Source organism: Emydura macquarii, unplaced genomic scaffold (genome assembly GCF_026122565.2).
Source record: "Emydura macquarii macquarii isolate MOO-44397 ecotype Brisbane River unplaced genomic scaffold, CSIRO-AGI_Emac_v2 contig_1146, whole genome shotgun sequence".
Lineage (NCBI taxonomy): Eukaryota > Metazoa > Chordata > Testudines > Chelidae > Emydura > Emydura macquarii.
In genome coordinates, this window is record NW_027131283.1 from 10,330,584 (window position 1) to 10,402,672 (window position 72,089).

The 72,089-nt window shown below is 40.8% G+C and overlaps 1 long non-coding RNA gene across 1 annotated transcript; it reads right to left on the reverse strand.

Annotated features, from left to right (window-relative positions):
• Window positions 1–24,161: 24,161 nt before the first annotated feature.
• LOC137152201 (uncharacterized) lies at window positions 24,162–51,844 on the reverse strand. Its single transcript, XR_010919477.1, has 3 exons — window positions 51,759–51,844; window positions 24,991–25,179; window positions 24,162–24,225 (listed from the first exon to the last, which is right to left on the reverse strand). It is a non-coding gene; the product is annotated as an uncharacterized lncRNA (long non-coding RNA).
• Window positions 51,845–72,089: the final 20,245 nt, after the last annotated feature.

Sequence of the window (72,089 nt, forward strand, 5' to 3'; positions counted from 1 at the left end):
TAGCACTATGTTTTGTTTGTTTTAATTAACTTATCTAATGAATTACTTTAATTTAACAATTGCTCTGTGAAGGTTTAGACAACAAAGTGGTAAAAATCCTAATTTAATAGGAGATATCTCTAAAATAGTCAGTGTACTCTCAACCCAGACGTGGCTTTATTTAACATCTATATTATATAGCATGGACCTGTTTTCTTCTTTTAAATATGAAGTCTTTGTTAAAAATGCTTTTTTTCCCTCATGGGCATGCAATAGTTCATGAAAGCTTTGTCCAGTGAGAAGTATCCTCAAGTCCTGAGATATTTATTTTTATTGGATTGAATGGAAACAAAAAGCCTATTGTAGGATTGACAGAGAATTCTTACAAATAACTTCAAATGATCTAATATCTGAAACATGAAAGCGTTTGTGAGGGGCCCCACTACAGAACATCAGAACTACAAATACCATGGAGATTTTCAGGCCTAAATATTCAGAAGTTCTGTATGGTATGCCAGAGATGAAAAATGATTAAGAAAAGAAGTGCTTTATGGCATTATATAAAGATGCCAAAAAAGTACTTTAGCCCCTTCTTGGTTTCTTTCCCATCCCTCCAAACAAAATAAAAGGTAAAAGGAAAAAATCATGAATCCCTGACTGTATTATACACCATTCACTACAAGTCTGTAACTGCTAAAGAAAATACTATAAATAAAATACTAAATGCAAAAACCCCCCATACATTCAGTGTAACAGTTGCATAAAAGGCCCCAAAAGTTGTTCCTTTATGGCATCTTCCCTCTTTCCAGTGAACTGCTTCCTAACTTCAGAAAGGCTGGTGTCCATCCAGAAGGAAAGGGGTTTCAGCATATCCAGTCAATCAAAGAATACTGTGGGGAGATCCCTCCTGCCAACTAGAGAATTCTTAGGAGTGAGGGACCTCTTGCCTACCTAGCAAAGTATCCTGTAGGTGGGTGTCCCTTCTGCCAGATCCCAACGACAATGGTGAGAACTATGAGCCTTCCTGTTACCTAGCAAAGTGTTCTGTGCTGGAGGGCTTCCTGCCAGAGTGATGGTGGTGGCAAAATACCCCCCTGAAAAAGTCATTTCCTCAGTGGCAAGAGGGCCACCCCTTAAGAGAGCTCTGTAGTGATACCTGAAACTTCAGAGCCAGGGACCCTATGCCTGACTCTGTTCTACTGGATAACTAATCTGGTCCTGCTGTCATCAGTAATGCTGGCTCCACATCAGAACCAAAGTCCAGAGCCAGCAGAGCCAAAGAAAGAGTAGAAAGGAAACAAAGGCAGCAATCTGTAGACGGGAGGGGTTAGAACATGTTTCCATTTACTGTACGCATTTTGAGCCAACGTTACTCAACAGAGAGGGAAACAAAACCAGGAAGAGGGTGGCCAGAAAAATGTGGGCTCAAAGACAAAAAGTCCTGTAATTTCCAGTACTCAAATTTACCAGCCCTTTGTTGACTTTAAATGTATCTTCCAAGAGCTGCTAGGCCACTACCTTACCACAGGACTGAAGTAGAACCATGGAAAATCCCACTGACTCATGAACTGGAAGAAGCTTCTCAGAAAGCTTGTTCAGCACTGTGGATTCCTGACTCAGCAGCAGTTGGAAGACACATACAAGGAACTTGAATCATACATGAAACCAAAGTCTTGGCCACTGGTGATAATTAAAGATCCCATTGCACTTTTCATGAGAAGAGGGCTATAAACCACAATGTTCTGGCCAAATTCCAGTGCAGGTAGTTACAAAGTGCCTACCTAAATACTCTCTGCAGTTGCAACCATAATATATACTGCTTGCCCTAAATTATTATGTAGTGTTGCTGTCTTCCACCCAAGAAGTGGCTGAAGTGATTGCTTTCCCTACTTCACAGGCAAGTTGTGAGGCTTAGTTAACTAATGTTTGCAAAGCACTTTGCCGCCATCAGATACAGAGCATTAGCAATAAAAGTAAATAAAGACCAAAAAATGAACAGGAAGATGAGATGTGGGGGAAAGAGAAAAGTGAAGAGTGCAGCACCTGTCTGCAGATCTCTGACCATATTTGGAGAAGGTACCTGAAATTTGCCAAAGTAGTTTGCCTTGACACTAATTCCAAAATAAGGAGTTCAATGCTGGCCTCATGTAGGCTAGTTTTACATCTAGTTATCTCCATATATTTCAGTGGAGTTATTCCTGATTTTCACTGATATAAAAGAGATCACAACCAGGCTCAAAAAGGCTCAGTGTAGGGATGAGTCCAAACAAGAACATAGATTCTGAACCCCCTGGCACTTTGGACCCAGATTAGGGTCTGAAATTTCCCAATCTTCTCATCTCTATGAGATGGATTTGAACCAGAATGCCATATTCCAAACTCCTCGAACCCTGGGGATGATCAGATCCAAATCCAGACTTTGTGGGCTTTATTCCATCTCAGGTTAGGAAGTATCTGGGACAAATATAGCTGCTTAACATCGCAGTTTATAGTTTACATCCCAAACCCGTAACTTTGCGAGAGCAACATAATCTGGGCTTGATTCATCAAAACGTATTCCTGCTAGGAACACACCCTCCCAAATGCCAGAGGGGCTTTATATGAGAATTGGCGAGCACTGTATCCCAACTTAGAGCAAAATTCTCTTCTCAGCTTTGCACAGCAAAGCTCAACTCCCACATTCTGCTCTCCCTACTGGCACAGAACACCCATACTGCTGTCTGGTCTACACTAAAAAGATAGGTCGACCCACAAACATCTCTCAGGAGTATGAAAAATCCACACCCCTGAGCGATATAGTAAAGCTGACCTAATCTCTGGGGTAGACAACGCTAGGTTGACAGACGATTTATTCCATTGACCTATCTACCATCTCTTGGGGAATGGATTTCCCACGCCAACAGAAGAACCCCTTCTGTCGGCATATGTAGTGTTTACACTGAAGCTCTACAGTGGTATAGCTGCAGCTGTTCCATTCTAGCATTTGAAGTGTAAACAAGACGTAGGAGAAAAGAATAATGGAGTCAAGCTTTGGCATGTGTCTCCAACAGGTGATTCCATAGCAGCAAGGTGGGGTTTAAACAAGCATATAGATGAATGAGATTTCTGGTTTTACCTAGAAGGGCCTATCATTTCACACCAGACAGTTTTTAATGAGTAATAGTGACCACTATTTTTCCTGCATCTGCACAACAGTAAATAAAAAGCTGCACTAGAAGTAACCTATTTTTTAAATATCTAACTCTTCAGCTATTGCTCTCACCTCTGCTTTCTTTCCCTAGCCCTCATTTTTCATGCACCTTTCAAATTATTTTATTATTCCAAATAGTTGAAGTTTTATGACATATTAAGGGACAAGTAGGAAAGGATATGATCCAGGTAGGGCAGTTAACATTTGAGAAATGGCCCTTATGTGATGGAGAACAGATCACAGCATGTACATGAAGATGGGTAGTTAAAGTGAGACCTTAGCATTAATGTCCTCTTCGCCTCTGAGGCAACATACTTTATGTGCCACCATGTTTGCTATAGTAGGTCCTTGTTCGTTCTATTGAAGACTACTGCAAATAATCACAAACAATTCTGCATAATCGGTTCACAAGTTACTGCAGACTTGCTTTTAGAGAAGACATGAGCCAGTTCACCCCAATAGGAGACAGAACCTCTGCATTAATGAGCACATCAGCTTGAATTTTCATAATTGCATATGCATGATTTGTGGTACCTGCACATAAATTATGAACTCCTGGGCCATAATACATCAAAAGGGGCACAATATATCACCTGGGTACATGCTTTCTCACTTCTGCTCCTTCGCAGGATGGGACATAATAAATGATACATGTTATTTCCCACTTTCACCATTACACATGGGTGCATGCTACCATGGAGGGGAGGGCTGTGTCCGAGTTTCAGGGGATTTCTATACATCAGTGATTCTCAACCTGCAGCCTACAGGCCGCTGGCAGCCCAATCAACACACAGCTGCAGCCCATGTGACATCCTCAGGGCCACACAGATAGCATGTATATTATGTGGATGCGGCCCACATAAAGCATAGTTAGCTGCATATGTGGTCCACCATGATAAAGAGGTTGAGAACCACTGCTGTACATGATTAGTTTTCTACTGTTCTTTTTCTTTCTGAAATGCAAGGTAAGTTTGCACCAGGAATGGATTTTTATGACAAGGTCATCAATTTATTTTAGCTTTCAAACCATTTGACAGGTCTACAGTCTCTTCTGGCATTGGATGTATGTCATGAACAAGCACATGTTAGGATAAAGCATAACTGCTGCACTGCTAGACTCTAATGATCCTCAGCTCGTGTAATGGCCCCAGGGAACCATTACTAACTAGTTTTAGTTACAGGTGTGCCATACACGCACGTTACTTCTCCACGCCATATATCCTGCATTGAGCATAGTTTGTCCAGAGCTGAGAATTGAGCTTAGAACTTCATAGGTTTTCTGTGCCTATTTTTTTCCCATTTCTTACAGTATCTCTAAAGTTTTCCCCAAGCTTTGTAAAGAACCCAATCTTTTTACCCCTAAAGTCTGATCCAACTACCACTGAAGTCAATGGGAGTGAGCACTTCTGTATTAATGCACACTTCAGCTTGAATTTTCATAACTACACATGTATAATTTGTGGTGCCTGCACATAAATTATGAACACCTGGGCTATTAGATATCAGGCTTTCTCACTTCTGCTCCTTCCTTGCAGGATGGGGGCATAATAAATTATACATGTTATTTCCCACTTTCACCATTAAGCATGGATGCATACTGCCATGGAGGGGAGGGCTGTGTCTGAGAGTTTCAGCTATGGCCTAGGGAATTCCTGTACATGATATCATAAAGAACAGTGCAAACATGAGTGCAATGTAGCAATGGGCCCCAGCTGCAAAATTTGAATCCAAATCTGGATTTCAAGTACCCCAAAGTTTGGGACCAATCAGAGTTTGGATCAGCCAGTTTGTCAGGCGCTGTCTCCTATAATCAGGCCTAGTGGTTGAAGTGTAGATGGCATCTAGGTGTAGGATTGGGCCTGGGCCAAGGATGGTGCTAGAATCGAGATTTGGGAACAGGCCGGGGTGAAAACTGAGAGTAGAGGCCACAGACAAACCGGAATCAGAACAGTAACCAGAGTCCAGGTACAGGCCAGAGGTCGAAGCTGGGTAGTCAGAGTCTGAGGGTTTGGGGAGGATCAGCAGGCGGAGGCAAGGCTGGAGTGGGTTGTAGATGGGGCTGGAGTGAGGCTGGAGTGGAACAAGGACGATACTGGGACACGGCAAGGCTGGGAGTCTCAAGAGTCTGTTGCGTGGTGAGGCAGCAAAAGAGTTCCTGGTTGGGAAATGCTGTTGCTCAGACTGATCTGCAGCTCTGATGGGATTGTGGAAGTACCTGACCCTGGGAGGGGCGGGCGGTCACCTGACCAAGGCTCTGCTTAGCAATAGGTTGCTGCTGCATGCCTGAGGGCTGAGCCACTGCAGGCTCTGTTGGAGTGGTAAGTCAGTGCAGCCTAAGGGAGGAGCTCCGGAATTCAGAACTCAAATGAGTTTGGGGGACAACTATTGAAAAACAGGAACAGGAGTGAGGGTCACAAGGTTAAAAGCAGGGGAACCGAGGGGGACATCGAGCAGACAAACCCCCAGACAGCACCCGCTGCACCTTGAAGGTGGACTTACCGTAGTAGCTGAGCCAGCAGCCCTGGTTGGCTGAGAGTTTGCCTCACATAATTAGAAAGACCAGGACAAATGGCAAAATTCCAGCATGGAACTGGATCTGGATTCTGAGCCATCAGCAATGTTTGAGGATCTATGAAGCAAAGGTTTTGCTTCAATTCTCTCTCTAGCACAATGCATATTTTCCACATACAACCTTTCACCAGCAGTACCCACCCAACCTCAGCATATTAATGGAGTGGATTTGTGGATGCTTGGATTACAGGGAAATATGGGTCTGGAGACCAGGCGAAGAAGCATCTCCATCCATTTCGCTTAGGTTGATGGTGCTCGTGCAGCTAGTTTCCAGTGGTTCCAAGCTCTCCACTGCTGGACAAAACTCACTTTTCTGTAACTTTGCACTAACAAAGAAATGGAACTATTGCTGGATATATCAATATATGGTGTCTGCCAGTTACCCTTTGACATGAGAGCTTGTGAGGAGACTCTGAAAATAGACATGAATGCAGAATATGTTCCTGTCCTCTAGGGCAGGAACCATCTTTCACTTTGTGTCTTGTACAATGTCAAGCACCCTGTCAGTGCTTAAGAAGTAGTGAATAATAACAATAAGAAGAAATATCCCATCATATTTCTGCCATAACATCAGACACTGAGGGATGCAAACAGTAATAAGCTCTGATTCAGGGGAGCATTTAAGTACATGCTTAAATCCCTAATTATTCAGAACAGCACGTAGGTGTTTGGGACTTAAGTGCACTCTTGAAGGTAAGCATGTGTTTATGTGCTGTGCTGATGAGGAATACCTTCCTGAATTGGTGCCAATACAGAAAGTGGTTGTCCTTGGCAAATCCCAAGGACCACTAGTATATAATGCCGTGGAAGTAGTGGGTACACATGCCCAAAGTTGAAGGAAAGCTTGTTCATAAAGCTTGCTCATGACTAGAGCTAGTCAGGAATGTTACATCAGAACGATTTTCTAATGGGAAATCAAAATTTTCCATGGGATTTGGCTAAACATTTTCAGTTTTCCACTGGGAAAATTAAAAATGATGTATTTTAATTTTGGTCAGTTCCATCCAAACTGGAATATTACAGTTTGTTAAAATGATCCCAAACACTTGATTCTGAGTCATTTCAACATTGAGGGGATGTCTACACAGGGACAAAACACCTGCGAGGATGAAGGGTCCCAGAGTTCAGGCTCCAGCCTGAACGTCTACACAGCAATTTTTAGCCCTGCCGTCTGGGCCCCATGAGCCTGAGTCAGGTGACCCGAGCCAGCCACAGGCACACCACCAGGCTTTTGTCTCTGTGAAGATGTACCCTAAAATGCATTTACCTGTCATGAGTGCATTGGCTTATGGGTTCCAGCCTCTATTCTGCCCTGTTCCCTGGCAGAATATATCTCCCATAATGCAATGTGGAGACCAAATTGCATAGTGCCTCATGAGAGTCACATGACTCAGGGCATTATGGAAGATGCAGTCCAGCCTGGAAGCCTGGCCTATTGGGGAAAATTGACAGCTGGAAGGACAGCTCTCATAAGGCAATGCATGCATATAAGGAAATGCAATTTAATATTGAAATAACACAAAACTAAGCATTTGGGGTAATTTCAACAAACTGAAATGAAACACTTCAATTTTGGGGAATGTCTGATCAAAAATGTCAAGACAAATTGTTTCAACATTTCTGAATCAATATTTTTTAGAATTTCCATTCCACTGAAAATTTTGAAATGTTCACAACTTGTTTCAGTCAACCTGTGTCAGAGTTTTTGGGCAAAAGAAGGTTTTACACAAAACGTTTCAATCAGCTTTATATACAAATTGTAGAGCAGTGGAGAATCAGGCCCAAAATAACTGAAAAGCTATTTCTCCACACTTTCAAAATCCAGCTACACAAAATCTTTAGATGCATGGGGATACCAAAGGAATATGAGGACACATTTTGGCAAAGTACTTAACCATACACAACTTCAGCACATGTAGTCCCTTTGAAGACAGACTATTCACATGTTTAAAATTATATATGCGCTCAAGTGCTTTGCAGAACTGGGGCCTAAATTAATCTCAGCTAGAGAGTTTTGTTCTTTCCTTTGTGCTTGAATACTTGTTAATTTGGGTTGGCAGTTAATATCTGAATGCTGTTAGTTTGCAAACATGCTATTAATTACAAACATAATTTGTATAGAGCAACTACTCATACCACACTTGAGAGAAGGCTGAAAGATACACACTTCTAAAGTGTGAGGTTTGTATTTTTAAAGATCAGACTTTTATTTGTGTTTCCTTATTTATCCTAAGCACTGGTTGTAGAATTAACTTACTCAGACAAGAGGCTGTCAAAGAGGTGGAAAATACTTTTGTTACCCATTATTGGAGCAATCGCTTGATTAAACTGATTCCAAGATAGAGACTTGAAAAAGTGCTTATTACTTACATGTTCACTGAAAGCATTTGGGTTCAAATCATCCTTCATAGGTAGATCAATTTAGTTCCAGTCAGTTTAGAATCTTTTGGATGAGACTCTTAAAAAGTAAGGCCCCCTAGGTTCTGTGTGAATTTTAAAGATCCCATAACTTGTTTTGTAAAATGAGGGGTTTGCCCCAGTATCTTGCATTCAGTTGCATTTTGAATTCACTATGCAATGCAATTTTGTGTTGTGTGTATGTGTGATATTTTAAAATTCATTCTGTTCATTCTGATGCTCACGTCTCAGCACTATTCTCCTGGCAATAGCGCCTCACGTGTACTCCAAGCAGCAGGTGCAAAATCCGCAAGCTTTAAAATAAAGTCAGAAACAGGAATTATTAGAGAAATGGTCTTAGTGTGTGACACAGGAGTATTGAAGTTCACAGATTACAACTAATGAGCTGACAGTAACTAGTTTAATTTGCACTGGGAGTCAGACTTGCCTGGTGCAGTGTCCAGGGCCAGCAATGCACACCCTGAGGTGTTCGGTGCAGGAGTTAAAACTCATACAAATTAGCCAGACAGTTGCATGAATATGAATAGAAAACCCATTCAAACTTGACCCTGTCACACCCAGAGGGACTTTAGTTAAATCAGTGTCATGAGCTTGAATATTTTTTACTTTAATTTTAAAGGACTATTTTTCTTACTACAGTTCCCTGTGGGGGCTATCCAAAAATAAATCTGCCAAATTTTGGCTGATTAACAATAGCTAAAACCTCAGTCCTTGCATTCAGAGGAAAAATGCTTATGAAAAGGAATTAAAGAACGATAGGAAAGAAAGAAAACAGAAAACAGAAAGAAAATAGAACCAATGCGCACCTTTAGTCTGTCTCAGTCCTTCTGGTCCTATTCTACACTGCTGTAATTCAGTCTACGGTTTACTTAGTTTAGCTTGCTTCTACTGGTGTTTGACTCCTACTTCCTTACTGATTGTATTGTAACACACTCAGGCAGGGCCCAAGCATAATTTTTTCGGTCCCAGTACAAACTTGTAACACGGGCCCCCTGCCACACACATACCACAATCCTCATCCCATACATACAATCTCATGAGTCGTGACAAATTTTTTCCTCAAGGTAATGGGGGTTTCAGCCTGGGCCGGGCCCCCCCAGGGCCTCTGAGCTCTGGTAAAGTGTATCCTTTTTCCCCCTCATGTGGAGGCCCTGCACTTAGGGATGGATCCAGAGGTGAATCAAAGGCTTTGTCTACACTAAGAGGGTTTGCCAGTGTATCCATGTCAGCGACTCACACACAAACCCTATAATGTAGATACAATTCTATTGGTATAAAAGCGCTTCATGTAGTTCAGACTGACTTTCCAGTGCATTTTAATGATACAGAGATGTGCCTGTCATTCAGTGTCTAATAGGAATAAAGTTATTTACAGGTTTATTGAGAGGTAAATATTTTTGGACCTCAAATTTCCAGTGTGTAGGAAGTTGGCCCAAAGTGTGGAAGAAGGAGAGTAGCAGTCACAGAGAGCACTTCAGAACTAGAACTTTTCTATGGCCCTAGATCGGGTAATATAGTCTGAGGTCTCAGTTGTTGACTACACTTTGTCCATGAAGTATGAAGGGTTTAGGGAAGGGGGTTGCTAGTAAGTAACAGGGAACCATCTGATTAGACCTATTTAATATAGCTTTAGGTTAAAGCATTTGTTAGAGGCGGTGTTAATCTAATTGTTGATACATTTTGTTTCCAGCAATCTGAGTTCAGGGTACTAGAAATTCAAGGTAATGGACGGATGTGTCCAAACACAGATACATCTGTTTCATTGTTTATCAGAAAGAGAAGTTTGTTTTGAAGGGTAGCTGTTTAGTGCACCTGGAGGGAATATTCAAAGAACTGGTCTAATTTTATCTCTTTACAGAGATATAAATAGTTGGACAATAGCCCTTAAATTTCAAAGCGTTGCCCACGGCTCATGTACACTATGTCCAGAAATAATCAATGGGAGTTATGCAGTTGAAGCATCATGCAGCACTGAGAATTCTCCCAGCTAAGTGATCCATTTTAATAGAAGATGTAATTTTGTTGGGAGTATCGCAGTGGGAGAAAAGTTGCAGAAGCTAACAACAACAGATGCACACATTGGGTGTCTAGAGTTCCACTAACAGATGTGGGGGGAGTAACGTAGCTGAGTTTGTCATGAACTCAGTGTGGTTCAGTTCATAATTTTCAATGTATTTAGGATCTGCAATGAATAAAGGCAAGTCTGAAAATATTCAGGGTGCCATCATTCCTGTTAATGGAAAAATACAGTTCTCCATAAGGGGTAAGAGACTTAGCTCAAGGCACTTTTTCCAATCTGGCATGGAAACGGCTAATTCCCAGAGAATATACACAAAAAGTGACTTTGGATAGTTTTGTTTTCTGTTGGGTTTTTTTTGGGGGGTAGGTGGGGGAATAATCAGTTAAATACACTATTAATATAGGTTTATTGAAAGTCATACAATGGAGCTGAAATTTAAACTTGTGTATTATTTAGCAAGTTGTACTTTAGTATTTGTCACAACCACCTCTTGTTAGGATTTGGTACAGCCACAGACAGATTTCCTTGCAGTCTCAGACAGCTTAGCAGGTGACGGTTCAGGAATCAGGTCACAAAGTTAAGCTGTGACAGGATGTCACATCACTGACATCTGCACTCCCAGATAGCAGATACCAGAAAAGGTATGAATTTGTGAACACTTATATATTAGGCAGATAAAGGCTACTCTACAAGCAGTGCTGTCAGTTCGTGTCTGGGAATTTAGGAGGAAGATGTCTCACCTGATGTTAATAGGAAGAAGGCATGTAATGTAGAATAAACTTTTACTGAAGATGTGCTTTACCATCTGCCCTGTAGAGGGTGAAAGCCCATAAAGTGTTGAGATGAAGAAAAACAGGAAAGTCAAGTCTTAGACTAGTAACATCAGAAAGGTTTATGGGTGATGGCAGATCAAAGGTGGTTATTATTAGGAATGATATCATGATAAGAGCTCCTGAGATTATTCCAATCACAGCTGGTATGGGGCTGACATGGCACTCTAGTTCTGGAGCTAATATTCTGAACTGCAATTAACAGAATACGCCGTAGATTTTTAATTTAACAGAAGCAATGCTGCAAGCACCGAATGATCAATTAATACTTGTGTCTTTTGGCACTGGGAGCATGGCATTTTTTGAGGGTCATACCTTATGTGATGGGCACTTGGGGCACTCATTACACAGAGCACTGATTGTGGTTGAAGAACAGGGACTCATCGCTTTGCATAGGAGGGAGGAATTCAAATCTACGGTATCAAACATTTGTAGTTGAAAAAGTATGTCTGCTTTGCTTCATTGGCCTGCCAGCTGGCATGGTCTGTTTATTTTGTAGCACTGAGTGATACAATACATGCAGTATCGTGAGTACTTCCTGTTTCCCTCCTCCCTATCCTCATTTAACGTTATGTAAATCGAGTTACTACCTTACAGTAAGTGCACAGTGATGCTGAGTTCTTTTTGGGGGGAAAGGCAGGAGGACATGTGGACATGCCTGCATTAAGGTACTCATTAGGTCTGTAGTTGGCAGACAGGAAAACGGTTGTCATGTGAGCTGATAACACACTTAAACCTGACAGGCTTGTTTTCAAAAGTCATCCAGTCACTCTGTTTACTTAGGCTACCGCATGCAGCTCCAAGTCCTGTTGTCACTGTTTATATTGACCTAGCTGCATCACCAGTTTTTTGCTTTGACAATAGCCTTATATGTTTTACATTTCAATGGATCAGGTGTCTGTAACAGCAGTATATTTACCAACACATGGCTTCACATAGAAAGCAAAGGCAAAGGGTCTGAGAAGATGAGATACATTATGCATTGATTTTAACTTCACAAGTGACTTAAAGAAAAAGCATGTTAGTGCTCAGTTCAAAGGCTGCTGATAGCTAAATTAATATATATTAAATAAATAAATGTATATCATATATTTTTAGAAGGCATTTTCAAGGCAGGTGGGGGTGAGGGGTTGTGTGTGATGTCATGGTTTCAGTTTCCCCATAGCAATGAATATCACTAGCACAGCATCTCTCATAACAAGAGTTGCAGTATTACTGATGCTTCACTACAGCACTGACCAATATGCTTTTCTGAGGTGCTCAAATTTTCTGCTGAATTAAGGGAATGCTGAAAACATTATAAGTCAGTTTAGGGTTTCTGGCTTTTGGAAACCAGTTCTAATCACATAAACCTAGTCACTTCTTACAGCCCAAAAACTGAAACAAATAAGAAAACCAAAATATCGGCTGCCTTTTGAAGCCAGTTCAGTACTGGTGAGGCGCTTTCCTAGTCTCAGACAATAGCCGATGCCACAGTGCAAAGCTACATGTGTTCTCCTTAAACTGTGATGATTTTTCTGAGACAGATTCTTGCGTTTCACTGGATTCCACTTTATTTCAGGCAAAAGGAGTTAAATCAACAAAAAGCGGGAGGTTATTTTACCACAAATGAATCCTCACACTTTTTGCCCCATTCCCAAGTCCAACCATCAACTCGCTTTTCTCATTTCCTTTCCCCACACAGTGGGATCAGGTTAGATGGAACATCTTATTCTTGGACATGAAAATAAACAGTTCCAGCAATTAAGGAGGAGGGTTTCATTAAAGACCATCTAAAAGGGAACCTTTGTGAGGAACACATGTTTGTAATGATCCCTGCAATGGGTCACCAGAAGTTAAACACTGGACCTTCAGCACAGGTCTCTCACTTGAACTAGGAGTAACTCTGTTATCTGGTAGCAGTACTAGGTTCTTATCCTCCATGAGCATCAGTCACTAGAGGGGGTACAACACATTTAGCCAGTGTATTACATATTCCTCTGTCAGGGGAAGCCTGCATATGTGAGCCACTGTAGATCTACTCCCGCTGTGGCCACCACTTGCTATATTAGATCGATCTCATCGTCTCCCCATTACCATAGCATCTGAGTGCCTTTTATTCTTTATTGTATTTCTCCTCACAACACCCCTGTGAGTTAGGAAAATATTATCCCCATTTTACAGATGGAGGATACTGACCCACAAATGAAGTGATTTGTCTAAGAGTCACTCAGGAGGTCTATAGTGGAACTGGGATTTGAACCCAGGTCTTAGGCTAGAACCATAATCATTGGACCATTCTTCCTCCCTAGTTTTGTAATGATTCCTCCCCCCAGCAAGGGTTAAACCTAGGACCTTCAGCACCAAAATCACAGGCCTCTACCACTTGAGTTAAAGGAGTAGCTTTGTTAGCTAGCAATTCTTGTCCTGTAAGGATCAGTCACAAGACACATGTCACACTTAGCCTTTACATACAGACTGTAGGAGAGCTCAAGTCCATCAACCCTCCAACACCAGCACAAAGAAATATGAAGTGTGCTTTTGTGTGCTAGTCACGTGGTATTTGATATTCCTGGCAGGAATTCTAAAAACCTCGTATCACCTTCACAGCACCTATTTTATCAATAGCCTTCTATTTTCTCCCATCCTCAGCCCTACTCCAGCCATGATTAAAATGTCTTCCACCAGAAGGAAGAAACCAAATTAAAATCATGTCTCTATTAGTGTGGTAATAAAGCTGGGTCACTTGCAGGTTTAAACGAGAGTAACTGCTGGATTTTCTGTAATTTGAAGTCTTTAAATCAAGATCTGAGGACTTCAGAACTCAGCCAGAGGTTATGAGCCTACTGCATGAGTCGGAGGTTGAGGCTCTGTGGCCTGCAATGTACAGGAGGTCAGACTGGATGATCACCATGGTCCTTTCTGGACTTAAAGTCTGTGAGTCTCCTCCACATCTTGTGCAATCAGTATCAGAAGCTATGTTCAGTTATAGCAGTAGATACTGCAACAGCAACTTTTAGATAACAATGACAGGAAATAAATGGAAGTCACTAAGCTTTTCATAACAGTCGAGTTTTGTTAACTCCAATGTCCTGGCCAAACTCCAGATTGCTAATTACATTCTGGCTGACCTAAATTCATTCCCCCTGTAGTTTCAATTAGATAAGTTATTCTTAGGAGAGCAAGTCAAGAAAACTGTTATGTGCAGTAGCCGGAGATGTTGGCACGAAATGGCTTTCATCCAGAAGGTTCCCTATGTATTTTGCATACTGCAGGCTCAGTTTAGCCCGGGTAATGCCAGCTTTCCCAGTAATAACTGGAGATGCAGGATTAATAGAAAGGGTTAGTGGTGGAACAAGTGCCCCTGGAATCCCCACTGCATGAGGAAGCTGAAAAGGGTCAGAACACCCCAAAAGTGGATGGTGCTGGTAGAGGAGGGAAACATGGCCAGGCAAAGTTGGGGATATGCTGTTGTAGTACAGCCCTGATGAGAAATTAAAGCTGCCTTCCTTTGGTGAAAACACCCTAGTAGCGGCTGAATGATTCTGATATATACAGAGCTTTATCTGCCATTGCTAGCACTGGAGTGGTGAGGTAAGGCAGACAAACTACATCAGCAGGAGAAACTGTGCCCAGAAGGATTTTAAAAGGATTCATGGTAGTTGAAGCTACATGGTATTTGCAGTCCCCCTGGGGATCCACCATTAGTAGTCAGTTTTAACTTGCAGCTGAAGAAGAGTAACTGGGAGATGCACTGAAATTGGGATACTGCCCCTCCCACCCTCCTCTCCAAGAGTGGCCATTTTTAGGGCTATATTGGCCCACCCAGCCACTTGGCAGAGCAGGACCCATGGGGTCTTGGAATGTTACACCCCCCACTAGGTAGTTTTCTACCAGTTGGGGGTGGTATCTTTGGGTTATACAAGTGGCAGTTGGCATAAACAAAGGCTGAACGGATCCCACAGCCTGGATATTGAGATCCAGCTGTATGGATCCTTGCCATGGTTTTTACAAAATGGCTGCCAAATATTAGACTCCTAAAACATTTAGACAGCTAAATAAGTGACCTGATTTTTAAAATAAAAGTTATTATTACTAGTAGTGATAGTAATGTAATATTACACTAGCATGTACAAGCACCAGCCAAGATCGGGGATCCATCATTCTGGTTGCTGAATATACACAGTTGCTGGTGCATAGTAAGAAATGGTCTCTGCTGCACAGATTACAATCTAAATAGACAAAACAGGCAAAGTGTGGGAGGCAAAACAAAGCCACAGGGAAGTGAAGTGATTTGTCCAAGATCACAAAGCAGGTCCATGTCATTAGGAAGGGATTCCACAAGATGGGTGGTGACAAGCCATTTGAAGATGTTTTAAATTAACTTTGGCCCAGAACAGTTTTAAGAGTTCCAGGTGTCACAAGCCACACGTTTCTTTCTTTGTTAGTTCTTATTAGCTCTGTAACAGCTAACAGCAAAACTCCCATTGGCTTCAGTGGGGCCAGAACATCACCTTTGGTCTCTTTGTGGTGCCTTAAGTGGATAAAAATACGGAAGAAAGGTCTGTGAACATTTTATTTTTCTTGTTTTCATTATTACTTAAAGAGGCAAAGTCTCCTTGATATTGCACCTGGCACTTCTGTTCTTCATAGAGGACCTAATTCACAGCTCACTAAAGTCAGTGGAAAGACTCCCATTGACTTCAATGTGCTCTGAATGTGCTCTTCTTCTAAACAATTGCACAGGGTTACTAGAAACAGCAGCACCAGAGGTAGCAGCTTGCCTCTAACTCAGGCTTGCGTAATGTTACAGAGCTCATAGAGCCAATGCCAACTGGGACTCAGAGTAGTGAGCCTTTTCTCCTCCATTGTGTTTGAGAGCTACTCAATTACGGTCAAGGGTCATAGCATTTCCACAGCAATGCACATGGATTTGGCTGTTCCACTGATGTAAGTTGTGGTCATGTGGCTAAATTCCCACAGATCACTTTGATGAGTTAGCCAGGAATGAAAAGGGTTTTTCTTCTGTTATCTAACTGGTCTCCAATGATTCATGTAAAAATAAATCTCAAAAAGACTCTTCGAGGCATTTTCTGAAATTCATTTAAAACTTAATAGCATTGTTCTTACTGGTCAATCTCCACAAACGGAGTCACTGACTGCCACAGGGAAGAGGGCAGTTGCCTAATGTCTAATCCAGTATTTCACTGCTGGTAGCAGGGGGATAGCTCTTCTCCGAATAGTCTTCACAACCACAGCCATTGGGTTGGGCCACAGAGCTTCAATGGGCCAGCACAGAAGACTCTCTCTACAGGATCAAGCTCTTTATTATTCAAAGGTTCTGTTACCTCTGCAGCAAATCAACACTTCAAGTCTCAGTGCATGTGTAGTCCATTATTCCATAATTTCCATTTATATAGCACCATTCAGCTATATTTACAAAGCACTTTATACACACACACACAAACACATTCATTAAGAAGACACCAAAAGGTTATGTGACTCACCCAGGTTCACTCAATGACTCAGTGGCAGACCCAAGAAGAGAATCCAGAATCCCTGTCACCAAACTGATACTGCAACCACTATACCATACTCCTTCTTCTTAATGGGGAGCAATCTGAATAGAAGTTATTCCTAGCTACAACACTGAAAATAATCTAGTCTAAGGAAACATTTAAATTACAAATGGAACGATATACACAACACAGGATACAGCAGAGTGAAATGTCCTCAGTCAGATTTAGACTATTTTCCCAACATAATTATTTATATCATAAGTGCAGTGAGTTTGTCAGGCTCAGCAAAATCCTTAGAAACTGTTTGGTCAACTGGAGTCCAAATTTGGTGATCCTCAGGGCATATACTGCAAGATCCACCTGTTTTCCCAGGTTTTCCTGGAAAAAGGAAGGGTAATTGATGGGCCAAGTAATTGAGGGCATTGAGCGATGGAGCCTGGCATTGGAAAGAGGTAGCAGAAGATCTTTCTCCCATCATTAAGACTGATCGGCGTCTTGGTACAGTCTTGTTTGTTTAACAAAATATATTTTAGACAACTATTTTGTAAGGCACACGTGGTTAGGATAGGCAGTGTGAATGTGTACGTTTAAATAAATCATTATCCCTGCACAGCACAATGGTAGAACCATTATATATTCTGTAAAATTTGACATCTGTTCAGAGCTGAATATTCTTCTGTTTATTGTCCTTTATAATTCAGTATCCACAGCGCCTGAGTCTGAGCAGCAATCCCCATTACCAGTTATAAGATTCAGAAAAACTTAAAGAAACAAAACCAAAACCAGGAAATGTGTAAACACATATTTGCCATCGGAAAACATATAATGACGGACATGATTGCTTATTATCTCATTATTGTGTAGTGAATTTAATGCTGGTGAAAGACGTTGGCTAAACAGATCTGGAGAATTAAATCTTCTGTTTCTCCACAAAGACAGACATTAACAGTGCAACATTTTCTACAGAATCCAACCTTGGTATGGTGGACGCCTTTCCTCTAGGGGACACAGGGGAGTCTATTCTCTGTGACTATCACTATTATTTCTCTTGCAGTTTTTGTCCTGCACACATACTCTTTTCCTTTCAGGACAGTGTTGCAAATTCTTGAGTTTTTATCATAGGTCTAGAAATATTTATTGGAGGTTTTAAAGCCCCCAAGTGCTAAACTCATGTGAATATGGGACAATCTCAGCTTTCAGTTTCTAGCCCTCATGACTGTGGAGAAAATCATTAAGATGTGACCTCAGTGCAGCACAAAATCCAAAATTTAAATAAAAAGAGCACTTTTTTTTTAATCTCATGATTTTTAAGTAAACCTCGTGGCTCATGATTCTTGGACATTTGGATTGGCAACACTGTAATATCCTCCTCTTTTTACACTCGCCTCTCCCATAAATGAATATTTTTGGGGCTTAGACCTGCACTGCACAGGTTGTAGAGTGATACAAAATAAGAAGTAATAAGCTGAACAGCCAATGCAAGGGAAAAATAAAAAGTAATAAGCTGAACAGCCAGTGCAAGGGAACCTTACCCAATCTTGCATTAAAGAGAGAGCTGCTGCGAGGCCAAGAAGTTACTCATGCCTTGTTAAGCACCTCATTTGCATGTTGAGAGTAGCTGGAGTCAGTGGTTACTGATTACTGTGATAAAGTTATCTTTTGTAACCTTGACCTACACCACGTGACTGAGGCCAGGATATAAAAAGCTGTTTCTTATCCAGACTCCTGTGTGTCACACCTTTATTACACAAAGGAATGCACCTCTCTCTTTACAGAGCCATTCCTCCACTACAATCCGTCCCATTTTAACTTTTGCTTTTGAGTAGAGTTGGTTGGGAACATTTTGACAAAACATTTTTTTTAAGGAAAATGCTGATTCACCTAAACCAAAAAAGTTTGTTGAAAGGTATCAGGTTCAACAGAACTCTTGATGGGAAGGTTTCTTAGATCCAGGTTGTAATTTCTGATCTACATATATATATGAGAAAGAAAGAGAGCCTGCATAATAGCCAATAGTAAGGTGGGCAGGGGACTCATCAGTATATGGAAGACCCAGAGTTCAAGTACCTGCTCTGAAATAGAGTAGGGACTTGAACCAAGTCTTCCACATGAGTTCACTAACCATCAGGCTATTGGATATTCTGAGGCTGCACGCTCGCTTTCTCAGGGGTTTCCTTTAATTTTTTTTTTAAAGGTCTTGGTTTCATTCGGCAGCAGAACAGAAATGAATGTCAAAACTTCAAAAAGTTTTGTGAAATGGAATTCTTGTTTTCCAGCCATCCCTACTCTGAGAATGAGGGAACAGGCATGTACAGATCCTTAACACTTATTTCTGTTCAAGGTATGCCTAGCGCTTAACTTACTTGTGCACAGGCAGAGCCTACACTCAGACTTATGAGTCTGCTGGGAAACTTTCAGGACCAAAGACAATGTGTATGGATGACAACAGCAAAGACCATTTAAGCATGTCTGATTTTGAATTTTTTTCCCCTTAGCTGTTTTCTGATTCCTGCTATGGAAAAACTGGTGTTTACTAGTATTTTATTGAACAAGCTCCTGTATAAATTTCACATGTAGTCATATAACTCTTCTTGTTCCTACATGATGAAGAAAAATATCTGTGCATATATCTATCTCAGTCAGCTGAATTGGCATAAAAATATATCTAGTAGGAATTTCATCAGCATTGTAAAATATTTTGTTGTTTTTTCCACTTTTGCAAGTTTGTGAAGTGCAGTTTCCTCTGACCCCAGACATCCTTGTGAAATTTCCGAATGTGCTCTGTGTAGGTGACAGTGTAATATATCGCAGGAAAATCTTGCTAATTCTCTCTTCAATAAACCACAAAGCCTGATGGTTCTCAGAAAGCTAAAGCAAAATCTGGAAAGCAGAGCTATATAGTGAGGTCTAATTTCTCAGTCTTCATCACGATTTGCAAAAGATATAAAAGTAAATTTGGAGGCCAAATTTTCAGAGGGGCTTCAAAAGCTTTTGCCTTAGCACATATCGATTTGATATTACAAATAGAATTTGGGCATGGAAATTGGTATTTTTGTGCATGTTTTATATAAATAAAGGCTTTTTGCATGCACAAATGTTATTTTTGCACACAAATGATACTATATAAACATGCATATAATTATCTTCAACAAGAAAGTGGCCATATTTAGGGAGTGTGGCCATAGCTACTATACTATATTATATAATACAATGTAAATAATTAAAATTACATTACAGTTGTCTAAATAAAGTATATTGTGTGATCCAGTGTACTTCCCTTTTTAAATTATTATTGTATTTTAACAACAAGGGAAAAAAGGCTAAAATAACCATTCAGAACTTGATAAATCTATGTTCTGATGCTGGCTCCAATCATTGACTTTCAATGGCTTGGAGAAGTCACTTAGGCATACATTTTCAAGGTACCCACTATTTTGGGTTTTCCCCTTTTTCAGATGTCCAACTTGTGCCCAGTTTCTCAATCCATTAGGTAGTCTGAACCACAGAAAATCAAGACCAAATTGGGTTAGTCTGGGCACCCAAAAGTTGAAGCCCTCAAAGTCAGAGGAAAATATAGGCCTTATCCTCTCTATCTCAGTTTTCACCATTCAAGGTTGAATTCATGGGCCGATGATATGGAATGCCAGACTATCTTATTTATTTAAGATATATTGTAAAGATGAATTAGTATTTATAAAGTGCAATGAAGATGTGGACATCGAAATACAATATTTTAGTAATAAGCTAACATGTTTGCACTATTCTTCCTCTCCTCTGAGGATATTATTTCTAGAGCTAGATAGTACTTTCCTATTGAAATTTTATTTTCCCATGGGAAAATTTAAATTTTGCTGATTTTTCTTTTTCTTTTTCATCAAAAAAATCAAAACAAAATATTTCATTTTTGGTCAGATTGACCTGAATTGAAACATTTATTTTTAGGTCAGTTCCATGTTAATTTGTGTCCACTTGAATTGGCGTCATGGAAGCTGTAAATTTGAGGTTTCCTGCCCCCATTATGCTTTAACAGCTGAACTCCCTGACTGCACTGCATCTTCCATGATGTACCTCCAATCTCCCCTCTGGTTGAACTGCTAATGTACATTGTGGGAGTCATGACCGTGACGCATCCTGGAAGATACAATCCTGCTTGGGAGCCTGACCCATAGATGAGATTGGGGGCACGAGGTACTTGAACTACAACTAACACAAGGTACCGTGGCAGGTAAAGAGGACACTAGTTAATGTCAAACCAAATTTGAATGAGGTGTTTAGAAATGACTGAATTGAAGTTATTCAGAACATTCTGTTCTGAGAAAAAATAAAATATTTTAATGTTTTGTCCCAGTTTGGGTTGCAAACAAGTTTTGAGCTATCAGAACATCCTGTGGGATGGAAATTTTTATTTTTGACCAGCTCTAATTATTTCTTTTTTCCTGTTCTAAGAATTATGGAGTCCCCTACTAGGTTGATGTTTCTTTGAATAACACATCAACCTCTATTGTCATGAACTTTCCCTCCAGTTTATTCAGGGTGAGGAAGACACCCAGTAATAAACCAGCAGATTAACTGCATGATTATTATTTATTAGTGTTCCCATAGATAGAAAAGTATCTTTTTAGCTGTGATATCACTTTATACTAGCACATTCAGAATACCAGATGTCAGTCATGACTGGAACTTTAGGGCCCTATTAAAAATACAGGAGAAAGAATTATGATAAACATGAAATGCTCATTCCTATTTATACAGAACTTCTGCTGCTTATAAAAATATTTATATTAAAGACCCGATAGATCACCTTGAAATTGTCCAGTGCACAGTGCTGAAATTGCTTACGAAACTATTGATGAAGCTAATTCAGAATGGTGCACTCCATTTAAAGTTACAGATTTAGTTTTGTCACCAGCTTTCCAGGCTTTCTCTAATCTTTTCTTTTCCACAAAAGGAGGGATTATGAGTGAAAATGGTAGAAAATATTTGATATAAAAAGGTAAAAATTTCAGGGGGACCAAAGAGATTGGAAAGTGTATATATGCAATCTCAGATAAATGATTTTGCAACTGGATTTTATGAGTGCCAAGTCATTTTAGGAAAACATTTACAAAACTACTCCTGGAGATAGTTTAAAAGATAAGGCTGAAAATGGCTAGTGCTTACTGAACAGATGTAGAGGATACCACTGGATAGATAATAGATATTCAGAGTGACCAAATCAAAAGCAAACAACTAAACCACCAACTGCGAGGGCCACAGAAGCAACCAAAAAAAAAAAAAAGAAAAAAAAAAAAAAAAAAAACACCAAAGAAAAAAAGTAAAACAATGTCAAAATTAAAATCAAATACTTGAAAAAAGAAGAAATCCTGAACCTCTGTCTACAAAAGCCCCTCAATACTTTCTCTGTCCCCAATTTATTTTAAACATGTCAATGTTGTCTACATTAATATTATCCAAGCATAAATAATAGCCAATTCACTGAGTCTGCCAAAAAAAGGTGCAGCTCTTTGATCCGTTTGAGATCTGCGGGGTCTAGAACTTGAAGGACCTGAATTTATACCATCTCACTGAAAAAAACATCAAGACCTGGTATGTTTAATCTGAGATGGGACACCCCACCTCACCTCAAAAAAATGTGTGTGTGAAAGTTGGAAAAGCTGCAAACCAAGATTGTTGTATTTGTTGAAGTGGTGGGACACAATAAGATTTTTTTTTTTTCAGTGTAACTCTGGTAAGAAATATTCATGGCCTTCCTCCAGGTCATTCCATACAAGCATTTCTACAGGAGGTAATGCTCTGGACCAGGGTGGTCCACTTTGTAGAGCAAAATGGCATCCGTGATATATTTGAAGTCATGCTGCATGGGAGAACACCATTTTATAGTGCACATATTTCTGTATGTGTCAGCATCCGAGTAGTGGGTGCTCTGGCCTAGTGGTTGGAACCAGAGTCCTGCCTACCAGTCAGAGCTGAATCCTGAGCAGGGGGTTGCAGGAGTGAAGCCACATATCATGGATGGGAATCAGAGACCAAAGCCTAAGCTGAAAGGCTAAACAGTCACAGTCAAAAGGTGGAACCAAGGGTCTAAGCTAGAAGTAGGGTGACCAGATGTCCTGATTCTATAGGGACAGTCCCAATATTTGGGGCTTTGCCTTATACAGGCTCCTATTACCTCCCCCCGCCCCCATCCCCAGCCCAATTTTTTACACTTCCTATCTGATCACCCTAGCTGGGAGTCAGAGGTCAGGAAGGAGCAGGGAGCAGGCTAGGGATGGGTGGAGCAGCCATTGGACTGCTACTGAGCTCAAGTATCAGCCTCCTGACTTCAGCCAATCAGTCAGCTTCTGTCAGGGCCAACTGCACTCATTGGGTTGCCAGGAGATTGGCTGTGCTGACGCCTAGGCCTCTGACAACGCGTGGCCTGCAGAGATGCCCCCATACAATTAGCATCCAATCCATTGCACTGAAAAGGTTTGACCGCTTGACATGCTCCTACAGTGTATCCAGCTGCGTTACTCTGCTTTACCTGTGCTCTGCAAATTGCTCTACTGCTGCGTCAGTCCTCAGATTGGGCCAAATCCTGAAGCAATTACTTAGGTACAGCTTCTTATGCAATGTAGGGAAAAGGTGTGAGGAGAATTACCCCTCCAACACCTGCACAGGCCATGCGACAGGCCAAGCAAAACTGGATCAGAAAGATGCACCACGCAAAGGGATGCTGTAGTAGCAGTCACACACCCTCTGTGTGCCTGGCTGCTCAGGAAGGGAGCATGTTTGATATTTGTTCCTTCTAACACATAATAGCACAAACAATACATAACGGCGAGTGCTAAAACAGCTAATATTATTCAGCCAACAACAGCAGGATTGCTACCCTTAATATGTTACAGCATAAAACTTGCTCAGGCTGGTACTAGCTTTTTAACAGCACAAACAGCAGAGGTCTGTGGAAAACATTGCTCTCACACCTCTCTGAATAGTTAAGAGTGGATTCAGCTTGCACCCAAGAAGCCACTTCAGTTGAGTTGGTTGAAAGTTTTTCATATGAAACTTTTTTTTTTTTGAAGGATGGAGAGACAGAAATGGCCTTTTAATGTAATTGAAATTTTCTCAGAAACATGTTTTTTTGTCTAAGTTGTCTGGGTTTTCATTGATAAATTCAATTGCTGCCCTCAAATTTTTGAGCTTTGACACCAGTGAGTTTTTTGGGGGTGAGAGGCAAAGTTTCCCTCTAAACGTCCTCAAACCAAAAACCTAAAATTTTCAAAAACTGAAATTGTTTCTCCCCTGCCCCCATTGAAACCTGAATAGTCTCCAAATGGGGAGGGGCAGGGGATTGTTTTCTTCAGATATTTTCATGCAAAATAAAATACATTTTTGGCAAGCTCTACACTTTTGTTGGCTAGCCAGCAGAGAATACCTACATCCTATCCCTGACTTTACATAATCCTTTTCATTTCCTTTTTAATTTTTCTGTCTTACCTCCTTTGATTCTTGGCAGCTTTGTAAGCAAAATTCCTCCAGCTGGATAAATTTAATGCCATGTAGTTTCAGAATGAGACAGTGCTTTTTAGAATTCAATGAAAGAGAGACAAAAAGAAAGAACTGCAAATATAACGGAGTCATCTTTGTACTGTATTTTAACCAAATAGTCAAGAGCACTTTTCTGTAACGGATCCTTTCTTAAGTCCATATTGACATACTTCTCTCTTTGTTTTTACTCTGGAAATAGAACAATAAGGAAGTTGCTTAAACAATGGATTGGGGGGTTTTGTTAAAGAAACTGTTACAAGAATGCACCTTTTGAATACCACGTAAACTTGTAAAGAATTTTAGTAGAGATCAATTAAATCATCACATTCACAATGGAACAGAGACAAGTCCAATCTGTGAAGAATCAGAATCAAATTCAAACTTCTCCAAAGATTCAAAGGAACTCAAATCAGGAGTTCAGGTTTGGGACCAAATCTAGATTATCATTTCACTGGGCAAAACTCCCTTTGTGCAAAGCAGCATATGGACCTGGTGTAGTTTTAATACAGTCAGCATGTATTAATAGTAGTAGTTTTCATATGTCCCAGAAGTACTTTTCCATCTGGTCGTATCTCTTTCCTCCATACTGGATGCCAATGGTAAAATGAGGTTTGAGCTCAGTAACATTGTTGAAAATATTGAATCATATTCTGATCTCAGTTACTCTCGATTTCTATGTCTGTAACCGAGATCAATATCGGGCCTGTTATCTTCACACATTCCCCTACTACCTCTGAAAACCAGTGTCAGGCTATTTGAGAACTGATTTAGATGTATGTATTTGAGGACTTCAAGTATTTCTGACTACTTCATCATCCAGAATTAGTCATTCACTAAACATACTCCGCACCACAGAGAAAAGTGTGGACTCTCCTTATGTAATAATAATAAATAAACACTTAGCTATTACACAATACTTTCCCTTCATAGATATCAAAGCTCTTTAGAAAGTACCTTTATCCCCACTTTGCAGATGGGGAAACTGAAGCACAGAGAGTTGACGTGATTTGACCAAGATCATACAGGGTTGTGGCAGAGCTGGGAATAGAATTCAAGTGTCCTGTTCTAGTGACTCTCTGGGTCATGCTGCTCTCCCACTGCTGTAATGTTGTTATATTAATCATCTCTTCTGGACAGTAGTTTCTAAGGGAAAACCACAGTGTTATACTGTACCTCTTATATGGGTGGCTGGATGAGGGAACGGAGTTAAGAGCCAATGAAGTATGCTCTATACCAGAACCAGACTTAAGTAACAAGAAGAATAAAAAGCAATGCAATCATGACAATTTTATACATTTTTAAAAGACTTTTAAAGTGTGTTGATGTTAAATGTGCAAGTACTTTAAAAAAAATAAAAATTATTGCTTCTGAAAGGAGCCAGGTTGACAGCCCATGGAGACCAGAGTCCTTAGTTAATCAACACGAAAAGGACAGCAAAGGCAGCAGGAGCTTCTTCACACTCTCACAGTCCATCTGCAGTCCTGGTCTGTGGCATCTCTATGGGAATGTAAGGGCAATTCTGCTCCTTGCTCTTTCAGTCCCGAGCCTTTCTGCTAGCAGTGACAAAACTGATACCTATTGCACTGGTGGCTTTATTTATTTGGACACTTATCCATTAGGAGCTGGATTTGGACCACCAATTCATTATGCAAAGGCCACCAATGGAAATAGCTTCTAGTGTTATACTTAGAAAAGACTAGCAGGATCTTATTAAGGGGGACAAGGCAACATGCCACATTTATTGTACATGTAAGAAAATCAAAAAGCAGTCACATTCACACACACATTCATAAAGTTCTGCAAGCTGGTGTGCATTGCTCGAGTCAGCCTAGTGGCCAACTAGGCTGGGCAGGAGGAAGTAGCCAGGCCTCTGTCAGATGTGAATCTGATTCTCCAAGATAACAATTGCAGAATGAGACCCAAAGTTTTCATGTTTTTACCCATCTTCTATACTTGTTGGCTCTCATGTAAGTCTATGGGCCTTGCTGTGTCATGCGGCCTCTGGGTTCAGGATAGTTGTTAATAACCAGTTAAATGAAAGCATGACTGTTCTCTTATTTCTATACTTTCTTTGTTCCCAGGGTGGATCCTTCTATACTTTAGGGTCGTTAATTTGCACTTTAGGGTGGTTGATAGGTATTCTTCAGCCTTCAGGGTTAGGATGGCAGTTGGTGTCTTCATTCCCCTTTCTGTTGTTAGCGCAGTTTAGGTTGGTGTCTTTTTATGCCCTGCACATACATTTCTCACTCACACAAAGAGAATTTATCAAGATATTTTTAGGTTCAATAGTACAAGTTTCAGGAAAGAGCTCACTTCAAGAAACTAACAAGATGGAGTCCACTTATGCCACACTAAACAGTACTATACCATTATCATAAACATTTCTCTCTACCTCTATCTCACTTATACAATAGAACAAGGAGTCTACATCTGATTTGTTTGCATAACTTCTGGGGAGGGCTCACACTAGCTGCTAATGACCTATGTCAGCCCTGAACCAGTGACCTAAAACAAGAGGCTCAGTTTCCTATTGCCAATCCATGGAGTCATCCTGGGCATCTTTTAAATCATGGTAAGATGAAAACAGATAGTTTCCTATAGAACAGGGGTGGGGAACCTTTTTTATGTCAAGGGCCTGATGGTGGCCCTGGCGGCGGGGGAGAATTCGGCGGCGGCGCGGTTTCACGGTGGCGGCGGGGGTCAGTGCCCGCCGCCGAAAAGGCGCAAACGGCGGCAGGGTTTCGGTGGCATGGTTTAGGCAGTGGGCACTGCCCCCCCACGGAACCCCGCCGCTGCCGTGAAACCGCGGCGCCGCGGGCCGGACATTCCCCACCCCTGCTATAGAACATAATTTGATAAATGTGGCACATTGAACTCTTTCGACCAAAAGACATGCAACAAGAGAAATATCTGAGCCAACAGCTGTATGGCTACCACATCACTGAAAACGATAGGCCTAAAGTAGACCAAGACAACAGGCACCTTAGAAGTATGATTCATAGCATTTACATCAGACTAATGCTGCTTAAACATGAGGCCTTTGCCATAAGTGGTAGCGCCAATGAATTCAATGGAGATTCCAGTCTCTTCTAGCATGGAGAAGTATTACACAGCAATTCCTATATGCAGCCTCATTGAGTAGATAGATTTGATTAGACAAAGCATGGAGTGATCTGATCCTGTTTAACAGAAGTGGCAAGTGGCCTGGACATAGCATTCTGGAACCTAGTGGGGCAGCTGCATCTGAGGGGAAATTCATCGTTAGGAGAAGGTTGGCAGCACTGCCACGTGAACTTTAATTTAAGCTTGGGGCTGCCTCGGAGCTTTACAACTGGAAGCTGCCTCGAGAAATGCTGAATCAATGTATTTCCCACATGCCCTAGGTCCCTCTGACAGCCCCACTTACCTTCCTGACTGTGACAGAGTCCTGAACAGATCAGAGGAAGCAGGCAGCTTGTACATCTGCATCCCAAAATAAATTTGCTACAACAGGAATTTGCAGCCTGTGTTCCCCTGCAGCATTGAATCAAGCCCGGAGAACTTAAGGAGACCATCAAAGAGGGAATTTAAAATTGGGGATTGCAATAGCTGAGATGAGAAGTGAGTAAGACAACAAACAGATATTTCACAAGAGGCAGGGTCAAGGTGAGGGCAAATTCTGGCAAAGTTCCAGTCATGGTGACAGAAACCAGGGAGAAATGTTGGAGGAAAAAGAAAGTTCAGGGTGAGCAATGACAATAAGATTTCTAGCCCAGGGAGACGAGTTAAGGTCTAAAAGCCTGAAATAATGTACAGGTCTCTTTACCGTAGAGTAGCCTAATTAATGACTCTCCTTGTGGAAAATTTAGTACCCAAATAATACAGCTAAATTGTTAACAACATCATTACAGAACCTCTGTATCTTTATTTTTCATCTATGTAACAATATGGTTCCATCACAGTAGTATCCGAGTCCCCATCACCAGGGATTGACACAGAAAAATGTATCGTAAATAAATAAATAAAACAATGTAAAAGACTGAGGACAGTTGCTCAGAAACCATATCACATGCCCCCATGCTCTCAAAAACACACTCTTAGCTATTTAGTGAGAGCCTGCTGTAAACAAGTGGACCCAAAATCTATTCTTTGGACAGTCCTGGGTGAAACATTTTAAATTAAACCCTTCTCAGATTGTTTCCCATTCCCCACCTGTTTCCTTCTGGTCTGGGAGACAACTGCATCTTCCCAAATGCCTTGTGCATAAAGAACGGTGCAGAGGAGAGTATTTCTTTATTTACTTAGGGCCAGATTTTGCCACTTTTATTTATGCTGAGTAGCACTTTATTCCTCAGATGCTTTATTGATTTCAGTTAGGCTGCTCATGGAATTAGGTATTATTCAACTTGAGTCAGGATTTCAGTACCTGGCCCTAAGTATTCTTTAGAGGAGGTGGTGGCACAAAAGAAGGATATATAAAAGGGAGAGAGAAGCAAAATAAAACGAAAACAAGTATCATACTCAAAATGTGTACCCTTCTTTCCAGATATTTTATTGAATTCATTGGGCAATGATAGAATGCCAGAGTATCATTGATTTCCATGTTCTAGAGACCAGAAACAGTAAAGAGCAAAGGGTCTCACAATGTCATTCAACTACATGCTATTAACAGTTAATTTGGATCTCCACCAGTATGAGAGAGAGCAGAATCCACCCAAATATAGCATCTCAATGATGGCTGGTACAGGCAATTAAAATCGTTATATATGCTATACATTACAGCTGTGAAAATGGAACCAAATCCCTTTCATGTGCTTTGCTCATGAACATATTTTCACAAGTATCTGGATGCTTGCCTAAACCCACATGTCATTACTTAACCTCTGAGTCTATCAGGTATATGGATAATAAAAGCAACAAATGTTAGAACACAATTTACTGTGGATAGTCTGGTTTCACTGAATTTCCTGTACTCTCTAAAGCAAGCATCAGCTGTGAGAGCTCCTACAATTGATTAATATTACTAAATACTGTATAGTGTGTGAAATGTACAGTCACTGAAATTGATTATAAAAATGCATTTTAGCAGAAGACAATTTTAATAATTTGCCTAGCTTTTGTATCAGACAATAAAATTTGTACTTAATTGATGACAACCAGATAGGTATACAATATGGTAACTTTGCTAAATGAGCCCCATATTCTACAACACTTATTACTGTTGGATAATACTTACTTCCCCAAGTAATCCTATTGTAGGAGTACAGAATCAGATTCCGAGTAGAGCAGGGATAGCACAAATGCTACTGTATGCATACAAAAGTATGGGAAAATATTAACTAACATGAACTCTCCCTTTAACACAAGTGAAAAAAGTAATATTGTGCCTAACCTCATTTTGTTCCCCCCTCCCCCCCCACTTGAATAATAATGAACTTTAAAGTTTAGGTGTTTTACCTTTTAAAGCCACCAGCAGCATGGCAAGTGCCTGGAGAAGTAAAACTACTAAGGGTTGTGGTGGAGAGGGGTAGCAGGGAATTGAAGGGGGGACAAAATAATCATCTATATAAATTGTTACCCCAGGCAGTATTTCATGCACTTTAAAGCACATTAAATAATGAGAGAAATATCTGATGGTATAATTGCTTTAATTGTACATTTCTGAGTAGGGTTTCTGGTTTTCAGTTTTAACCAAGAAAACTATTGAAACAATTTTTTCACATTTCAGAGCATTGCGGGGTTCTTTTGTTTTTCTGTTCATTATAAATTAAGTACTGAAAAGGACCCATTTTAGCTATTTTGAAATGTCTTTTTTCTTTTCTGTTGTCTGGTTTTATTTTCAATTTTATTGTTGCCTTCTGCTTCCAATTTTGGTAAGAAGCTAAGTAACAGACCAAATTCTGAAGTAATGTGTAAAAGAGGTGTGAGTTTACGTAGTCGCCTTACACTAACACAGTGCCTGATTCAACATTCATTAAAGTCAGTAGGGGTTGGATCAGCTCCTTAGACTCTCTGAGTGCAACTAAACTCTCTTAGAACTGTTTTCATCCACTCTAACAGTGCATAAAGATGTTTAAATTGGGGTAATTTACACTCCAAGAAGCCAGAAGTGGTGTAATAAGTTGCTCCAGTTTTACTTACACCCTCTTCTAACCAGAAGTGCAGATTCCCTTATGTCTTGGTACAGTAGTTGCAGGCAGGTATTAGAAAATATAACTGTGTCTAATTAATGTACAGATGTCTAACTTTTACCTCCTTACATATCATTTTGTTAGGAATCCACTAGTGTAACCTGGTTCCCTCCCCCCCCTTATTTTTTAAGCAAACATTACTGCCTTGCTGTAGCTTTAATCAAGACAAACTACTGGAAATAAGTATGTAAAGAATAACTCATGACAGGGTGTAGCATTACACACTATCCTATGAGTTATTTGATCATGTGTATAATGAATGATGGATGTTACCATAACCACATACCCACAAAGTGGTTTATTTCACTGTTACAAAATGGTGTTTATCTAGACAAGAAACCCCTTTAAACCAAGGACTCACTGGAGACTGCTGTAGCCCCTAATGACCATTTGATTTTCAAATTACATTAATTTAATCTCTAACCCCCATCCCCATTTTCATTCCCCCTCCTGATTTTGTTTTTAATATGCACATTTTCTAACTTCTTTTTAATGGATTTGTTGGTGGTTTTTCAGTCTCTCGCTCGCTCTCTCTCTTTTTTTTTTTTTTTTCCTTTTGTACTCTTCTGATGCCAAAGAGAATGGTGGAAGCTCCATCATTATTGCAGTCATTTAAAATTAGACTGTAAAAGCACCCAAGAGTGTACTCAATGGAATATCCCACAGTGGAAGTGGAATGGATTTAGGCAATGATCCTGCAAATGACTCTATATGGGCAAGATCAGGGCCTAGGAGACCCTGTGAGGCTTATGTCAGTGTCTCTGTGATCCCATTGTGACCAGATTTGCCCATCACCGTGGGGTATGCTCATTTAGTGGGGTTACTTTCCTTGAGGGGAGGTTGTAATTCTATTAATGTACTGCTTGTGTCACTTGTGTTTTCAGATGAAGCTTTACTTCTCCCTTCTGCAAGTCCCCTCCCAATGGAGCTACCCTGCAGGACCTAAGTTTCCCACGGCTGGGTTCCCCCAGCCCCAGACTCAAATAAACACACACAGTTTAACAGAGCGCATCTGAGCAAACCGGGTCTATCAGCACTCTCAAGCTGACCCCTGATATGTCCCTGGACTCTGCAGGCTGAGTTTAACAATACTTCCAACCTGCCACCCTTATATGCCACTGGCACCGCACCGGAATAGAGTATGTCCGAGCAGGCTGGATCAAAACAGCACTTTTCAGCTAACACCCTTATATGCCCCTGGTTCAGCACATAACTATTCCCACTTTCACTCTACAATTACTCTGGTAGTAACTCCCTTAATGAGCAAGCCCCACAGGATTTTTGGGCGTTATAGGATATTTGGTTTAGGTAAGAGAAGCGTTGCTGCAAAGCAAGATAGGGAAGCCGAGAACATGAAGAAGTAAATGAAGTTTTGAGAGAGTCTGGCAACCAGCTTGATTATAAAAGTTATTTTATTGTCAGGTACATAGAGTAATAGCCATACAAGGAGAGACCAATAAACAAAAGAGTTACAAAATTACACGGTTTCAAATGGGGTATTGAGAAAATCTAGACTAAGTTTGATTACAAGTCAGGTTTAGAAAGTTATACCTGGAGTGAGAAAGAGAGAGATCAAATTAGATCTGAGGGGAAAAAGTGGGCTTAACCAGAGAAGAGAGAGAGACCTGGGGTCTCACCACTCAGCACAGCTTGAACTGGTCGAAGGTTCCCAGCAGACAGGCTGTTCAGCTTAGGGTCCGGAGTGCTTGAGGCAGGCAGAGCCCCCAGCACGATCAGTCAGGAAAAGGTGAAGTCCCAGTGGAACTGATGCAGCTTTTGGATCCAGGCATTAGAACAGAGTTTTGAACTCGGGTAGGGGTTTTTGTAGGGAAACAACAATGGTGCAAGGGAGAACACTAGATTTGTTTATGGGTAAATGATGAGTCAAGGGAGTGTACCAGAGTCATTTTGTTTAAGCTGGACAATAGGAACTGATCATTCCTGGCTATGGGCAGTGTTACTTCAAGGGAGCTCCCAATGCAATCAGGCCGATTCAGTATTTTGGATATCAATAAAGGATCTATGACTAGAATTGGTCTGATAATTGCTGAGCTGGGTGTGTGCAGGCATGGGTTCATTAACATCTGGAGCAGAGATCCCCCATCATCCAGTGTTTCCCTGCTTCTCTGATCCCAGAGTTCAGTGCAGTCCCTTGGAATCTCTGTTTTTCATTCTGTATGCTAATGGACATGCCTCCTTGTGGCATCTTCAATGCAAATGAGGCTAGAGGAGTTACCTTAATCCTGTCACTCTTGTCCAATGGGGTTTAGGTGTGCCTTTTCATTGCTTTTTGTAAGTCTTTCTTCTGATTGGTTCTAGTTCAAACAGAGGCTGGAGGGGGTGGGGTTTCAGGTGAGTCAGACAGTAGAGGTTTTGCATCCTGGTTCCCCAAGAACATAGAGCTGACAGGTAACACCATATTGTGGATTCATAGATGATATTAATAATAACACCTAGTTCTTATATAGCACTTTTCTTTCATGGATCTCAAAGTGCTTTACCAAGGAGACCAATTTACAGTTGGCAAAACAAAGCCACAGAGAGTGAAAGTGATTTGCCCAGAGCTCAGTGCCCGAGCCAGAATAGAATCCAGATCTCCTATGGTCCAGTTCAATGCTCACCTCTCTGTGCCACACATTATAACATATAAAATATATTGTACTGAAAATCCACCTCTTAAAGAATGGTCTAATACTAACCTGCACTGTCTAATATGTAATAGCAGAACTGCTCAGAAAACAGTCCCCTCCTCTGCCTTGGAAAATTTTGACAATCACAAACTTTTTTCCATTTTCATCAAAACATTCTGCAGAAAATGTTGGCTTTTCAGTGAAATATCAAAACCCAATACCAAAAACTTTCCACTTTTGGGGCTTTTATTTTTTATACAAAATATGAAGAAAAAAAATGAAAAAGGTAGACACTTTTCCCCCAGGAAAAATTTGTTGAAAACCCAATTTTTTCCAACCAGCCCTAATAAATATGCTCTGTGGAGCCAGCCAAAAAGGCTGAACATTTAAAAAAAAGAAAGTCAAAATTTTGACAACCTCAAATTATGTTTTTTTTAAATAATCCAAAAACATACTCACTGAGGGCCTAATCCAAAACTCACTGAAGTCCATGAGAGGTTTTCCACTGCAGTCAGTGGGTTTTGGATCAGACCCATAGAACTTAATTGTGCCTTTATGGCACAGCCTCTTATTGTGGTAGAGCAGATCTACATGGCCTCAGTGCTCACCACTGGGGAATCTGATCCCTCAGGCATCTACCTTTTCTGTTTTCAGTTGAATTGTTTTCTGTATGCTGGGTGAATGGATAAATCAGCCACTGGCTGTTATAATCTGACTCTTCATCAATAGCAAGGGGGAAATTCTGAATGAGTTCAAAGTCAAAGATGTTCTGGCAATACTGGTGAGTGACAAGAAAAGATGATGAAAACCTCAATGTTTTGTTAATTTGCCATTTTACTAACAACCCCGGAGACATTTAAAACTAGACTGCAAAAACTGCTATAAAGTATACACTGTAGGGATTATAAAGTATAATCCTGTACTGCCAAGAGGATGGATGAGATGGCCTAACAGCTCTTTTCTAATTGCTCTGATTCTACAATGACAAATGTTATTACATAGTTGCTTGAACTAGTGGTGTGGGGGGTGCTGGTGCACCCCCTGACTTGAAGTGGATTCCATTATATGCAGAGTTTACAGTTTGGTTCAATGGCTCTGACCACCCCCACTGTAAAAACTGTTTTAGCATCCCTGTGCTATTATATATGCAAGCTGCAATATGCTCAGTAGTAATCATCTGCATAACAAGACATGCTTGACATGCTTATTCAAAAATGATCTCAATGGACTTGCATCAAAGTAAGCAGAAGGCATATTTTCACACTTTTCAATGCAGTAATTGGGTCAAATTCATCCTTAGACCCTAGGAGGCTGGATGGCCTCAGCCTGCGTCAAGGCAAGACCCAAGGTTCGAGTCCTATTGCTTTGCAGTGTAGATGCAGCACCACTGGACTCTGTAAAGGCTTGTGGTCATTTGCATTTGTTTTGTAACCATATGTCTATGCGAATGTACAACATTCAGCTAAATACCAGCAGATCTGATGTCTAGTAAATAGAGAGACTTTTTTGAGCTTGGCAGGGGGAGAGGATTAAATTCCCTTAAGGTTTTCTGAAAAGTTGGCTTAGTGCAGCTGATCTGGAGAAGTTTCACTACTTAAAAAACTATTACTTCTTATAAAAACATGTCCTCGAAAATAAATTGATAGGAAATATTTCCTAGCGTAAGAAAGTTAATTATGCTTTGTATTCTGTAAGCAGTTGAACTATTATAAATCTTTTTCCTCTTTTTATTTAATTCTTCAGAGATACTCACTTTTTAACATTATAAGAACCTGTCACTCATTTATGTAGATCTATACCCCACTCCTCTGAATTCTCTTTTCAAACTGCTCTTCTTCAACAGTATGATTCTTTGTTTAGTCCAACTTCACTATTGCTCTATGTCCATTTTATAAGATTCAGTTTTGATTTGGCCTGGTCACTGACCTGCAATGGTTTGGTTGGCTGAGGGACTAGACATGGCTTCTTGCTAATGCTTCCCTATCACAAAGCTTTGAACTTGATCCTGACTTGCTGATAAAGTGCAAGTGGAGACCTTGTTGGCACAAATCCTCCTTACACTGGAACACCTCTCGTGTCTGAGGGTCTTCTAACTCCAGGCCAGCCTCCTCTCCCACAATGGCTAAATTGCTGCAGGATTTTGTCTGGAGGTCTGAAGAGTAGTAGTTTAAGGATGATAAGGCAGCAGAATTCTCTCTGATGTTGTAATGTTCCTATACATGATCATGCTGTCAGCACTCACAGTATGTTCCTGGTCCCCTTTGCAGAAGCTCTGGGCCACCTCTTTATTTGCCTCCCTCTCTCCGGTTCAGGGCAATGGATATTAATATGCTGTCTAGGATTCAAATCTATCTGACTTTTGGATGCATGCACTACCACACTTTGCAAGTGGCTGGACAAGTCTCACTAGCTGCCATAGTTTCCTCCTCTTCGTGGCCTGAGTGTGGAGGCAATGTTCCATACTTCCCACTTTTCCTCTGCCAACCACTGACCACTAGTTGGGACCCTTGGTTCAGGAAGATGAGATCTGGCACAGTCCAGACCAACAGCCAGTCAGCCATTCCAATACCATAGAGATGGGTGCAGTGTAAGAACCAGAATAGATGGATTGGTTCCCAAATGCAAATGCAAATATAGTGGTATTTTGGAGAATCCTGCCACTCCTGCAACAGGAGTATTATTAGAGGATTCAGAGTAATAGGAGAATCATCCTTATTAATGCTGTTTCAGTAAGGGTACCCCAAGCACATTAGTATGACCTGTGGCTGAGCTATGATCAGATAGAATTGTGTCAATGAGGGGTAGGCTCATCATATGGCTTTGGCCGTGTCACACTGAGCTCGAGTGTGCATTTCAAGCAGTGTAAGCCTATCTCACATTCTTCCCTAGGTGGGAGGGATTGCTGTTCTTGCATGAGATGGCAATCTTTTGACTAATTCACACCTAGGATCTGCTAATGTTCCTGTGTTTATCCCTCAAAAAAACTGTGTGTTTTGCAGGGGGGGTTCAGATCAGAGGCAACTTTAGCAACTCAAGTGGGTATTAGTGGTGTCCCGAACGTTTCTTGTCAAATGTTAATCCAGTCAGGATATAAGATGTCGGGCTGTGATTCTCACTGTTCATGCTGCCACCTCATTTTTTCATGTTTATCCTGCTTTTAGACTGGGCATTGTTAGAACTAAGGCATCCCAGCTGGGCTTTAGTCTGGTTATTTTTATGCCTCTGCTGGCACATGCATAGACCTATTCCTTCCTTATCTCTGGTTTGAGACTGAAAATATGTTTTGGCTCTCCAGGACACAATCCTTTCGTGAAAAACGATGGCAAGAATAACCGTCGAAGGACTTCTAATCAGAATGACATAGGATTGGATAGAGTTACTGACTGTGATTGTTTCATCATACTGTCACTTCCTTCCAATCCTGTTGAGGATCAGGCCAGGTAAAATGTTATCCAGGAATTGAGAATATTTAGCTGAGGCTTTAGGGCTAGCGCACACCTGCCTATACTAATCTGATGGGTTCACATCTCAGTGGTGTCAGATATGTTCAGCCTATACATTCATTCTTGTTTTATGTAATTTTTGGCAGCTAAAGTGTTAGCTTCATCCACGATGGGTATTGGATAATCACTGCAGAGGAATTAGATTAAATGCCCATCTGGGAAGCAAGAAAGAGAGCTGAGATTTATTTAAACTCTAATCCAGTTAGTGGGTTTGGAAAGGGAAAAACGTTTAACTCACAGGTGTTATATCAAGTGGTACAACAGGAATCCAACCTGACACAGGCATTGTGGGTGGATTCTCCTATTACAGGTGCCTGATTCCTGAGCATGAGGAACATCCAGCCAGTACAACATAGGTTGAGAGGCATCTAAGCAACATGAGATTCAATTCTAAGATGAAGGCACCTGGGGACCTATAGTATGCTTCAATTGCAAGAATTATCTCCTGATTTGTAATGTGATTTATCTTAATTGCTATAGTGAATAATGTCATCTGTTTAATTCAATTAAATTGCCACCTTCCCACAACCTTGCAGTACCTTCCACAGGATAAATGTATATTCAGGGGTATTCTCGAGCATTCTCTCTAGCTCTAAGGACAGAGTATGTTTTGGGAAGGAAACCCAGATGGTCAGACAAAGTTTTTCCAGGAATCTTGTCAGTAGAGTTCCTCGGCACCAAAGGAGGCTGATCCTCCGTAGGAATTAACCAGGCACTGACCATGTCACCAGCTTGCAAAGGAACTTTGGAGGTCAGCTTTTCTATACAGCTTCAAGGGTTGGGTTACTGCCTCTTGCTCATGCAACTTTCACCCACATACATGCAGCTCAGTTCCTCTCCTGGGCTGAATTTAGAATCCATAAATCATCCCTTTTCCTTTTGACCACTGTATGCATGCTGCTGTTAGTATATCTTAACTGTGTTCTCCCTATGCTTTGAGGTTTGATGAGTCATTCCGATACCTCTAACAAGCTTACTACTTTTATACTTCATTATGAACAAGACTTGTGTGATACTTTATTTGTGATTTTTTTGTTTCAGCAATGGATAATTCTTGCAGGGGGCTTATTTAAGTACTCTTGCAGGACATGGGAAAGAAGAATGAAGATTTATTTATGTGCTAATCCAGTTAGCGGAGAGGTGGAAATGTTTTAACTCTGGGCAAGGGGAATGGAATAACTAGCACTGCCAGCAGTGGTTCCTTTCCTGGGACTACCAAATTCCTCAGCATGAGACGTAAGTGGTTGGTGTAGTGGAGATAACGTGTCTGACAGCATGATGCCTGCCAGGACACTATGGTTAGCTCTGTGTGGAGGCAAAAGTTCTGGAAGAGAGCCCCATCCACCTCTCCACATCTGCCAGGAAAAAAGCCAGTGCAGTGCAGTGCAGCGCAGCTCCTGCTCCTACAAGTGCTTCATCAAAGTCTCTGATTGATCCTCCAGGAAAATCTCTCTACATCATGACTCCTGCTAAACGTACCCTCCACCAGAATTCAGGTTGTTAGTTAAAAGCACAGTTTGGGCCTTCATCTGAAGGACTACTGGTTTCTACAGGCATCTCTCTCTCTGTCTCTCTCTCTCTCTCGCTCTCTTATTAAACTGCTTATCACCATGGTATCTGTGCACCTATAACTATCATGAAAATTGTGACCTCCTTAATTCAATAGAGCTGCAGCCTGCCTACCACTTTTCATTAAACAACGTGTTGTGTGCTCATTCAGGTGTGTCCGCTGCAGACAATGTTTAGCTATATGATTACCAAATAAATCATTTACAGAGCTATCCGAGGTAAACTATGAAAAAAGAGTTCCTTGTCTCTCAAAGGTCACCTGAGAAAAGCTAAGGGTCTGAGGCTGAACTGAAAGACTTTTAACATCCCATTCTGGAGCTTCTGAAATAGAAAGCTACAAAACAGTGGCTACAACATTTTTACAATACCCAGCTATTAGCAGATTTTCAACTAACATTGTCTAATTGGCCAGGCTAGTATTTAGAACTGTAGTAAAGTGATGACCTGAAGTCTAAAGCAGCCTTGTCAGATATCATTTGTAAACCAAATCTGTCAGGAAGTCAGGATGCCAGACAATCCACTATCTATTTTCATCATACCAGCAAAAATTGATAGGCAGTGATTTCTGGGTTGTAGGGAAAGAAGCAATGTATCCTGCTGGTGTGTGGTGAGGAAAGGGGGTTAAATCCAAATGATTTTTAACTGCCAGACAAACACAATAATCTCCCAGAAATGCACTGCCTGGAATGTGTCGTTGCTATTATTATTCAGAAATGGAAATTTTAAAATATAAAGCAAAAAGGCTATATCCAGCCACTTATGAAAGAAAATCTTCTACACCTGTCTGATGTCACAGGCATAGTCAGAAAGCTTAGACCAAAACGAAAAGAAGCTGCTTCTAATGCCAGCAGAAAATGGATGGAGCTCTATTCTAAAATGGCAGCTTTTAATCAGTGTTTCTCAACCTTTTAAGTAGCAAATACCCCCTAACTTCTGAAAATTTTAACAAGTACCCCAACACTCAATATTCCACAGGATTTTATATTTACAGACTAATGTGAGCCATATGTTGGAAGAAGGGCTGAGTATATAAGGCTGTGATACAACAGATGTCAGATCTAGAGTGGGTAGGGTTACCACTTTTACACCAAGGCTGCACAACTCAAGTATGTACCTGGGCTAGAGGTGATGTTGGCCAAAGCTAGGAGGCTTTGAGCGGCATGCCAATGCTGGGGAATATAAAGCACCGCGCCAAATTTTTTGCCATAGATTTGAGGGGAGGAAGGGGTGAGAGAGAGACAGGGAAGGAGGGTGAGAGAGAGAGAGGAAAAAGAGGGTAACTGGTAAAATCTGGGGCTGTCATAGTTGTCAATTTCACTGTTCAGCTAGAGCAGTGAAATTGACAAGTTTACTGGGCACTGGGCTTTGAGCCAGGGAGGGGGGCTGCCACCTGGGCAAGTTGGACGCAGCTGCCGCCTGGCAGCCAGCCCAGGAGGTGGGCAACTGCCACCCAATCCGAGCTGGGGCAGAGGAGGATTCCGCGCCAGCTGTGATGTGAGCAGGGGGCTGCTGCCCGTCTTCAAGCCAGGGCGCTGGAGGCTGTCCCTTGGCTCGGAGCTTTAAACCACAGCCCCTCACCTGTGAGATCACCTGGTCAGTAACTGTCATTGTCTAGACATGCCAATCACAATGACCCTGACAAATGCTTACCTGCTGGAGAGCAGAAAATGGATTTAACAGTTACACCTGCTGACTGATTAATCAATTTAAAACTATGTTATAGGCAAGATGCTGCACATGCATTAGAGATCTATTGGGACAAGGTGAGGAAGGGCCATGTTACTTCTGGAGTCCCCAGGGAGGAATTCTGGGGCACTCAGGAGGCAAGGGTTACACTCACAACGCACCATCACCCCAGTGTAACAAGATCTGCCCAGAATCTGCCCTTTACTATTAGGGCTACTCCAGTCATCCTTTTTAGTTTATGTTTCGGAAAACAGCAGGGTGAAGATGTACAAAAAGAGTCAATAATCCCGTCAATGGTGCTATAGTTTTTCCATCTGTGCACTTCACAAAAACATCTGTGAAATGGCTTGTGAGGCATCAGGTTGGTTTATAATCTGTTTCCATAGCTTTCCTATTAAGGTAGAAAAAGACTCCCTGGTGAGAAACTCTGCTGTGTCCCATTAGTGAATTTGAGATAGAGTATTGTTACCAGATTTGCCCATCACCTTGAGGCATGCTAATTTATTAGGGTTACTTTCCTGGGTGTGTGTGTGTATTTCTATTAATGTACTGCTTGTGTCACTTGGGGTTTTTATGTGGAGCTTTACTTCTTCCTTCTGCAAGTCCCCTCCCAGTGGAGCTCCCCTGCAGGATCTAAATTTCACATAAACATTCATATTTACAGATTAACAGAGTGCATGTGAGCAGGCTGGGTTAAACAGCACTTTCCAGCTGCCATGCTTATATGCCCCTGGACTCAACAGGTGGGGCAGAGCAGCACTGCCAACCTGCCACCCTTATATGCCACAGGTTTAGCACGTCGCTGTCCCCACTCTCACTCTCCAATTATTCTAGTAGTAACCCCTTTGATGAGAAAACCCCAGTGGATTTTGGGTGCTACAGGGATCTTTAACTTAGGTAAGAGAAGCATTGCTGCAAAGGAAAATAGGGAAGCCAAGAACATGCAAGAGTAAACAAAGTTTGGAGAGTGTCTGGCAACCAGCCTGATTACAAAAGTTACTTTATTGCCAGGTATATAAAATGTATGATACTTATAGTAATAGCCATACAAGGAGAGAAAAACAACCAAACAGTAACAATATTACATGATTTCAATTGGGGAAATTTTGCCCAAGTTTGATTAAAAAGTCAGGTTTCAAAAGTTATACCTGGACTAAGAGAGAGAGAGAGATCAAATTAGATCTGAGGGGAAAAAGTGGGCTTAACCAGAGAAGAGAGAGAGACTTGGGGTCTCACCACTCAGCACAGCTTGAACTGGTCGAAGGTTCCCAGCAGACAGGCTGTTCAGCTTAGGGTCCAGAGTGCTTGAGGCAGGCAGAGCCCCCAACACGATCAGTCAGGAAGAGGGGAAGTTCCCGTGGAACTGATGCAGCTTTTGGATCCAGCCATCAGAACAGAGTTTTGAACTCAGGTAGGGTTTTTTGTAGGAAAACAACAATGGTGCAAGGGAGAACACTAGATTTGTTTATGGGTAAATGATGAGTCAAGGGAGTGTATCAGAGTCATTTTGTTTAGGTTGGACAATAGGAACTGATCATTCCTGGCTATGGGCAATGTTACTTTAAGGGAGCTCCCAATGCAATCAGGCCGATTCAGTATTTTGGATATCTGTAAAGGATCTATGACTAGAATTGGTCTGATAATTGCTGAGCTGGGTGTGTGCAGGCATCTGGAGCAGAGATCCCCCATCATGCAGTGTTTCCCTGCTTCTCTGATCCCAGAGTTCAGTGTGGTCCCTTGGAATCTCTGTTTTTCATTCTGTATGCTAATGGACATGCCTCCTTGTGGCATCTTCAATGCAAATGAGGCTAGGGGAGTTACCTTAATCCTTGTTCAGAAAGTTTAGGTGTGTCTCCCACTACCTTTTTATTGCTTTTTGTAATCAGTTCTGGTTCAAACAGAGGCTGGAAGTGGGGGAGGAGCTCCTTCATGAGTCACACAGGCTGGGTACTGTGCCCTGGTTCCCCAAGAACACAGAGCTAACAGGTAACAGTATCTGAAGTGAATATCCATCCAAAACATTTGCTATGATGTTACTTTTGTCTCTTTAGTTTTGGCGCGCAGCTGGCTGTCAACAGCTACACTGTTTTCTCAGCCATTTCCACCAGAAAGATTTGAGTGGTTCAACGGAGTATGGCATAATTAATCATTTTAATGTAACAGTAGGTTGATATCTCTCCTAGAGAACTCTAGGATCTTGTCTGTTATACCCTACTGGAAATCAATATTAGTTTGGTATGCCACTTTGCACATGTGCAGCCAATTTTTCCTCAGCACAGAAAATCAGCTGCTTTGATGATGGTCAATAAAAGAAATATAAACACAGTCAGTATTTTGCTTGTGTGACTTTCATTTCATAGTTCAAGTATATCTTTATATTGGTAAACTACCTGTAACTTATTATTATTTGAGCACATCAGAAAAAGTACTAATTATTGATCTGTGCCCTTAAGCTCTACAGATCTTCATAACCCTTTTATTGAATTGATTGGACCTCAATAGAGTGGGTATTTTCTTTGTCTTAATCGAAAAATCCCTAAGTATGCCAAATGATTCTATTGTATGATCCACCAGCTAGTTGTATGAAGTGGCTTGAGAGCATACTAATTAACCCTTTGCAAATATTGAAAACAAAACTATCAAAATCTATTTCTGACACACCAGCAAAGTAAAGCAATATTTGTCAGTCTGACACATGCTCTGTTTTCCATGTTGTGTGGAGGGGAGTCTGGGGGGGAGGGAAATAAACAAATTATGTAAGAGACAAACTGGTAAAATTCAGATTTCTGACATCCTTGACGTTCTTCTAATGTTAGGGATGGACAAAACCCAATTAGAATGAATGCAGAACTTTTCCCTTTCATTCTGCTGACATTGCAATGAATAACTCCAAATGTCAGCAGTCAGAAGTAATCTCCTTTGTGCTACATTGCCAAGTCTGAAATGATCTTAGACAAAACCTGGCAAAACTTTTCAGTTGACTCCACCCAGTGCTTTCAGTGCCTAGATCTCCTGATTAATCTCATTTAAAACAAAGGGTGGGATTCATCAAAAGGAAAGTGGAGGTATATTTATTTGTGCTTCTAAGTGTAATGATCAGTGGTTTTGCTAGTCACTGTGGACCTTATTTTCAAAGCTGCCGAGTGCCTTCAGGTCCCATGAACTTCAGCTGGACTCTTGGGTTCTCAGATCGTCTGAGAATGAAGCCTGGCTACTTTATAAGTTGAATGAATAATTATAGATCTTTGATAACCATGTGGGCTTCAAAATGTTAACCATGTGGGCTCCAAAATGGGTTAGTATTTTAGTATAGAATGGTGCTATCTCCATACCTGCATGTACTAGACTTTATAAGTGCCCTTCAAATGCCTATTGATTAATTTAGTCCAATAATCTCAGGAATATTTACAGGGTCATACTCATTCCTGGGTGTGCAAGAGCCTCTCACAGGAAAAATAACGGGGGCTTCATAGCAGTTAAGGACCTGTGTTGGGGGACATGTTACTAGCACAGGCAAGGAGCAGAGAGGGAAAGAGACACACAGACCATGTGAAAGAGCCTGCGAAGGAGGCCCATGAACAGTGATGAAAGGACCATGAAAAGACCTGATCCTGCACATATCGAATGCAACTGCAGGACTTCCATAGACTGAAGTAGGAACAGCATAAGGCCATTTAGCCCCAAATAAGAGATGAGAAGCATGCAGCATTAAACAAACACACAACCCTCCCCTCCATCACAGAACACTAAGCAGTGCATGGTCGGAAACTGGCTTTGTAGCTGTGTTGGCCATGCTGGGGCTCACCATTCCTTTCCCTTTCTCCTGGTGTGTTGTAGCATATTTCCATTTGTGCAAAATTCTCTTATTGCTCATCTTTCTAGGGTAGGGCTGATAGCTGTTTGGAGGTAGATGTAGCCTCTCGTAGACAGTCAATGTTACTCTACTACTGTTCTATGTGTGAAAATCCTATTGGTTTCAATGGGAATTCTGCACATAGAGTGAGTGCATAATCAGGCCCAGTTTTATCTGAATATCTGTCATGAGATCAGAAAATTTCCCCAGACTCAATATAAAATAATTGATAATGATGACTAATGCACCACATTTATCCCTCCAGAGCGCTAAGGCCCAATTTTGTGTGTTGGAAATTGTTAAAGGACATAGTCACTCTTTAATAGTGTGAACTCCCTGCTCCTCACTCAGCTGCTGGCTTTGTGGATGGCAGTCTAAGCACCTATCTCTCCCCACTCCTTGTATAGGGAGCCTAGGTATCTGACTCAGCTTTGTGGATAGCAGAGTTGTTTGTTCCTGTAATTTTCTAGATGCCTAAGAGTTAGGATTATTATGCTCAGAGTTGCAATGCCTAAGGCCCTTCATGGATCCCACCCTACATTATCTGTCCACTGGTGTTTTCACGGACACCCACCAAATCTCAATTAACAACCCCTTCTGGAATATATCTTCTTAAAACTTCTTCCCCTAATCAGCTATTTCCCCTCAGGCATAGCAAATCTGGGGAGAAGTACACGTTGTAAAGTAATGTCTCTGAAAGTGAAAAGAGTGCAAAATTTAAAAGGCACTCCATACATATATGGTGCTGTATCGATTATTAGCTGTAATAATAATTTTTAATGATTTGCTAATGATTAGCATATTTGCACTAGTAATACACCTTCACAAATTGCCGTGGAGATCATCTAAAAGTGTAATTGTTCAATGGTAAATGAAACACAAGACTACCTGGTATGTAACAATACGAGCATTACTGCTGTAATACAATAAATTTGTTCCAGAAGATTACATTTTCTGGCAATCTTTGTTGTGTTTGCCTGGTTTATCTTTTGAAAATTATTTGCGGAGGTTAAGTTTTCTTTGCTAAATTCTTGGCCACACACAAAAATTACTCTTTACCTTAGAATACCACAGTCTCATCTATGACTCTACTCTTTTTTGGGAAACTAAGCCAACTAAGTGTTACTCCAAACACCCTTTTACTCCTTAACTTTCCTTATAACATGGCCATTGTACCCTTCTTCACCTCACCTTCCCATATCTAGAGATGCTATATGTAAGTCTTATTTTAAGCTAGTTATCCTAAATGTGTATGATATATTATAGACTAATTAGCAGAGAAGAATGTTGACACCACTGGGTAACAGGTGTTATATAGATTATTTAGTATTGTTTCTGAAAACAAGCACAGTTCAAATAATCCAAGGCCCAGAGCAAAGGCTTTTACCTACTTACTATTTTAGAAGGGAAAACAAATGTCTCCTGGTTATTGGATACTTTGGACCCAATTCAACCCTACCATCAATGGGTACAATTCCCTTTGAAATAAAGGAGATTTGTGCCTCCTTGTGCCCAGGGGTGTGCACAAGGTGGGAGGGAAGCAGGGGCACAGTCCCTCCCAATAATTAGCGGGGGGCACAGACCTCCTCCGGCTCTGGGGCCCTGGCAGGGGCCAAGTGTGCGCTTCTCCAGGCCCCAGTGGGGGGACAGAGGAAGGCAGGGATGCATACTCATTCAGGCCCTAGCATGGGAGGGTGGGCAGTCTTCCAGCCCTGGAGCCTTGACAGGGGCACAGAACATGCCCCTCCAAAAGCTCTGGAATTTATATTTCTGCACAGGCCCCTGCTCATGCCCAAGTTGAATTCAACCTTTTCAGCCATTGCTAGCCCTAGTGCAAGTAGATGACCTTCTGTTGAAGGTAACAAAGTGGCCCCAGCAATATACCAAGGCTGAAAATGGTCTTTTGCCTTTACAGGATCATTCAAATCAATAAAAAATATCTGGCTTTGCTTTAGGAATTCTGAATCTCTATCCATCATGGAGAGGAGATTCAAGTGTGTCGTCCCTGCGGTATGTATTTATTTATTTATTTTTACACTGTGGTGTTTTCCCTCTGAAGTTGACTTGAAAGCCAAGGTGATTGCGTGTATCAAAACACATATAAAGTAAAATCAACACTCTCATGCTGGCTGGATTGGGGGGGGAAGGGCATTTATTATATTATTTAACATCAATATGTCAGAATCATAATAATTCATGTGAGATATGCCATGTCAGGTACCGTTAGAAAGGCTATAATGTGTAAGTAAGATGATAATGTCTATGTTCATGTGTTATATGTGTAATGGAAGTTATGGATATGTTTGATATATCTGTATTTCAAATTGTGCTGTGTCTGGGTGACACCTCAGACAGGATGGCTGCAGCAATGGCCTGCTTAATGGCCCATTAAGGAAATTCACCGATACAATGGGCCCAGGGGGAGAAGCCAGGGATATACCTGATGAGTCACCAGGACTTACTCATGTGACACTGGACTCCATCTTATTCCTGTAAAATTCCACAAGCAGCATGGCAAAGGCCAAAGGACATAAAAGGCAGCTGCCCCACATCCATTTTGTCTTCAGCCACCTACCTACCTCTGGATCAACTCATCTACTACTGAACTGACTCTGTGAAACAAAGGACTGAGACCCATCCAGGTACTGGATGTATGCCAGAGGGACTATACAAGCCTGCAAACTCCACAGTTCTTCTCGAAACTTGGTATATATGGACTTTCAAATCATTTGTATGTATGTGATTGCTTTGATTATTTAACACTTTTCTTATAGTTTGTTTCTTTTTATAATAAAGCTTTAGTTTTAGTTACTAAAGGATTGGCTGGCAGCGTGGTATTTTGGGTAAGATTGAAGCTCATATTGATCTGGTACTGTGGCTGACCCTTTGGGGTCAGGAGAAACTTTTTTGGTAAAGAGCATAGAGTTTTAAATAACTGGTCTCTTTACTGGACCTAGTGGCCGATTGGGAGCCAGAGACTGAAATGCAGTAAAGGGGGCTGTGTATATTTTTATTTTGGCTTCTTGATAACCACTGTGGGGAATCAGAAGCACTGTTTGTGGCTGGTTGGGAAGTCTGACTTCAGTGTCACCCACCAGTGCTGGGAGAATCTGCTCTCCTTTTACAGCCTGCCCTGCCCTTGGCATTTTCAGGTGGCTGCCCTAGGCACAGACAGGTCACAAACACTACACTTTGATTCCCAGCAACTAAGCTCCTATCACGGCACCTATTCATAGCATCACAAAGCTGGCAGAAATCTCTACAAAAGTCAGATGTGAAAAGTAAATGAAGGACAGGTCCAGCATCAGGGCAGCAGAGTGTTGTGCTGCCACGGGGAAGCCTAAGAAGCAAGGAACACACCGGGGCTCCCTTCATTTGGTCTGGTGGAGAACAGATGTGTCTTGGTCGGGATAAGATTAATTCTCAGGGCTCCCTCTCCCTCTCAGTCCCACACAATGAGAGTTGTTTATATCCTGGGGCGGTGTGGGGAGGAATGTGAGAATAAGGTCCCTGTGTAGCAGTCTGATGGACTTTACCTTTCTATGAATGTCTCCCTCTGAGTGTAGAAAAGGGCATTCATGGTGGCTATTGAATGGATGAATGTTTTACTCTTCTAGCTAGGGAAGGCCACCAAGGTGTCAATTACTGGGGGCTCGCTTTTGGGACGCACATATGGAGAAAGTGATAATTCTCCAGATTAACCAGATTCTGAAGCCTATTGGCAACCAGCAGAATTCAACAAAACATGGCTTAAAACAATAGATAAATACTGAACCTCAGACAGCTACTCGAGATTCTATTTTTTTCTCTAAAATCCTTCATTGTCTCAACCCACTCCCGGCAATGGAGTTATTCCTTACTTGTGCTGTGGTTGCCATGTGCCAGGAGACATGGAGTAGGTAATGGAGATAGTATTCCAGTAGGCTAATACATTCTGCTGTTGCAGTTAACTTTCAGAACAAAGCAAGAAAAAACAAAAGGCTAAAGAAAGGAAAATTGAGAAAGCTCTACAGTCCATGGAACCTGAAAAGGATTAACTTTGTCTCCTGGGTGTGATTCGCTATGCTGATCTGAAATACTAAGAAGACTTGGGGCTGTGGTTGCTGCCAACCAGCTAAGCCCCTTAAAAACCTGAATTGCTATATATCTCATCCTCTCCTGAATTACTTGCTCCATCTGTGTTTGCTTGTGTCCACACTGACAGCTGCCTGCCATCCTGGCAAGAAATCAATGCAATCTGAAACTTTGCAGTAGACGTATAGCCTGCGTACACACAAAAGCACACGGCATTAAGCCTAACAAAGCTGTTATTCAGCCAGTCTAGTAAAATAAAGGGCTTCACGTATCTGGGTATGCAAAATAATTCCACTATCATAAGGGGTGCTTGAATCTATTTGCATGGTAGTAACTGAACAGGTAGTGATTCACACAAGTTAGTATCAAGTCCTAAGGACTATCATATTCACTAGCATTCAGATGATTAAATTACCCAGGATATATATTTGTTCCAGTGGGGTAGCCGTGTTAGTCTGTATACAGCAAAAACAACGAGAGTTCTGTAGCACTTTAAAGACTAACAAATTTAATATTTGTAGGCACAAGCTTTTTTGAGCTTCAGCTCACTTCCTCAGATGACCAACTGCATCTGAGGAAGTGAGCTGAAGCTCATGAAAGCTAATGCCTACTGAAATTAAATTTGTTAGTCTTTAAAGTGCTACAGAACTCTTTTTTTTTTTTAAAGGATATATATTATTTCACACAAAAATAATAAAGAAGAAATTTGGCTGACTCAAGCAGATAGTCTTCTCTCTCAGAAATATCTTAATCTTGTAGCTAAATAATCTGATCATAAACAAAAAGAGATGGAAAAGCCACTGTCTTTGGGCTTCATTCATAACAAATGCAGTCATGATGACAGTATGTATTATTATCCTCACAGAGAAGATAGTCCACTGAGTGATTAGATTGAGAAAAATCAAAACTTGGGCACAGGTGTTAAATCTACATACCCATTATGTGATCAATATGTAGTTAATGGATTGCAAAGTTCTACAGGTGGAATTGGCAAAATTATGCCATTAGTGATGTGCCAAGAGTTAACACACTCAGTTCTCTTGGCTGGTATTGTGAAATTACTGCCTTGCCAGAGTTTACCAAACTGAAAATTTTGTTAATTCGTGTCTCTACGTGTGAGAAATATAACCCTGCTATAAGGACTTATCATATTCAGAGCACAATGCAATACATATAGCATAACATTCACAGTTAAACCCCCACCTGTGTGAAAAGCATTCTTTCAATATCAAAGGCCAAAGAATGACCCACAACTCTCTCTCATGGAGAGACAATGGTGAAAAGAAGAAGAGGTGGAATGGGGAAATTGTAACATCAACTGAACGAGAATAGAAAATAGGAGGGTATTTTGCAAATTTCCATTAGCTTTTCATTTTGTATTTGGTGACTTGATACCATGTGGATAGGAACAATAGAAATATCTCAGCTAAATAAACAGTACTCAGTAGAAGTAATGGTTATTTTCAAGTTTTAGCTATGATAGCACTGCACACAAAACACAGAGAACATTTTTTCACTTCTAACTTGGAATACCAATCAGCCAGAGCATCAGAATCGGCACTTATTATAAGGAGACGGTGAAGAAGAAATTGGGCACAAATGAAAGAACTCCATTGCCAGAACTCAAACTAAGGCCCCTCCTATCTAAAGGCAGAAGTTCTCCTATTTGAGCCAAAGAACCTGTAGTAGATCACAACAGTATGCCTAGCAGCATTGAAGCCTTTTGCTAGTTCTCAGATTGATAATATTATCTGCTAGATAATAGACAGCAATTTCAGCGCATACTACTTTGTTAATTTTTTGGTGACCACTTCCCACTTAGGCCTGAATTTTTTGAGGCATCCTTTAAAGAGGTGGCAAATAAATACCAAAGAAAATACCAAAACAAATTCTGGATTCAATTGTGCCTTCAGTTTAATGCATGTAACCCTACTGAAATATAGAGAAGTCATTGAGGTTGCATTTATTTGCCAATGGGTAGAACTTGGGCCTCTTTTTCAAAGCAATGCTGCTGTTACTGTAAAGTTTTTTCCCATCTTCTTTTAATTGTTAAAGACACAAAAGCAAGAATCTTTGTTTCTTGAGTTCATCTGCACATGATGCTTCTCCTTCACTTGAAAAATCAACATTGTTAGTTGCTATGAACAGTTGTGTTACAAACCGATGAATGCATGAAAGTGAGGAATAATAATCATTATCAAATGAGCAACAATGTTCCAGATGGGTCTCATCTAAGGCTCTGGTGCCCAGACACACAAAGGTATTTTGGTACCTCACACCCTCACTTAGGTGCCTACGTCCCTTTTCTAGGCATTATTGCAATCTCCATTCGGCTGCCACCTAACCTGTAGGAGCCAAAATTTACTTGGCACACATGTTTTTGTAGTAAAAATTCCCTAGTCACCGATATTTCTGCCTCTGGGCCTGCACGCTGCTGCCTAGCGCTAGATACCTCGACGCCAATCTCCTGCCTAACCTGAGTGAGCCACAAACCAGGAGAAGAGAGGTGTTCCTCCACCTCACTTGCATGTGGGGCCCAGTCTGGTAGGCATGCTCAGAGGCTGTCTAGAATCCAGACATAAAAGGAGGAAGGCCTCCCTTGTAACCTTGAGCTCAGTGGTTGGGGTAATCATCTGGGATGCCACCCATTTGAGTTCACCCTCTTCCTACTGAGGAGAAGGGATTTGAACAGGGATCTACCACCTCTTAGCTGAGTGCCCTACCATGGGGCTATAGAATGGCCCAATTAATACTTAATTATTCAATTACAATTGAACAACTTCAATAGGAGAGACTGAGGGAGCCCCATATCTCATAGTTCAGTGGCTAGGGCACTCACTTAAGAGGTAGCAATTCTCAATTCAAATCCCTTCTCTTCATCAGGCAGAGGAGGGACTTGGCTCTTTGTTCCCTCTCCCTCCACTGCGCATTCACACACACCCCCCCCCCCCCCCCCCCACACACACACACACACACACACACACACACACACAAGGACTAGACAGACTTCGACTCTTAATGAGTTAAAAGGGCAGGTGAGTGAACAAGTCCATCACCAATACTGGGCCAAGTTCACTCTAAGGTTCTACTCAGACAGAAGACAGTACAGAACCTGCCAGAAGGTGTCTGGTAATAGATAGTCCACTGGTGCCCCACAACCATTCAACACTGCTGAAAAAAAAGTATGTGGTGCTGGTTCGGATGGAACATAGCCAGGGCACTGGGAACATGTGCTGAATCAGTTTGTGGTTTCTGTTGACATTTGCAGGTCCCTGTGTCAGTGGGGTTGAATGTGGCCCACTGTAAATACTGCATGGTACATTATGATAATGCATCTGCAGAGGCTGAGTTTTATGTGCTGCTTATTAATAAATGATAGTTCTCCAATGGTTTTCAAACAGTTCAGCAGGAGGTCACTGCCTCTAGCCTCAGCCTTTAGAAGATGTAATATTATTTATTTATTCTGGGATTTGTAAAATGCACCTATGACACTCCCTGCACACAGAAAACTTAAAAATAATTTACATAGTTAATTGACAAATGCCAACCTAGATAGATTCCCACCCTTGAGTGCTGCTTCATACAGTATGTTTTCAGTTCCCGCAGTTAGCCCCTTCAGGCAAAAAGCTGAGTAAATAGACTAGCCTTTCACCATGCCTTTAAGGTCAATAAATTCAGGCTGTCGAATGGATGATGTGAATTCCAGAGCTAAGGACCCTCCACCAACAATATTCTGCCTTCCACGCACAGACAATTTTTCATGTCTCCTTATAAAGCTCATGCACAATAGATAGACACAGGAAGGCTAATCCTTATTACTAGTGACATTGGAAAAGCTTATGACAGATGCACGCTGGGTCCCTTTTGGAAGACTGCACATTATGGAGATGACGGGGAGGTTGTTTTTGCACAGAACTGCCAGGAGGCTTAGAAACTGTATTAGAAAAAGACTCTGCTTTTGCACTACATGTTTCATTTAATAAACTCCTGAGCCTCCCGGTAGGGAAATGTACAGTATTTAAGCAGATAATCTATGTAACAAATTAACCTCTGAAAAGAACCTCAACAGTTATGCTATTCAGTAAGCTACATCATGCTTTCTATTCACTAAATAAGCCCCACATCCCCAATAAAAACACTTGGTTACTCAAATACCTTCTAACTAAAACTGCTTGTGCTCCCGTTTCACTCAGTAGGTTATATTTCTGCAATGAGGAGGACAAGTGAGCTTTCTTACCTGTGGACTATGTATCAACTTTGGCATAGAGTATGCATGAGAGAGGAGACTTTGCTATGCTTCCTCTTGCACCAGTCTGTCTCCATATAACTGTGGGTTATTGAGCTGAATCATCAAGCTTCCAGGTAGAAGAGATATAGGACCAGCCACTGCCCTGTCATGTGCTGGTGACACCGGTAGGAAAATTGTGCATCCACACAGCAGCTGGGCAGGAGTCTAACTCAGCAAGATTCACTGAGCATTAGCTAGGTGCTGGGCCCTGACTAACATGCTTCACAACACTCCATTCTGATGCTTTGAAAATAAACCTGAGCTACTCGGTTCACCAATGAATGGCAGGTGTGGTGGTAGGGACTGAAAAGGGGCTGCAGCACATATGGATTCTTTTTGACACAGCGTGCCTGAGCAAGTTTCCCACTGAGCTCTTCTTTGCTGCACTGGCAGGATAGCCCTTGGGCGCTCTGTTCATCTGCCATTGCTCCACTTCCCACACATCCCCTAAGTGGCACAGAGTAATAAGGAAAGAATTGTCACTTGGTGCTGCAACCTCATCTGAATCCCTGAAGATTTGCATCTGGTTGCAAATTATCTAACAAAAGGGTAATAAATGTAGTTTCTCTGCCCTACAATTGAAGGTCTGCCCCACAAAGGAGCAGAAGGCAAATGACTTTGTTCATTAACAATATATACTGTACATGACTTGGCTACAGCCCGGGTAAATGGTTTCATGAAGATAGCTTATGAGCTGGAAGGAGGATCTAATCAAACTTTTGGACAAAAATTCAACTTTACTATACAGGCTGGGCTCATCAGGCTAGCCAAAGGAGGCAAGAGAGAGAAAGGAATGTGGATACTTGGTTCATTGTAGAATAAGGAGCAGTTCTTGCTGAAACTCCCCCTTCTGTTACGCAGTTGAAGGTCTCAGAATATACAAACCTTCATGCCTGATGCAGAGGACCTTTCTCCTTTTAACATTCCTTTTGTTTTAGCAGTGATTAGTTCTTCTAATTAATTTATTTAATTTCCAGAGTTATGAAAGAGCACCACTTTCGCAGTTTCTTCTGTCTTGACATATCAAAACAGTATACTCTGTAAAAGTTTTATTTTCCTTTGAAAGGGTTTTTTGGTAGTACTTTCTTGATGAAAATACAGTTCAAAATGGCTCTATATACCAGACTAATCTAAACTGGGTGATGTAAAATGAAAAAAATAAAGAGAAGCCACTTTGCAGTGTCCTTACTTTCCATCTCTTCTCATCTGCTGAACAAAATGTGATGTATACTGTTTTCTGTAAAATGTTAGCTTCAGGTAAATATATTTTCTAGATAATCATCAAAAACACAATATTTGGACTAAGATTTAAAGTCATCCAAAATTCAGGGATTTTTTGATTTGGGGTTTTGGTTCAGATCCCATCCCCACTATCTCCAAAGTTCAGGGATATCTAGATAGCAGGAAGGTCTAATTTTTTCTTGTTTCAACCAATGTAAATCAGAAGTAACTTGGCAAAAGACAATGAATTTACACCAATATAAAACCAATGAAAGTGGTATAAGAAATAGGCCCAGGTTTCTCATAATCATTCTCTTAGGCTCCAATTCTGCGAAGACTTACTTATACTCATGCTTAACTTTAAATACAGGAGTAATCCTAGCAAATTCAAGTCTTCACAGCATATGCTTTTAAGACAGTAACTCAGCTATAATAAATAACAGATAGACTGGATCTTAGACTTATCATTGGTCCAAAGCTGACTATTGATTGTTCTGACTTTGAACGAGTGTAATATTGAGAGAGAAATTCCACATTGGCATGAAAAGAAGGAAACATTCTCTGGCAAATTGGTTTGTTTTGGTTTTTTTAATGGCAGCTGTTTGAAGCTGCTCAGCAGTTTGGAGTGTTAGAATAAGTCCCTTCAGAGATTGATTAGTGGGCAGACTGCAGGTGAAACAGTTAAAGGTGTCTGATAAATGACACTTCTCACATAGCTACCATCACCATACATGTGTGTGCTCTCTTTCTCTGATCCATAATTAGAGATGAGCTTGAACCAAAACTCCAGATTTGAACATTCCTAAACTGTACAGGCTGGAATGTGTATCTGGGAAAAATAAAATGTTGTATCTCTGGCCCGCCTCTAATACAAAACATGTCCATCCAGCTATACAGCCAAGTACAATTGCTATATAGAAGAGATCTCTGTGTAGAGAAGAGTTCCTAATTTGTACTATAGTCTGCTCTAAACAATCATTGAGTGAACACACTGAGGTCTTTTCAGTTTAGCTGGAATCAAGTGGGCAAGAAATGAATCTAATTGTTACACTAATTTCCATGTCAGCAAAATAACAGATGTACAGTATAAAGGAGGAGGGGAAACTTGCTTTGTGTTTGTTGAGCAGGTGCTACTTTAACTATCACATGGAACTTTCTCAAGTACATTTGGAGCCAGTTGGAAAGTAGCCAAGAGCAAAGCTCCCATTTGGTCCTCTGGACATCCAGCTGTGCAGCTGTAATGCCCCCATAAGCAGCTGAGGCAGTGAAGACACAGACACCTTGTCACTTCTCCGTCAACCATTTCTAACATCCCACCCAAAAAAACCAGGAACTGGCTTCCCCCCACCACACACATGCACAACCCAGCTGCTAGATATGCCTATCAGCATGTGCTACGCTATGTTGAGCCACAGACCGGAGTCATCCTAGGTCTCTAGTGATTATTGCATTCAACACATCAGAGGATGGAAATAAGTTTGCATATGTGCAAAAAGGAGCTTTGGGAGAGTTCAGTGGGGCTGCATAAGCAACACAATGACAGGCTTTGTTGTAAAGAAATGATCTGGCCTGCCAAGCACTGCCATCCTGCTGGAAACCAGGGTCCATGTGTAATAGCAGTGCGTGGAACACTTAGCCATTGATTAGAGTGAAGCACTCATCAACAGAGAGAGAGAGTGGTTTATTGCCATAAGACGAGATCCTATAGGCATCCCATGTGATCTATGCCTTACAGTTTGTCCTGAAGGTCGATACAGTAGGACTATTTTTGACAAGGGTAGAGATTGAGTTCAAAGCAGATGAACCCTCATCGCAAATCCCCTGCCAGCTGCTCCCCCCACCACATCTATAAGTGGGGCTACTCCTCTGGTATCCCTGCATGGCATAATGCTATGAGGAGAGAGGTGGCCTCATCTATATAAGTGCCAGTCTGCTCAGAGCTTTGTAAGTCAAAACCTATTTTTTGTCAAATGTTTGCCCTGGTATTTAAAAACAAATTTCCAGGATGAGAAACACAACAAAAACTAAGCAGATGGAAGAGAGGGTGCAAGTAATTATGAAAGATTTATCGCTGTTTCATTGACTTCAGTTTCGAGACTCAGCATTTCTGCAGTAGCGATGAAGTTCAAATACAGATCAAAACCTACCCATTAGAGTATTGCTTTGGGCAATCTATACAAATTATAGGAACAAATTGTTACATAGAATTAATAGATAACACCAAGTTTGTCCAGAGAGGAGGTCTATTCGGTTCTGAAGTGAATGACATATCTGACCATGAGGAAGGTATAAATGAAGAAGTCTTATTTTTCTGGAAAAATGGGTTTAGGGTTTGATCTAGTTGCTGCTCAACCCCACACAGGATTGAGCCCATGATGGGGTTATCTATGGGATTGGGAGGGAGTATAATACACCTGGCATTCTGCTGTCACAGCCAGATTGGGTAACCTTGCTCTCCTGATCCCTGAAAAATGCACAACTTGTTTTTGGTGTCTATATGAAACTTAAAAAACAGGACTGATAAATTTTTTTCCAACATTTTCACATAAAAATAGGTTTTTGACCATGCAAAAATCTTTGCAGGAAGTTCTGCTTTCCTAAAAAAAAAATTTTTTTTCTTTTGAATGGAAGCCCTCAAAACTGATTTTTTTTTTTTTTGCTGAAAGCTATTGCTTTAGTATCTGAGCCCTTATTAGTCAGAAGTAGAGCAGATCAGGAATTTTTCAACAAAACCTTTTTAATCAGTAAATGCTGATTTGTCTAACCTGAAACTTTTAGTGGGAAAGGGTCAGTTTCGACTAATTTCTCAACTCGAAGAAAGGTTGAAAAAAATTATGAAACTGTTGAAACATCCCATTTTGACATTTTCAAAATGAAAATTTTCCATTTTCCAGTCTGAAACAACTTTTTGTTTAGAAATTCAAACTATAGATTTTTGGGTCTGTTGGGGTTTTTTTTGGGAAATGGTCAAAATCTAAACAAAAGATCAGAAAATTATCAAAACAAAACACAGAACATGGCATTGTAGGGCTGCAAGGGACCTCAAGAAGGTTTCAAGTCCATCCTCTTGCACTGAAGCAGGACCATGAAAACCTAGACTGTCCCTCAGAGGTGTTTGTCCAACCTGTTCTTAAAAATCACCAATGACAGGGATTCTACAACCTCCCTTGGAAGCCTATTCCTGAGCTTAACTACCCTTATAGTTAGAAAGGTTTCATAATATTTAACCTAAATCTCTCTTGCTGCAGATTAAGCCCATTACTTCTTATCCTACCTTCAGAGAACACAGAGAAACATTTCAATTGACCGAAACCGGTTTTGGGGTTTGTTTGTTTTTTTGGAAGGGGGAAGGTGAGATTTTTAGTTTCCAGAATTTTTTTATATTGACTTTTTATCCTGATTCAAGATGGGAAAATTCTCCAAAATCTTCCCAGGATGGGAAGATCTTTACCCACCCAGCTGTATTCAGAAACTACAGCAAGGGAATTAGAAATACTTCATTTTCCACAATTCCATAAGTGAAAAAACTACACTGACTCTGAACAGTGAGAGAACTCATTAATGTCAATTGTAGACTTTTATGCAGAGCCGTTGGGAAAATATTTTGCTTTTCTTTTTTCTCCCACGGAAAATTTCAACTTCTCATTGAAAAAACAAAAACCACATTGTTTTTGGCTAAAAGCTAAAGGAGTGTAAGATAAACCTAAGAGAACAAGCAATTTATGGTGGATGAGAGAGAGGACAATTTTTATTATACAGATAGAGATATTGATTTTTTGGCTGACAACTAATCAATCATTATTAGTTAGTCATTTTCTTATACGTGTCATAGTGGAAGTGGATTTGGAGAAGGAGGAATTTGAAGAAGGAGAAGGGAGTGCTTTATGAAACAGTAATTAGAGACAAAAGAAGCTTTTATGTTTTTTGTGAATATTTTAGTGGCAAACATTGCTTTCTGTTTTGCCCTGTTTCATGGAATTCAGTAAATTAGCAATGGTAAAAACAATGATCCAGATCATCTGATAGTCCATGTACTCAATTGAGCTGTGCCAATTTATACCAACTAAGAATCTAGCCCACTGACTTTTGTTTTTCTTTCATTTGGTTGTTGCAAAGACAGGGGCTAAGTAAGAGAATTTAGGAGCTCAAACATATGTTATTGTTGTTTCTACACAATACAGCATGGAACCAAAATCTGCAACTTTCTAATTCTATCACACAGTTGAATTAAAATGTGCAGAAAAGAAAGGCAAGTCCTCCTGCAGAAGGGTCAGAAAATAAACCAACTGTTATACAGAACAATCCTTCAAGAAGACTATAAGATGACACACAATGTCCTTCTACAACTACTGTACTCAGTATTGTATGTCAGGCCACTGGGAACAATGGTAAATCACTGTTGATTAATGAAGAACATTTTTCTGTCTTCCATAGAATTAACATTCTCAACATTCTCAACATTCTCAAAAGATCCTATCCCAGCTTTCACTTAGGCCTGGTCTACACTAAAAAGTGAGGTCAACCCACCTACAATGCTCAGGGATGTGAAATATCACACCCTTGAGCAATGTAGTTAAACCAACCTAACTCCAGGTATAGACAGTGTTATGTCAATGCAAGATTTCTTCCATCAACCTATCTACCATCTCTCAGGGAGGTGGATTACCTGCGCCGACAGGAGAACCCCTCCCATCGACATAGGTAGTGTCTTCAATGAAGCGCTACAGATGCACAGATGCACCAGTGCAACTGTAGCGTTTCAAGGCAGACAAGCCCTTAATCTCATATAGAACCTGGGAAGCATTTGGGCACACTCTCTTATTTCAAAGTCCTGATTAGATGCATGGAGGGAAATTACACCTAATGCCAATAACTTTTACAATCTAAAAACAAGGTTATAAAAGAATGAATATATTGTTTGAAGAACAAAAGCATTAGACTTTTGATCCCTCCCCACATAAACCAATAAAATAACTATAAAACCAAAGTAAATTGGCAGCTGGCACTGCTGGGCATAGTGATCTGGCAGTTATGAGTCCAACAGAACACTGCACATATTTCTACTTGCTATCAGGGGAGGTGTCCTTATTAACATTATTCAGTAACACCTCTTGGAAGCACAGATATCAACCAAACTGAGTAAGTGAACAACAAAATAAATTGTATGACCCCTGCTTTGGGCAACACAGCTGATGATAACCTGACAGATTGGATTTTGCTTTTCAGTTTCTGAGTTGTCTCTCATTGCATGCCCAGTCTTTAGCATAGTACCCTTCAGGATTACTGTCTGAAGTTATAGATCTAGAGCATGCAAAGGTTGCTGCTGTGATTGTAGCAACAATGTTAATGCCCTTTCAGCATGGGTGTGAGAGCATGCATGTGTTTACACACGCTCCTTCTAAGTGGGGCCTTCAGAACTACAGCAAATTCTATCATCATCCTGGGTCTGTTTTGTGTTCCTCTTTGCAGACTTAAAACAAGTCCACATACCATACTCAACCTTATCGATGAAGTGCTACATGCTTACATTCCTGACATTAAGGTAGCCAGAACTTTTATCTTGAAATCTGCTTCTAGGGATAACATACATCTGAATCTTTCCCACTTCTCATACCATCTCCAAAAACAATGTGTGGCTCCAGATGTGATTGTGTTGGCAAACAAAATCCCAATGCTGCATATCAGCTTTCCAGCAAGGGGTAAGGAATTGTTAACTAGAATATTCCCTATATCCTAACAGCTAAGCTAAAATGACTCCTTTGCCATCAGAGACTCAATCTACAAGGTGGTGTGTCCTCAACTCTTCCTGACCATTAAGTTGAGGGAGCAGAGCATTTCAGAAGAGGTTCCCAGTACCTAGCATGATCAGGCCCTAATGGTAATTGACTATGAATAAATTTAGGCTTGAAATTAAAAAGTGGTTTCTAACCATCAGAGGAGTGAGATTCTGGAACAGCCTTCCAGCAGGAGTAGGGGGGGCAAAAACCTAACTAGTTTTAAGACAGAGCTTGATAAATTTATGAACAGGATTATATGTGATGAGATTGCCTGCAATAGCAGGGGACTGGCTTCTATGACCCTTCCAGTCCTATGTCCCTGTATTGGAAGGAACTACAGAAAAATGTTGCATCACATATTATAAATAGTATATGGACTAATTTTGAGGCAACTTCCTATAATGTACTAGCTTTGTGGGCAAACCTATGAGTCAGATTGTGAACTCCTTTTTCACCTTGAGTAATCCCTTTTTATGCAAATAGTCCCATTCAAATGAAGTAAAATATCAAGTACTACTCAAGTGAGTAGGGATGGCACAATCTGTCTTTATATGCATATCTAAGAACCCAGATGTGTGTTTAAGTCTGGGTTGATGTGGAAATGCACACAAATTCAGGCACCTGCATAATTATAGGCACAATTTTGGAAGTGCATTGAACATATGGTCTGATTAAATCTGGGACTTCACCCTCCTTTATAAAGTCAATAGACCCAAAAGCGGATAATATAATCAGAGGAAGAATATTTCTTAAGGAATATTTAGTATTGGAAGGAATGACTTGGAGACATGTAATGGGATGATAACACATCATGTTTAACTCAATATTAAAAAGATTATTTCTATGATTAACTAATTGTCAAAAAGGAAACATCCAAAATGATAGCAGAAAAGGAATTTCATCCACACCTTGCAATTCAGCTTGTGTTCATACAAGTATTTTCACACATACAAAATGGGAAATGACTGCCTAGGAAGGAGAACTGCAGAGAGAGATCTGGGGGTCATAGAGGATCATAAGCTAAATATGAGTCAAGAGTGTAACACTGTTGCAAAAAAAGCAAACATCATTCTGGGATGTATTAGCAGGAGTGTTGTAAGCATGACACAAGAAGTAATTTTTCCACCCTGCTCCACACTGATCAGGCTTCAGCTGGAGTATCGTATCCAGTTCTGGGCACCACATTTCAGGAAAGATGTGGACAAATGGGAGAAAGTCCAGAGAAGAGCAGCAAAAATGATGAAAGGTCTAGAAAATGTGACCTATGAGGGAAGATTGAAAACATTGAGTGTGTTTAGTCTGGAGAAGAGAAGACTGAGGGGGGACATGACAACAGTTTTCAAGTACATAAAAGGTTGTTACAAGGAGGAAAGAGAAAAATCTCTTTAACCTCTGAAGATAGGACAAGAAGCAATGGGCTTAAATTGCAGCAAGGATGGTTTAGGTTGAATATTAGGAAAAGCTTCCTAACTGTCAGGGTAGTTAAGCACTGAAATAAATTACCTAGGGAGGTTGTGGAATCTCCATCATTGGAAATTATTAAGAGCAGTTAAACACCCGTCAGGGATGGATAATATTTAGTCCTGTCTTGACTGCAGGGGACTGGACTAGAAGACATCTTGAGGTCCCTTCCAGTCCTATGATTCTATGATTTGTACTTGTGCTCCTGACACTCATCTTTCTTCTCTGGTTCTTTATACTTTATTGATGTCTCAGAAATTTAACATATGGATGAATGGATACTTTAAAACTGGAATTTGAAAATAACGGTGCGAAGAAACTTTTCAGATGAACTAGCAGAAGAGAGTTTAAATACCTAAGGAGAGATAATTGATAAGCCATTGCTTCTCACAGCAGGTCATAAGTACCTTTTTTTTTAAATGTACACTTCCTGAAGTTAAATGCACTATAGATGAGGCTCCAAACATGGGCAACGTCCTCTCTGCTTGAATCCTGATCTCTGACATAATATGCAGCTACAGCTTTGCTTATTAAAGGTCAGAGGTTCGACATGTGTTTAGCATTATTTGAAAGAGCCAGGCCTCTGGTAAAAAGACTGTAAACACATGTACAGCTAAGGGCTACAATAAATTATTGCTACTATCACAAGGGCTTTTCAGGTACTCAGGAACAAGCCTGACCACTGCTGCTACCTAATTTCCACAACTTTCCTTCCCCCACTCCACCCCTACTTGAAGTATCATAGTGGCTTTAATGAAGCTGAGGAAAAGCACCAAGGACCAGATGGCGTAATTCCATTTACTTCCGAAGAATTACTGTGTGATTACACCAATGTAACAAAAATCAGGAACCTCAGCTGTGTCTTCAGATCTATGAGCAGAGGAGACCCTTCACCCACAGATCTCCCCTCTATGGAAGAGCTCCAGAGGGGTAGCTGTGTTAGTCTGTATGGCTATCTCACTACAAGAAGTAATTTGTTCTGATCACCCATTCTCACCTCCTACTCAATGGTGGTCATTAGGACTCAAGTACCCGGCTTTCATCCACCTACCCCATTGTTATCTATGCCCTTGGATATGTAAATGTTGCCTACTATATATGTTACCTATTTGCTGTATCATTTCTACCAACTGCATCTGAGGAAGTGGGCTGAAGCTCATGAAAGCTTATGCCTGCTGAAATTAAATTTGTTAGTCTTTAAAGTGCTACAGAACTCTCGTTGTTTTTCCTCTATGGAAGGAAGAGGTCAGCAACACCATTCCCCACTTCCCAGATTCCAGGAGGTCATGTGCATGGGGTGACAGTGCATTATACATATCTTCCCAACACCAATTCTGTAGGAAATCTAGTGAAATATGAATGCAGCCTGAATTTATATTTCTGCAGAGTCCTTCTGTGCTGTGGAATCCCTTTTGAAGAAGGGCTCCAGGGGAAACAGCGGATGGGGGAATTCCTGGCAGTGCAGCTACAATGGAGCTCTGCATTCTCAAGTTGCTGGAAAGGCGCAGAGTCCTGGTGGCCCATACTGATGGCCCTGGTGGCTCTAATGTATCTCAAAGATTCCCTAATGACAGTAGTTGAACCACTTGCCACTCTGTGGTGTGGAGAACTAAGAGCAGAACATGTTTCCAGGGCCACACTGTCACATACCAATGATAAAGTTAAACAGAAGTAGTGACTTTCTGTTAATACTGAACAAGGAAGTTTATTGGAATGTGGGAAACAGTATGCCTTAACATCTCTCTGCTTCACTAGACAGCTTCTGCTTTCCATAGGCCTACTCTTGCCTGGTTTCCAGCTAAAGTTTAAATAAACAGTACTTCTATCCTCAAATTCCCCCTTACACCCACACACACACACACTTCCAGCCTTCCCCCTCATCACACACCCGGTATGACAAATCTTTAGCAATAATTCTTTAGCAATATGATTCTATGATTCTAATTAACAAAAATCCAGTCAAGTCACCAGTTTTATTACTCATCCAGATGCGGCTATCTTCTGGCTTTTGTCCAGTTAATTCACTTAGAGTATCAAACCTAAAAGGTGTAGAGTACTGTTTCTTCTCAAAAGAATTGTCTCCATTCACTAATTCTGTGATGCAAGTCACATTACTACTCTACTGAGTTAGGCGGAAAATGGTTTTCCCATCTCATATTTTTGAGGTTTCAAATAATTTCCTGATCTGATTCAGGAGGAAGGTGAAATCTCAAAAATGTTAGTGAACCAAAAAGTCAAAACAAAAAAATGGATCAGGTCAATCCAACTGTTTTGTGTCATATTCAACCTCATATTTATTTTCTATAAATTAAATTTCAAAACAAAATTTTGTTTCTGAAGTGAAAAACAGATCTTTTTTCCCAAAAAAAGGAAAAATGGGACATTTCAACAATTTCAAAACTTTTTTTCAAAAATGTTTCACAATGGGAAATTCATCAAAACAGACCCTTTGCACAACCGGTTTGGATTTAGACAAATCGTCATTTTTGAACGAAAAAATATTTTGTTGAAAATTCCTGGCCAGCTGTACTACTAGAATCATGTGTCAATGCAATTGGGATTTAAAAAAAATAGCTGTACGTATAATCTGTTACTTCTGTATATTCCTTTAGGGAACTCCAAACAGCAACAGCATCAAGATTTCAATGAACACAGCCTGGCAACCACAACACTGAAGGGTTTTTTCAAAAGTGTCTGTAATTATTGCACATGTGTAGGGCTAAAATCAACACTATCCTTCCTAAGATTTGGACCTAGAGTTGCCACTGCTCCATTTTGAAACACTGTAGCCTCTCCCCTCAGACGTCCAGATTTGTGGAATGCCTTCACACATAGTTCATTGACACAAAGACATTTGGAACAGGCCACAGATGGTTCAATCAGTTTAACCTCAGACTAAGACTGATTTTGAGAATTTCTGAAGTTTGAGTCAAACTATTTGTACAAGGTTATCCCAGGCTTCTGTGGAAGAAGGCTCTCTCCAGCCCTGAGACTGATGTCAATGCTCCTGCTGTCATCTATTCCTGCCTGCCTGGAAAGCAATGAACAAACCTCAGGGTGAATTGCAAAGAACGTGAAGGAACCTGTTCACCAGAACTAAAGACTCTGCTGCAGTTGACTGTTTTGCTAAAATGGATAAATTAGGCAGCATTCTCATCACTTCCCAACTATTATTTTTTAAGCCTTTTACATGGTAAATCATGGTTTTAGCTCAGAGGAATTTTGCTTGTTTTCTTTTTTTCATTAAGATTGTTTTAGTAGACAGTGAAGATCAACAACCAACGGTAACCAGAGCAAAAAGCTGGAGAACACAATGAAAGCAATTTGCATTTGGATCTGTTTGGATAATTAAAAAGCCAGGTCTGTCAACATCGCTGTGTTTTATTCATTAATTTCATAAGAGCACTCCAACGCATTTTCTTTTTTCCCCCTACATCTTTCTTGCAGATGCTAGTCTCACCAGAAAGTAAAGGCTTTAAAAATAACTTATCAAAAGCTACCCAAAGGCAAGACCAGTATTTGTTACCTATTTCATTATTTTAAAGTAAATGTTATTGACTGATTACAAAGGCATAAAAGCAAGAGGCAAAAGCAACTAGCTTAGAGATACCAAAGCTTTTCACCCTTTCTAGGTAATTTCAATATTAAGGCACACACTAGGATCACACAGATGACAGCACTGATAATTGCTGTCCTGACATTTATTCACTAGAGAGCTTAACCTTCCTTCCACTGACTTGCATAACTCCCATTGCTTGCAGTGGGTACAGGACTGGAATTTATGGGGCTGAAAAACCCTATTGACTTCAATGGGCTTTGTATCAAGTACTTAATTATGATTATTTTCATAGATTTTAAAGGCCAGAATGTACCATTATATTCATTCAGCCTGATCTCCTGCATAACATAGGCCTTAGGACCTCACCCAGTAATTTCTGCATCAAGCATCAAACTACTGCTTGGGGCTTGGACTACAGTGTATATTTTAGAAAGATATCCAGTCTTTATTTTAAGACCTGAAGTGATAAAAAATCCACCGCATCCCCAGGTAAGTTGCTCCAATGGTTAATTATCCTCATTGTTAAAAAATCCTCACTTATCAGAATCAATTTAGCTTCATTTTACAACCATTGGATCTCATTATGCTTTTCTCTGTTAAATTAAAAGAGACATCTGCTTCCCAATCTCTTCCCTATCTATGTACTTGTACGCTGTGATCAAGTTCTCACTCTTAACTTTTGCTTGGATAAACTAAATTGATTGAGCTGCTTAAGGCTAAGTCTACACTGACGGCGGCAAATTCACCGCCGTCAGATCAATTTCTCTGGATCGACTGAGCTATCAGTGAAGATCCGCTCAGTCGATCCAGAAATCAACATATTAAGACCACCTCCACAAGTAGCGTAGCGCTGCATCGACAGGAATGCGGTTCCCATCAGCACAGTGCAGTGAAGACGGCGTGCAGAAGAGAACCACAGAAGTTGACAGGAGTTATGCAAGTTTTTTGCATAACTCCAGTCGACTGCTGCTGAATCGCAGAGGTACGTGTAGACAGAGCTTAAGTCTCTCACTGGAAGGCAGGTTTTCCAGGCTTCACATGATTTTTGTAGCTCTTCTCTGAACCCTTTCCAATATTTCAACATTCTTTTTGATGTGTGGACACCAGAACAGCACACAGTATTCCAGTCATGTTCACACTAATACCATATTCAAAGGTAAAGCCCCCTGCCTATTCCTAATTGATATTTCCTTGCTTATGCATCCAAAGATCAGTTCACTTTCTGTTACAGCATTGCACTGGGAGCTCATGTTTAGCTGGTTATCTACTGTTACTCCTAACTCCTTTTTAGTGTCTCTGCATTCCAGGATGCACTCTTCCATCTTGTAAATGTGATCTACATTCTTTGTTCATAAGTTCCAGAGGGGTAGCCATGTTATACAGCAAAAATGAGAGTCCTGTAGCACCTTAAAGACTAACAAATTTCTGAGGGCATAAGCTTCACAGATTTCCACTTTATGCATCTGACAAAGTGGGTTGCAGCCCACGAAAGCTTATGCCCTCAGAAATTTGTTAGTCTTTAAGGTGCTACAGGACTCTTGTTGTTTTTATTCTTTGTTCATAGACGTATGACTTTGCATTCGGCTGTGTTAAAACACATGCTGTTCAAATGACATCACCTTTCCAAGGAATCAGAATGGTCTTTTTCCCCTATGTACACCTCCATTATATGCTATTTTCTTATGTAATATAGCAGTGAACTGGCAGGAGGTGAGGGCCCAGTTTGGTGAGTTTCTGAGCACCTTTGACCTCAGTGGGAGTTGAGGGTGCTCAGCACCTCACATTTTGGGTCCCCAATACTTATAATGGGGTTAAAAGCAGGTTTGTAAAGACCAATTATTCCACATTTGACGTGTTTAATTGTTTTTACTTGGAATATCTAAGCTTTTCAGGTGAAGCCTTTACAACAGCTATGTTTCTTTCCACTGCAGCCTAATTTAATTATATATTTCCTGGAGTTGTGCTCATGATATTCTGTCCTCAGTTTCCTAATGGTAAAATTAAGTGGCGGGGGGCAGGTTTCAATGTTTCTGTAATGTACTTTTTGTGGGGATTTTTTTATACGGAAGTATCTTGAACTGCAGGTTAAAAATAAGATTATGTTTACATTTCTCATTATAAACAAAAGGAAAGAGCCACATGCTCTTATGTAACTATCAAGCCAGTTCAGATGGGCTTAAGGGACAAAATTCTGTGTATCTGTCTGAGCTGATGATCAGTTGAGGTGGACATTGGCTTTTCTTGAGGAGAAGTCACTATCAGACAAATCCTCCTTGTCCCCCTATGGCTGTGAAGGACCTTGCCTGAAGTGGAATTGGTGCAGTTCTGTTGCTTGGTGGGATGTGGGGAAGAACAGGAATTTCGGCCCAGTTCTGGAGTTATGCCCCAATACACAAGTGGGATTGGGGCAGAGGAAGAGCACAGCTGTGGACATTGGATCTGAAGCTAAACCAGTCTATTACCCATTGTTCCCCATGGAGGTCAGGCAAGTGCTTAGGAAACTACAGCCCTGAACCTCTGCTGGTCCTGCAAGGGGGCTCTCCACTGTGGACTTCACCACAGTTGTCTATGCCTCCATCATCTTGAGGTTAGATCATTATAATGAGTTCTACATGGAACTATTTCTTTTCATAAGCCGAACCTGGTGCAGAACTTGGCTGCCAGGTTATTCAGTGGAATTTCATCTGAGGGGAAACCTACGCCCCTGTTCCACATACAGCACTGACTTTATCTCAAGGTATTAGTTCTATCCTATACTGCCCTGAATGGTCTGGGAGCTGGTTACCTGAGACATTGCTTCTCGCGTCAAGCCACATAACCACAGTTGTGATCAGCAGAGGCACTCAAACTGAAATTTTCTTGCATTAAATGGAAAGAGATGATAATAGGACATTCTCCAAGAGGGGGTCCTTCACTATGGAGTTCACAACCCCAGTTGGGTGAGCAGAGCCCAGATTTGCTGCAAGGGTCATCTTTATTGAAGAGAGAATGGATTGAGAGTTGTTGGGGTTGGGGCTTATTTTAACTTCCTCTTAGCCAGAAGATATTTAAGTGGATGTCTGAGGTGTGGAGCAGTGCTACTCATTGTTATATTGTTATTTTAACTGGGTCTTTTACTTTATGTGATGGGCACCGAGCACAGCAGTTAAAAGTCTAACTAAATAAAAAGAGAAAACTCTGAAAGTCCCATGCCTTTCTCATGTATTCAGATGCTTTGCTGCATTTCCTGTCCCTCAAACACAATCCTGCAGTCCTGGTTAGGGCAAAATTCCTTCCATTCAGTCATTTTAGTACGTTTGTGAATTTCACTGATAGTGATTAGACTGTCTTTGATATTATGCTGCATTTTTCCTTTAGCGTTAGGATGCTCTCCGGTTTATTGATACTTCAGTTATACATAATCACCCAATTTTTCATGTAAGCTAGGCAGTCAGCATTTGAATCTTATGCGGAGTAGTGTGGTGGCATTACTAAAAAAAAATCCATTGTGGTCTCTGCCGGAAGGGCTTAATAGAATATCTAAGAGAAGTGATACATATTTATTCAAACTCTTCCTCATAAAGAAATCCACTAACTGATTTAGACACTGTGGGCCAAATCCATCCACCATATAACTTTACAGAAGCCAATGGATTTACTCCAGTGTTGAATTTGGCCCTCTATCTTTTAATCCAAATATATTTACAAGATATAAGCACACTGCATTGCCACAAATTTTTAGTCTAGGCCTGTGGCGTATGGGGTCAGCATTTTAAAATGCTGCACAAAAAACATATCCTGTATTGATTGAAAACACTGCAATCCATTACACTTAGTCAGGAAGAACAGAAAGCAGTCCATTTAGGGATGTAACCTAATGAACTGATTTCCCCAGCCTGTAAATGAAGACTATGCATTTAAAGGAGGAGGAGGGGAAACCAACAACACTGTCAGAGCACCAGACACCAGCCAGCAATGGAGAATGAATTATTTCCAACTCAAGTGCTATAGGTTAAGCCCAAATCTCAGCTTGCTCCATAGCAACACAAGGCTGCTTCCAACACACTAGCAACCACTTAATCTTAGGGTAGAGTGGGGAGTGAGATGCTTCGTACACTGACATTAGCATTAGTGCTTTAGCACTTCCCTGTATCTTTCCACAGTTTGATTTTTTTCCAGTGTGTGGTCCATAACACATTTACTTCATTGTTAGTTCAAACACTCCACTGAAGCCATCTAGCTTACATAAATTATTCCTGGGTTCCATTTCTATATTTATGAACAACATGTTAGGAATACAAAATGAAAGCTAAAAATAGCCTTTTGTGTATGTTACATAAATACAAATAATGAGTGCTCACTTGATTTAGTCTGTAGTTCTCTCCAAATCTCAAGCCTTTAATAGCAGAGATGGATAACTTGGCCTTTTCATCAGCCTTGACCGGATTGAAGAGAAATTCATTCTGATTAAATATCTGTAAAGGATTCCTCAGTAAAGTTAATCTAGTGGTTTTCTGCTCATTTCCTAGTGAGCTTTAGTTGACCCCATTATACCCCTTCAGAGTGCGTAAAATTGGCAGGCTCCATAAAAACCTTCCTCCAGGTCAGGGCTGAGAGGTGTCGACTAAATGGCCTGAAGAAAAACTGTGCCCGATCTATAAAAAGGATTTTTGTGTCTAGTTGTCTTGCTTCCTCACAAATATTTTGATACTTTAAGGCTGAATTATTCTATTAATGCAACCAGGTATAGAACGGTTGGCCTGGCCTGTCATAAGCCTTTGAAATTAATCTACTGTATGTTACATTGTTCTTTTGTGGAGAAATATGAAAGCTGAACTGAAAAAAAAGACACACATTATTCTTAAACAACTAAAAATATTTAAAATAATTCATTCTTTAAAACAAAGTAGAAGTTAATTAATTTAATGATCTTTAATGGGGCCAGATTGGCAGGCCTGGAAATTGGGCATTTTATCAACACAAGAAGATCATGAAGGCAAGCAGCAGTGAAAGCATCAACCCTCTGTCTCACCAATTCACCACAACTCTTATCATATATAGGGGTGAGAGAAAGTAGCACGATCTCCTGTCCTTGGCCTCTCTGCTGAGACTGCCCAACAAATATATGTCAGTGTCAATGGTGGAGGTGATTTTATGTTGAGAACATATGTCTACTAGGACATCATAATACCACCAGTTAACCTCACATGAACAACTGAATAGCATAAAAACAGATTATTGTCGCTCACTATCAATCTGATAGTCAGTATTGATTGAATCCAGCCATTTTAGAAATTAGAGGATCTATTTCTTGTTAGGTATCTGTGACATACTACTTTGACTCTTCATTCTGCAGAGATCATTACCAAACAGGTAAACAGCCTAGCAGATTAATGGATAGATAGCTATGCAAAAGCCTATGCAGATAATATAATGTCAAAGTTGCACAGATATAACTCCTCCTACTCCTTTTAAATGTTATATTTATTACATTTCTATTTATGTTGTTAAATGTCTACTGCAAAACATACATGCTGTGCACTATATCTGGACTAATACTGCTTTTGGAACCTTATACTTTCATTTGTCAGCTTTGGGATTTAAACTTTGTTAACTTAATGTCGGATTCACTTTAGAGCAGGTTGGGAATCTGCCATTGGAATGATTTTCCAACAGAAAACGTATTTTTTGCAAAATTCATATCTCCTCAGTCAATTGATCAGAGCCTTCCAGGCAGCCAACTAGGTAGACCTAAAAATCTAGATTGGTTCTCCTGAAATGGATTTTTTCTGGAGATCTCTTCCCAAGAAAAATTTCATGTTTTTGACTTTTCATTTTGATTCAGGATGAAGTTTTTTCAAAAAAGCAAAGTTTTTACATAAGAAGGAATGTGCATTTTCTGGCCAGCTCTAACAAACACCCTTTGCATCTACATCTAGGCACAGATAAAGATATATATAAAAATAGATACAGAGCTTGATCCTGAACCCTTACGTATGTGAATAGTCCTCAAAAACATTATTAGTACCATTGAAGTCAACAGGGTTAGGATTGTTCCAGAGGGGTAGCCGTGTTAGTCTGTATACAGCAAAAACAACGAGAGTTCTGTGGCACTTTAAAGACTAACAAATTTAATATTTGTAGGCATAAGCTTTCGAGAGACTTCAGCTCTCTTTTTAGGATTGCAAGACTGGTCTTGATAGTGGGTCAGATTCACCAGTGCATTCCAACTCCTATGGTGCTGATTTGGCAATGCCAAGCAACCATAAATCCTGCTTAACTAGTCTGTTATGGTGGATCTACTCTCCATTGATGCAAAACAACCACAGCTAGCTTATTGGCAAATCTAACCTAGTGTGTATATATGTCTGTATAGCCAGACAAACAAAAAAGTGTCCTAATATTAATCCCTTTAAAACATTACCATTGATTCATTTATATTTAAACTTGATAGAATCATCAGAAGGGGGAGGGATATTAACCTAAAAGCATAATTCTAGAACAATGGCTTTCATTAGTTGCTATGATAAAAGTAGTTACAGATGTCTGGTTTCTTGACCATTTACTTAAATATTGTTTTACATCTGTAGATCCACAAAATTGTCTGACTCTCTGACTTTGCCTGCAGCAAAACAAATGAAGTGAACAAAAAGTGATTACTCACGCCTTTATTTGTGCCTACATCTTGCTGACACAAAATCATTATTTAAAAGAAAGAGGGGGGGGGGGGGACGTGCTATAAGAATCACACGAGTTCAACAATAGAAATACCCCATCCACCACTCCTCTCCCTCCCCTGCAGTTTGAAATAGGAAGGTTGAATTTTTAAGGCACCACATGGCTGCAGCAGGTTTGTTTAAAAATAAACTGTTTTAAAACATGAATTAAAGGTCATAAAATGGAGCACCTAACAATCTAATGTATTTATCTTCACAAAACCTCTGTGAGGTAGGCAAATGTTATCTACATTTTAAAAATGAGGAACCAAAACACAAAGGCCAAGATCCTCAAAGTTATTTAGTCACCTAACTTCCACTGATTTCCCAATCTCTTTGAGAACCTAAGCCAGAGACACTAAACAAAGTGACGTGCCTGAAGTCCAGCTGGAAGTCTGTGAACTGAACCTCAGTCTCCTCTCTAGAGTGCCCGGTTATAACCCTAACCAGTGAACCATTCTTTCTCAGGTCGTAGCTCTGTTTTTAATATAGTGCTTTCACTATAGTATTTAAGCACTGACTCCTAAAGCCAATCATGAGCCTGACAGGTGGGAAGAGGAACAACCCGTTATTTTTATATTAACAAATCGAGAACAGATGAAAAAAGTCCACACAGAAGGTAAATATTTCAGAACACGGATCATCATGTCTCTTTATTACAGTGGAAATGATGATGATGGGATTCAGCAAGAGCTGTTACTAACACTAAGGCTATATCTACACTACAACGTATGTCGGTATAACTTATGTCATTCAGAGGGGTGAATAAAACACACGTCCCCTTCTCCCCCGAGCTACATAAATTACACTGATATAATCGCTCATGTGCACAGCGCTGTTGTCGGGAGAGCTTCTCCTGCTGACATAGCTTCTGTCGCCCATTGGGAGTGGTTTTATTATGCCGACAGGAGAGCTCTTTCCCATCGTATAGAATATCTTCACCAGACATGCTGCAGCAGCACCGCTGCATCGGTACAGCTGTGCCACTACAGCGCTGTACGTGTAAGAAGAAGCCCCTTGTACCCACACCTGCTGGCCAGCCCTCTGAGGGCTGGGTACTAGCAACAGGGGTTAAGCGTGGCAAGTGTAAGTTGCAAGCCTAGCACTTCCCTCCTGAGAAGGAAGATTTCTGTAAGGCATCTGGGGGGCACACCACTGGGCCAACTTCTATGCCCCTTGAAAGAGTCTAGTGGGTGGAGCTAACCAAGAAAGCTCTGACAGTGGTGAAGGGGGGTGGATGGACACCACCTCTCTCATGGAGTCCCTCATAAAGGAGACCTCACAGGGAACCCCCTCCCCCACCTTTCTCTCATCTGTCCCTCCCCATTGGTGCCAAGGTGATACTCACTTCAGTTGCTTATAAGGAAAACTTCCTTTGGGCAGGCGGGGTTCTCCAAGCCATCTTTGAGGAGATCAAAGCCCTGGATCTGACACCTATAGCCCCGGGGGAAGATGAGCCTTTGCCAGTGAGCCTTGGTCTGGGCACCAAGTCCATCACAGTGCCCCAACCTCCTCTTTTCCCCCTACCCCAAAAAAAGAAGTTGAATAACTTCCGATTGACTGATCT